Raw genomic sequence first — 60,948 nt, forward strand, 5'->3', positions numbered from 1 at the left:
TGGGCCCGTGCAGTAATCCATCCCTGACTTCCAGTGACAGTTGACTGTTGATAGCTGGCAGTGATAGGATTTAGAATATTGAATAACCTGAAGCACATAGTGCTCTGTTCTCATGGTTGGTGATATTATTGACCTTCTAGCCTTCTACATTTGAGCAAGCACATTTTCATAGTTCATGGTGGCACAGTCTAGTTTCTGAGGTGTGTCTTTCTGTTAGTCAGTTAGAATATGTGTGATGGCACACATATTCTAAAAGAAACAGATTTTGGGCTATGTATCCAGTGGCAGATATGTGTGGACTGGTGAATGACCCATCACTAGAGACATATGCCAAATTTCTTGTTTTTGTCCATGAGAGAGTTTGGAGATGGGGGTCACAGATCAGCCAACGATTACATTGTTACAGTGCAGTTATTTTACAACAGAACAAAGCAGTTTGGCACAGGAACTACTACAAATCCACCTGTAACAGTGAGCATCTGCAGCATGCTAAGATTCGCTACTAGAAATCATGTGAAGCAGGCAGGCAGTGTCTTCAGAAAAGACATAGTAGACCATCTTCTGAACCTGCAGTAACACCTGCAACTGCATCAAGTCCTTCTAGAGGGACTTTGTACACTTGTTCAGCAGCAGCTGCTGCCAGCATAGATAAGTGCTTCTTCTGTCAGAAGCAGACAAAAGAGCGTCTTCATGAGGTGTCCTCTTTCAATGCAGGCAACCAACAAAGAACTATAAGTAATATTTTGAAATCAATGACTTTTAACAGGTAGCCAGTGTAAAAATGCTAGTATTGGGGAAATATGTTCATATTTTTTGTGTGTGTTAGCAGCTGCAATTTGAATAAGCTGTAAGCTCTTTAGACAGGTATTATTACAGCCAGCATAATAGCATTATAATAGCATTACAATAGTCTATCCTTGAGATGACATAAGGACTTCCTTAAATGGTCTTGAAAATCTTTGAAATGTTCCTTAAATGGTAAAATTAAGTTTTGGTGATCTGTTTTATGTGATAACTTAGTGCTAGGTCCTGGTCAATTATAACTCCTAGGTTTTTAACACTTGTGGATGAGGTCAGTGGAAGATCACTATATGTAGCCTGTGATGTGGATAGGATATCCCTCATCTTTTTAGAACCTAAAACCATGCCTTCTGTTTTATCTGAGTTCAAAAGCAGGAATTATTCATCATTCATGTCTTTATATCTCTTATACATGTGTCAAGGCAGCGCTGAGGTCCAGGAGGACCAGTATCGATACAAGGCTAGGTTTTTTAGATAGATAGATAGATAGATAGATACTTCAAGAAATTTTGAGGGAGGGCTTAATAACAGATGTCTTAAACGACTGCATGCCCTGATAGCATTGAATTATTTATAATCTAGAGCAAAACATTATCCAGGAAGGGGAGAGCAGTCTTAAGAAGGTGAGTAGGAATTGGGTCTAGTAGACTAGTTGTAGATTTTGATGAGGAAATTGTGGAGGTGAGATCTAATATGTTGTGTATATGTAAATTAAATAAATGTTGTTTGAGGTCTCATCTGTGATTCTATGATTTTGCTATCTTTCAGCAATGGAATATTTGTATTTGGTGAAACTGATCTTTCCCCTAATTGTTTGACATACAATCATAATACTGACATACAATCATACTGTTGAAAATAAGAAAATAACTGTTTTGTGAACTTTATTCAACATAGCCAGTAATTTAGGCGAAATTTATGGTGTTAATTATAGTGTAATATACAATTTCACAAAAATAGGGTTAAAACAGGTAAATAAAAAATGGAGACATCATTTTTCTCCATGTTCAATGACCTCTAAAGACAGTCCAACCACTCTCCAAAAATTAACATTTCAATCCCACAGAAACCACATAGGCCCCCTGACTAATACTAATGAAAGTGAAATGATATTGAAACATCACTCCAATCCAATGATTATCTTTGGTACCAAACAAATCTGTCTGAGACAGTTTTTAGAATATCTTTACAAAAGACACAATAAATTATCTCTTGTCTCTATTACATACCAGATACAACTTTACATGTCAGCACTTTTCAGGGTGAAATTAAACTTTCTTTCAATGAGCTGTAAGGTTACCAATACATTTGACCAGGCCTGTATTTACCAAAAATGTTATACCCTAATTCAAAGCCAAGGAAGTATTTTAACAAAGCTTGCAGTTCAACAAAATAAATCTTATGAATCATGGAACTGCCATGCAGCCAGTGAATCATGTGGGCCATGTCTGCTGTGGCACGTTTTCTCTTCAAGTGTTTAAGCAAGCAGCAGTGAATAAGTCTAGTTGGGGAAATAAGCAGTGATGGCAACACTTCAATGAGTAAGAGTTTGCTTCCTTGTTCCTTGTAATCCATTTGCTAAGCTTGTTCAAATACAAACAACTATAGATACAGTAAATCCTTAAACCAACTCCATGCATTGTTCTTTCCCCTCCAGAAAGCATTTTTGTTCCATCTAAGGTGAGGCTAAATAACCTGAGCATTTGATGAAGCTCTTTTACGATGACAAACACAGTCTTGATGCATGAGACCAAGACATCGCCCCACAGTCTTAGCAGGTGTGTTCTTACAATATCTGCAAACCAGTGGTGGAATGTAACGTACTTAAGTAAATTTTCCACGTATTTACTTTTGACTTTTACTTCGTTACATTTTGCAGCAATTATCTGTACTTTTACTCCGCTACATTTCTACAACACCATCGTTCCTTTTTACATTTTATGATCAGTTTTTTTTTCTCTTTGACAAACACGTTTGTTTCACCAGGGGGCTGGGTTGCTACCAAAGATAGAGCGCTACGTGCCCGCTTCTAAATCTTTGAAACTAGTCTTGACCAGACAAAGTGTGAGCTTGTAGCCATCTTCATTCGGTAGGCTATATTCACCAGACCATGGCTATACTGGACATGCAACTGTGTTCTGTGCCCTGAGCATATGCTTGCCTTTCTCTGTCTATTATCTGCAGCGCTAGGGCCTCCTCTCCGATGAGATTGCAAGTCCGCGGAGCAGCGAAGTTACAGGCTATGCCCATGCGTCTGTCACACATCTGATCATTTGCGGCACATGAATGGTAGACTATAGAACCGCTGTCCGAAAAAAACTAAACATGTTCCAGATTAAAATATTTTTTAATTGTGTGATCAAATAAAGAGGCATAGGCTAGCCTACATTTGGGGGGTAGTAAAGTGAGCGCCCATTCAATGTTTATGCGCGTCTGCGCAAGTGAAACTGAACCTTATCATCAAGACACCTTTCTCAACAACTTTTCTGTTCAATCTGGACCGGCAGAATTGGCATTATGATCCACCGGACGTTTCCCTTGTCTATCCCGATAAACTTCAGGCTCTCGTGTTTTACAGAATGATACTTAACTCAGCAGATCACACTAGATAACCAGAATTAGTCCAGAATTGTAAGTCAGAATGTAAACTGGGCCACGGATGGTAAGCACAATCACATCAGCTTAAAACTATCTAGCCTAGTATAACCTAAAACTATAGCTTTATTAAAATGCCACACCTCATAGGCTACTGTTTTTTTTTATTATTCGAATAGGCCTATAGATATTAAGATAATAAATCATTATGCAAGTACTTTTACTTTTAATACTTAAAGTACATTTAAAATCATGTACTTTTTACTTTTACTATAGGGTTGGCATTGTGGTAGCCTACTTTTACTTTTACTAAAGTAAATATTTCTCTGCTTATTTGTACTTTTACTTAGGCTAAGTACTGAGTTTCAGTACTTCCTCCACCACTGCTGCAAACATGAAAAAGGAGGCTTGGCAAAAGATAGCAACGGTGAACATGAGAGGCACCTACAGAACAGTTAAGAACAGTTAACTCAAGTATGATTGGCATAAAAACAATCATTGAACAAAATAAAGCAAACATTCGCATGCTTTCATGACGTAGGCTTTTTACGCTAAACTAGTGACATGAAAGACTGCTCCTAAACATACATGACCTTAATTGCAGGAAGAAGAAATGAATCAAAAAACACACAAACATGTTTTGTGGGTGTCATAAAGGGATTCTTAGTACACTAAGAATCAGGGATTAGAAATGGTTCAAAGAAAACCGGAAAAGAACACTATTTTTGGATGAAAGTAAGCGAAAACGCGAACAAAACCAATTTTACTTGTTCCGAAGTGAAAACGCTATTTTCAATTTAAGATAACCGGTTACGGTATTTATCGTTCTGATGAACCTTTCTTTGAATATTATTCAAAAGTCCATAGGCTTGGAAAGTCACCTGCCCACACAGCTGTTCCTCAGACCCCTTAAAGTATTAATTTAGTCAGATCTTATGAATTTGTGTCTCCCCTGTATATGCCTAGTAGTATAAGTTGATAAGAAGGATTTTCATATCCAACACTATCTAACTGCCTTTTCCAAGTATGTAGCCTATGTGAAGTAACATACTACCCGAGACCCTATCTAGGCCTAGTGTCATGCAGTTCATAGCACCACATATAGGTTAGGCTATTACAGGGCTTAAAGCAAGGATATTTTCTGTGCTTGAAGTTAGGCTATCAGACATTTTTGAAGATCTATTAGGATATCTAATGTGCTTTGTTTGCTTTAAGCTTTAAGGCTGTTGGGCAGAAAAAAAGGCTATATATTGTGTCACCACCTCCACCGGCCATAAATCAATTTGTAAAGGCAATGTCATTTTTAAAGGAACATTATTAACCGTTCTTCTGTAACAATAAAAAAAATAATGTTTTTGCTCAGAACGAACCGAAATGAAAATCATTTCATGTTTTAAGTCCCTGCTATAGGGATTGTTCGTACACTAGGGATTGTTCACATCTGACGATGATGTTGACTTGTTTTTGTCTGGGGTGGTGGTGGGTAGTAGGTGTGTGAATGTGTGTGTGTGTGTGTGTGTGTGTGTGTGTGTGTGTGTGGGGAGGGGGGGATGCATGATCATGTCTAAAGAGTGTAAAAAATGTAAACTGATATGGATAAGAGGAGAAACAATGTCAACACACAAAATAAATAGAAGGGAGGGTGACTGTTAATCTTATTACTGTATTACTGATTGGTAATAGTGAGTTAGTGTTGCACAATGCACCGAAACTCAAAAGGTATTGTGATACCCTAAATGTAAAAACATTACAATACCCCGTTTAAATCTGATTTTTAAATAAAAAGCCATATTTGATATCTTTTCAAATAATAAAAGAAAAATAGTGCAATTTTCTGTCATACGCTTGTTCTATTAGTTCTATTGCTGATGTTTAAGGTTTGTTTCAGTGTTGGTATTGAGAAACAGCATATTATTGTAATATTTGCTTTGAGAAAACACCGCTGTGAGTAAAGCAGAGCTGTGAGACACAAGGCAGTGAGGAAGTCAAACAATTTAAATGTGAGTGATTATAGGACAGACTGTAAATCTAGTGTTGTGTGTCTGGAGGGAGTGGCAGGTTTTATAAAAAGGGTCAAATGTGACTGCAAAGACACACAAGTTCAGCATATCCCAACACATCAACCATGAGAGGGACATACGCCTTATGTGAGATGCTCACCATAATATCTTTGCTTCACATCTCTGGTAAGACCACGGATTATTTGAACGTTTTGATTGATGGCTTAATGTGAACAATGCTCATTATTCCATACCCAGCAGGCTATGTGATTACATGCATACAGTGTATGAGTGTATGAACAATGTATGAGTTTCAATATATATGACACATTACACCACTTTATGTTCTCTTTGGCTTCTTGGCATTGCTACATTGTGATTGCATTACTATGTCATTGTCTATGAAAGCTAATGGAAGAACAACTATGGTGTAGACTATCATTTCTGGATAGATACTGTATATTGTCTTAACTAGAGAGGGCATTTGTTTCATAACATGTTTATCATCTGCTTAAAATAATATAAAGCTGAGCTGGGACATTCGATTTATGCTATGAGTCATGTTTTGCACAAAATAATAATAAAGAAAATAGCATTTACTTCTGTAGGCCTCTGTGTGATAAGGCACAGACCAAACACCAATATTTGCCAGACTTAACCCTTGTAAGGTGTTCGGGTCTGTGGGACACATTTTCAATGTTTGCTAAAATAAAAAATATGCAATTTATTATTTCTTGTAACTCAAACTGATTGGCCTTGGCTCATTTTCTGTGAAGAGCATAAAAAATAACTTATTTTCAATGACTGCACACATACACCCGCCCTACACATAACTATTACACATGTGGTGTTCGGGTCTACTAATTGTAGGTGCTATATACCTTAATTGTGCCCTCCTAACTGGGCCTGCTGTGTGTGTGTGTGTGTGTGTGTGTGTGCATGTCAGAGTGTAGGTGTCTGTGCGGGAATGTTGTCTTTCTGCATCTGGTATTCCCACACAAAGTTAGAAAATTGCTACATTTCAAGCACTTTCACCCGTTCTGATTAAGTTCTGAGAAATAAGCATCAATAATGATAAAAAAAATCTTGTTTCTATTTTTTTTAACCTTTTTTATAATTGTTCACTGGAACATTGTCTAAGTAACAAAAATAACACCTTACAAGGGTTAAGAAAATCAATCAATAACTTATAATGCTGCACTTGAGGCTGATGAATAGCCTTCACCTACTAACACACATTCCGAGACTAATGGCAGAATGTGATAAGAATAATATGCAGCTAGGCTTCACTAGTCAGATGATCTGACAGAGGGGAGAGTGGCAAACACATCAATGTGTCCAGTGATACTTGACCATATAGAGTTGCTTATGTTAAGACAACTATGAAATTGCGTTGTAGGCTATTAGTGAGCACTTTCTAGACCTATAAAGTAGCCTATGAAGTAATCACAATGTCAAAGCTTTCGGTGGAAAAATCCGTTTGAGAGAAGGTCCCTCTATGAAAGCTCATTGTTATTGAAAGGTGTGTTGTTAGATGACCCAATGATAGCATAATCACGCTGGTTAGAAATTACATGCTTTTATCAATTCTAGTCAGTTTTGAAAGGCATTTGGGAAGACAGAATGAGCCTTTACAAATGCACTAACCTGACGTATGTTTAAAGCTGAATGCAGAGTGGATTAAGTCTACGTCATGATGACGGTGGAAAAAAATACTGAGGATGGCGCAAATTACAGTGTCTCTGTGTTTAGAGGGATGGCTGCGAGAACAGATGGTAAACAGGAGGGAGTACGAGGTGGTGCGCCCGGTAAAACTGCATCATCGGTACGGCAGAGACACAAAGGTGACCTTTCTTGCTGAGCTTACGTCTCAAAGAACACATTTGGATATGCTGTGCCAGAGTAATATGCATAATTCAAACACCCCTTCATATGTTCATTTGGATATGCTGTGCCAGAGTAATATGCATCATTCAAACACCCCTTCATTTGTTCAACTTCACAGCTGTTCGGAACAGAGTCACAAGACGAAGTTAACTATAGACTAAAATTGAATGGGAAGGACATTGAGATTCACTTGCAAAAGAACCGGTGAGTGAACAGGAGGAGCAGTTCTCTCACGTTTGCCGCTCTCACTTTAGACATGACATTCTCTACGTATGATATAGGACAGAGACATTTGAGTATGAGTATATACAAAATATGCCAAGTCTATTTCTCACCACTCGCTTTTTATATTTCCCTTAGATTGCTGATAAGCAAAGACTATACCGAGACGCACTATACCAATACGGGAACAAGGGTGACAACGCCTTACACGCAGGATCAGGTGAGGTGTTAGGGAGCCTTCTTAGGGCTAATTTGATTTAGGCTCTTTTCAGACCCCAACACCTAAACACTACATTTCTCATTTTAGAATCAGTGCTATTATCTTGGGAAGATTGTTGGCGACAGTCAATCAGCCACCAGCATGAGTACCTGCCACGGCCTCAGGTGTGTGTTTGAGAATAGCTTGTCTCTATTTGGTGCGGATTATTATTGAAGCCGTTCAAGGAAACCTTATATGTCTGACTGTTGTTTCTGTTGTTTCAGTGGATTCATCAGGGTTGCAGGGCAGGAGTATGTGATTGAGCCGTTGGCGGGGACAGACACCGGGGACCACATAGTGGTGAAGTACAGCAACCTGCGCCGGGTTCCGTTGAACTGCGGCGTCAACGAGTGTAGAGAATGAGTTTCCGGTCCTTGCCGAAGGAGGGCGCGCCCAAACCACAGTAAGAAAGTGGAGTTAAATCAAGTCAAAAATCGCTTTACCATGCTATTATTATGCAGTGTTACAAATAGTGATGTCAGCCCCTTATACAGCTTACTTAACCCAACTATTTTTGCAGTCTCCTCTGGATATACAGAAATACATTGAGGTGTTCATAGTAGTGGATCACAGTGAGGTGAGGGGCGATAAAATAGGCTACTGTATGACCTAAAACATAGCTGTTTATGTAAAATATTTTATTTTGATTAGTTTTTATATTCTGTTGTAGTACCTTATGATGCAGCAAGACACTGACAAAATCAGGAGGAGGATGTTCGAGATATTGAATTTTGTGAACATGGTAAGTTAATTAAACCTTACTCACTTAGGTCTATTGATGAAACTCCGAATTGATTTTCTGTAATAAGACAGTGGGCCTACCAATCCACATCTTAAAATCATCTCCAGGTATACAGACCTCTACATACTGCAGTTGTCCTTGTAGGACTAGAGATATGGAAAGACAAAGATCAGATCCCTGTTGTGAAAAACAGTGGGGCGACTTTGAATACTTTTACAGATTGGAATAAGAACGTCCTCGAGAAAATCAGGAAACATGACAACGCTCAGCTGATAACGTAAGTTTATCATCAAAGTTCATGGCCACTATCACAGCTTCCTCTTTTTAGTCCACTTTGACACCACGATGTGACTGTTTTTACCTCTCTACCACTTATAATTCAGGGCAGTGCAGTTCGACAAAGGAATTCTTGGCTCCGCCTATATTGGAACAATGTGTGGAAAATACTCCACTGGAGTAGTGCAGGTACTAAATTTCAATCATTAAATCAATTAAGATGGCTTATTTTTAGTAGATGATCTATAGATCTTGATTTGGCACTCAAATCTGATAAGCAATATATATGCTCTATTATCCTGATAGCTGATGAAAAGTTTACTGGGTTTTCAAGTTTTCAATTTTCACCACTTATAACTTTACAATGGTCAAAGTGTATTAGCCAACACAACCATGTCTGCTAATACCTTTGTGAGGGGACTCAAAAGGACATGTCTTCCAGGAGTTAATAAGTTTAATAGTGTTTAGAAGACCTGTTTGGTCACATATGCTATTGCATTATCATATACATGATCTGTGCTCTGTGAAAACAACTCCAACAGTACGATTCTAGACAAAAACTAATCAGAGAACACAGACCAGAGAACTGAGACACTAGACTTTTATGAAGCCCTGTTGTCCTCTGTGTCAACGTCACACAGGATCACAGCAGGGATGTCATCCTCACGGCGGCAACGTTTGCTCATGAGCTGGGGCACAATCTGAATATGCAACACGACAGCAGCCACTGCTCCTGCAAGGATTGCATCATGACCAGCCATCTCAGGTAGGACGACGTTGAAAAAAAAAAGACACCATACGCTTACATGTAACACTCAAATACATACGCAGACACAAGGTGTCAGAGGATCTCATTACACTGTTTACCTGAAAAAGCATCCATCTCTCTATCTCAGCGGTGGCTCGCATCCGAGACAGTTCAGCAGCTGCAGTAAGGAGGCTTACACCTCCTTCCTGGAGAGGCCAGGCATCATGGCCTGCCTTATAGTCAACCCGTTTCACAGAACCCTGATCCCCGTGTGCGGGAATAGCCTCCTGGAAGAGGGCGAACAGTGCGACTGTGGCTCTCCAGAGGTAATGTAACTAGTGCATAAGCTGTTTGGATGTTTGGAAAACGGAAAAACAACCAAATGAATACTGAGTCTGACCTGCATCTCTGGTGTGTTGTATCTGCTGAGAGGACACATGAATACCTGTCTGTACCTCTGTACTCTGCAGGGGTGCACCAATCCATGCTGTGATGCGACGTCCTGCAAATTCACTAAAGGAGCTCAGTGTGATAAAGGAGAGTGCTGCAAGGACTGCAGGGTAATGCAACGCCACAATCCACCCCACAATGCCCAGGGTAAACAAGGCTGTTATGGCCCCGTAAGGCTGTCACGGGGGCAGCCGTGGCCTACTGGTTAGCGCTTCGGACTTGGAACCGGGACCGAACCCCGACCAGTAGGAACGGCTAAAGTGCCCTTGAGCAAGGCACCTAATCCCTCACTGCTCCTTGAGTGCCGCTGTAGCAGGCAGCTCACTGCGTCGGGATTAGTGTGTGATTCACCTCACTGTGTACTGAGTGTGTTTCACTAATTCACGGATTGGGATAAATGCAGAGACCAAATTTCCCTCACGGGATCAAAAGAGTATATATACTTACACTTATACTTGTTATTTATTCATAGGCATCACATCTGTTCTCTTGGTTTCACTGCAGTTCATCCAGTTCACCAAGCAGTGCAGGGCCCAGGTGGATGAGTGTGACCTCCCAGAGTACTGCACGGGCTCCTCCGCTCACTGTCCAGATGACACCTTCCTGCAGGACGGCACCCCCTGCGCACATGACACAGGGTACTGCTTCAATGGCCAGTGCCCTAACAGGGCGGAGCAGTGCAAGGCAGTGGGTGGAAATGGTAAGCACTCTGCTGCCCTCTCTGGACACTTTCACTCAAAAAAGTTGTCTGCAGCCGGGTAATAGTGTGTTGATGGCGCAAGGGGGATTATAAAGAGATAATAACGCAACATGGATGCAAGATGAAACATCATATGAACTCTTTATTTAAACTATTTGTTATGTTGCAATGCCTGAGGTCAGCTTGTCACACACTATGTCACGTGGTAGAAAAAAGGAACCCCCCCCCTCTCTCTCTCACACACACACACTATCTCTCACACACACTCACAGAAAGAAAAGGAAGAAACTTACTAAAATTATAACAATGTTACCTTTCAGATACAAAGGAGGCTGAAGACCATTGCTATCATTCTAACTCTTCACTCCATCATGGTAACTCTTCAAAGTAAGCAGTTAACAAATGAGATAATGTGACATACAAAGATTGCAACAAATAAAACACACCATACAGTACACTGTACTCCATTCAAAACAAACCTAAGGCTAAAACACACTTCTTTTTTCCTATAGGGATGCAATGTGTGAAATGCTGCTGTGCACCAGTGGAAACAAAGATCAGTCCAACGATACATGCACAGACGTCATCTCACCTAGCAACAGATCAGACCACAACCAGGTTCTAAATGGCACCAAGTGTGGTGAAGGGCAGGTAAACCCACAGGAAAACCCAACTAATGCAAATAAAGATGACTAAGCCGTGAACATTATGTTAATCACAGTGTGCGGTTGTTGCATTTGTTAAGTGCTTGTGTTTCTTCATTTAGGTTTGCATGAGTAATAAGTGTGTGGAGCTGGGGAATGTATATACCACGAATAACTGCAAAGAGAAATGCATGTGGACACATAAGGTAAGGACTGTGTACATGTATTGCAATGTTAAAGATGATAACATACTCTAGCCTACACTGTGCTGCAGGAATTAATATGAGCATAACTCTGCTTGGGAGAGTCGACATTATGCTACACCTGCATTCTGTACTGTAGCAGTGTTTCAAGGCTAAAAGTCTAAAAGTTAAAACCAGGGGGCACTGTGGTGCAAGCGGCAGCTGCAACTAGACCATACTCAGGTCCAAGTGCCCACGGGACCCGGGTTTAAATCCGGCCAGTGGTCATTTCCTGATCTGACCCCATCTCACTCCCACTCACTTCCTGTCACTCTTCACTGTCCTATCTGAATAACAGCAAAAAGCTCAAAAAATATACTTTAAAAAAAGAAAAAGCTTAACCTCATCTGAGTTCCACATCTGGCAGTTTATAGTTTTCCTTCAGCAGCTATGTCCTTCAGTGAGTCTATCGATAGCATAAGCTGACAGGTGCCATTATCAAAAGACTGCCACATTAGTATTTTCCAATGCAGTGTGTGCTGAAATCAACACTGTATTTTAACCCTATGTTCAAAGGTGTGCAACAATAAACAGGAGTGTCAGTGCGAAGCAGGCTGGATCCCACCTCTTTGTGACAAGAAGTATCAAGGGGGCTTGGGTTTAACTCAAAGTGAGTTCTATAACTGTATCAAACTTGTCATCACAAGGTCATTCATTGCTGTCATTAAATGGCTGATGTGGTTACTTTAAAGACAATGATTACTGATTCCGTTTACTTTTGCACAGAAGTATAACACTAACAACATTTTCACATCTCTCTCTTGGTGTCACTACAGGTCATCATCCCTCAATACTTTCAAAAGGTGAGAATAGAAAGCTGAGTCTGTTTACATGTGCAGTTTACCAAGACAACACCAACCACCACACACCACACTCATAGCTACCCTCATGGACATATTTTCTCATTCCAAAATCTCACGTTGCTCCATAGATCGATGCTATGGGGCAACATCTTTGTGTCATAACTCACCAAGAGTTAATCGACGTGGAAGGGTTCCGTGCAACCCTCGTATTGAGAGGCTCTTTTATCTTCCTGCAGGCGGAATCATTGCTATTGTGGTTGTCATAGCGGCAGCTGTCTTGGCTCTAGTATTGGTCAAAGCTGTGTGCTTCTGCAGAAAGAGAGACACACCTATCAGCCAGCACAGGTAGGCCTACCGCTCGCACTGTACCACTGAGAGAATGGAACTCTGCCCCTTACATCACTAAATACAGTTTCACTCCTACTTGCACAATGAATGACAAGTTAACAGTGATCATTGTTTGTATATCTTGAGCCAAAGTCCTACAATAGAAATAAGTGGTATCCTACTTGTACATATTATTGGCAATGTAACTGGTGCTGCTATTTCGTTTGGGATGACTTTGCATCTTCTCTTACCCAGCCACTCTTCAGATAACCCAACCCAACCCAAGCCAGGGATTGGATAACTCTGCCTTCAACCAGTAGCAAGAATATGTGTATGCAAACGTGTATGCAATCAATGTGCCCATGCAGGTACTGCCATTTGAGCCAGCTGTTCCATACACCATACTGACCACTATACTAAGACACATCAATTTGCAATGAGATGGACTTGATGTCATCTTATTTAACCCTGAACAGGTACTACCAACATATCCCTACCCTACTGTTTGAGCTGCAGAGGAGTCTGGTGAGCATCTAAGGGTGGGGATGAAGATCCCCTAGGCCTGAGACCCCTCTCCTCTTCTGGGTTGGCCTGTGCTCTGGTCAGTCGCTCTCGGCAGCACATCCATCATCCTCCTCCTCTACAGCAGGGATTTCCAAACTGTGGTATGTGTACCACCGGTGGTACACGAGCATCCACTAGGGGGTACGCAAGTTGAATTGGGCAATGTCGGAAAGGTGTTTTTTTAAAAAAAAATTTTTTTTAAATCTTAAACCTATGTTCTCTTTGTTCTTTGTGTTTCATAATGTTGTTCTCCACAGTTTTTTTTAGTGTGAGAGCTCATAGACCAGTTGCACATTTTGATTTTGTTATCATGTAGGGTGGCTAATTAGCCTAAGCATGATGCCTGGAGTGCGTCAATAGAATGTGTTACGTTTTTATGATGGTGGGGGTATGCGAGCCGAGTCAGGATGAGGCGGTGGTACGCGGGGGGAAAAGTTTGGGAACCGCTGCTCTACACAGTAGCCTGGACCCAGTAGCAAGTCTACACCTGCTTTGTGAGGTGTTCACGAGACATTTCATATGCAGACTGACGGTCTATGACAAGGTGTATGGTTCATAGGCGTATGCAGTTCAAATGAACTTATTGACAAGCGTTTTAATGGTTGCAGGAGACATTTGCCAGTCTATGTGGAAATATAGGTCAGAGAGTTTACTTGTTGCTCAGCAACAGTGCCAGGGGAGTAGCATTTACCCCAAAGACTTCTGTTTTGAGAAGGGACCTTGAGGATGAACAAGTTTGTATTTCTCTTTTTATTTGTGTTGCATTGCATTAACAGTAACAGAGTTGTAATAATTCTGGTTTGCGTTTAGATATAAAGTTGTATTCTTCTTTGTGGAACTCAATTTTGAGCTTGTGGCTGATATATGCATATATACACTGTAATTAAGTGACAAATGAATTGATTAAAAATTAAAAACAAAACAAAGAACAGTGTAATTTGTTTTGAACAGTTGAATTTGTGTAACCTAAAAAAAACATCCTACACAGCAAGAGATTTTCTTCTGAAGTTGTCGCATCTCAAAATAGTAAAAACTGTAAAAATAGGGCGGTGGTAGTGTAGTGGTTAAGGAGCTGGGCTGGCGTGCAGTAGCCTGAAAGTTGTCGGTTCAATTCCCGGCTTCCACCGTTGTGCCCTTGAGCAAGCCACTGAACCCCAAGTTGCTCCGGGAACAATATAATCTCTTGTAATATAGTTGACAAATGGTCCAAAAAAAAAAAAAAAAAAAAAAAAAAAAAAGTGTCCGCTAAATGTAATTTAATGTAAAAACTAAAACCTCAAAACTTTATCAAGAACATCTCCAAAGATAGATAACTCTTTCGGGCCATCAGCTTCACTGGAGATGCCAGTGCCACATGTTAGACAGACATTATTAAACTCAATACTGAAGGTGGTTTGATGGAACAAGACACAAAATGATAGAAAGATTTATGACTTTTTTGTAATTCTTTTAAGTTTTTTTTTAATGGAGTGATACATCTACAGAAATTCAGATTTATAGAGGCCTCGCAATACAAGTACTTGACAAAAAGTTATTTTCTTTTTTTTTCAGCTATTAAGAAAATCTTAATAAACAATTTCTGTACATTCTGCAAGATATGTGTTCAAAATCGTAACAGAAGTCAGAAATAAAGCATCGCCCCACCGTACTCGCTTTCCCAGAAGCCCCTCTGTGTTGCCCTTTACACATCCAAACACAAAGCCCTGACCCAGAAACTCCCCTCCCCTACCCCACCCCACCATCCGCTAGCTATCTTTCACACCACAGCAGAATTATTTTTTAACTTAAGCATGGAGGAAGAAAAAAAAAAAAAAAACAAGAGAAAATATATATATATATATATATATATATATATATATATATATATATATATATATATATATATATATATATATATATATATATATATATATATATATATATAAAATCAAAGAAAACTTTGGAGTCTGCAGAGCCTCTTCACGGAGAAACAAGAGACAACACGGCCAGCCAGGAACAAAACATTCAGAAGTAGAAAACGAGAAGATAAAAGGGAGTCATGATCCAGGTGAACTCTTGGTACCTGATTGCAGACGCGAGTGGAAACAAGCCTCTAGGCAGCGCCTTTATAATATATATTTATATATATTTATATAGTATTTTTTTTTCTTTAAAACACAAAAAATAAAAAGTACAATATAATTCAAGAGCTGAAAATGCATTATCTTACTCATGATTACACAAATCTACAGGACTGATTTTGAGTGCTCTCCCTCCAAAAGCACTGACTTTTTTTCCTTTTTTTTTTTTTAAATATAGCTCCTCTATTGATGGTACAGACTTTACATTATAGTACAAATGAAAACACTGATTTTCTTTTTCTTTGGATGAGAAACATTCCTAACAAAGCTCTGCGATGAGAACCCAGGAGCCCGTTGGGGTGGTAATGCATCCCTTTTTAGTATGGGTCTCACGGCCAACAGAAGAACAACTACAAAAATGGATCTCAGTGTGGCAATGGACAGAGAGGCCTTACTAGACTCGGTGGTACTGAGGATGCCCTGGCTGGACACTGCTGGGGTTGCAGAGAGACCGCCTGAGAGGGTGAGCCTCTGTGAGGTCCCCTCAACATCAGTTTTTGGAGGTGGGTGTACGAGGCAGTACGCGGCACACAACCTCGACTGTACGATTGCTTGCAGGAGGGAGGTAAAGGGAGGGGCTGTGCTCTCAAGGTGACCTTCTGCCCAGAGAGAGCGCAAGTGGTGGAACAGCTGTTAGGTTCGGGGATAAACTGTATCAGGGTTGACCTGCAGATGGAGGGGGACATTTCTGCTGAATCCTAACAACCTCAACCAGCCCGCTAGTTTGGTGTGTAACACAGGGGTCTGACACAAAGTAACCAAGAGCAACTAATTAGAATATCCCGTTTTTTTTGTGTGCCAATAGCACTTACTCCCTCAGCAAGATCACTATGAAAGGGCGAGGATTCAGAGGCTATCAAAAAGCCAGACAGCCAGCAGTCTCCAGCTGCAACTGACCAGAGTACCACAATAAAAGGCATCTCTAAACACACAGAGTCGGCCAGTCTGACTCACTTTAGAACAGCTGTGGTGGATGACCAAACATCATTCCCAATATATGTATATATAAAAGCTTATACTAATTATTGACTAAAAGCAGAGTTTGCTTGCTCATTGGTACCTAACTGGGGTCTTTGTTGTCAATTCAGACTCAAAGTAAAATAACAAACAAACAAAACAAAAAAACGGAACCCAAAAAAAGATGAAAGTAAGAGAGAAAACAGAGAGACATCACATCCGAGTGAGGGAACGCTTAAAAATATACAAATACATGAAATACATGTGTCAACAGAGGCTTCAGTCTGCTCCCCCCCCTGAGCTAGTATTGGCATCATCTTTCTCCTCTTCCGGTTAAACGTTACAAGCAAATGGAGATTACGTTTCGTTCCCCCTCCCCAGCCACGGTAGCCACCCCGCGCACTAAAACGGCCACACGCACATGCAGGTACTAGAGAGGTACTGTGCCAACGGTTCCCTGCCAAGCACGCAGACAACACAGGAGAAACTCTGCTGAACTAGTTCGGGGTTGAGAAGAGGAGGAAATAAACCGCAGATTGTATCAACCGAAAGTTACAAAATGGAGTTTGTCAATGACCATTCAGGCTGGCCTGACCACGACCCAACCTGATCTTTTTTTGTAATACATGTCTGTTTGTCTATATCTATGTACTGCATTTATATACATTTGAGAATACAATGTATTTATTTATTTATTCATTCATGTTTATTCTTAATTATTACGCATCAGCATTAATCTTCCTTCTTATTAGGATCAATAAATAAATAAAACCATGATTTTCTTTTTGTCTGGTCTATTCTCTGGTCATGGTGTTGTGCAATTCCCCCCTCCCCCCAAATCTGTACTATGGCAGTTTGCCTGCAGGGGGTGCCAAATCCACCCAGAGGAGTGAGAGGGAAGGGAGAGAGATGGGGGGGAGGAGGAGGAGGAGGAGGAGGAGGAGGAGGGGTGGTAGTGGGGGGGGAGCAGAGCAGGTTGGGATGAGTGGGCACTATGCTTGTGCGTTGGTGCCGTTTTTGTCGGGGGAGTTGGCGGCGTTGATGGAATTGGCAGTGCCGTCCGGCTGCTTGCCATCCTTGCGTGGCGGCATTCTCTCGTTTATCCGGTCCAAGCCGCGGGCCTCCTCAAAGCTCTGGATCTTATGCTGCGGGTTGAAGCCTTGAATAGCTGTGCGTGGGGGAGGGAGACAGAAAGAACATGAGCACGGTGGACAAAGAACGTGGCCTTGTGGTGGGACCACACACACACACACACACATTCACACAGCTGTATCTGGCAGTCATTACAACTCTAGAGCATCCTCAAGGTATTCAACAGACACCGCCTTGTGATAAAATAATCAGACCTGACCAGGCACACACATACTTTAAAAGGTAAAAGAACAACAACTCAAAGACTGAACAAGGAGGACAAAAAACATTTAAAAGTTTACTATGAACTACAAAAATCCAGTATGAACTTACTAGGTAGCGAGAGCATGGGTGCATAATACAAAATAGGAAAATACACAAAATTAGTTCTTCTGTTCATAAATTGTTAGCATAATAAAGACATTTCATATCTAAAACACAACTACCTCATCCTGGGGGTGCACATAAATAGGATAAAACGGTGTGAGCCATTTCAGTGACACTACAGCATGAACACGAGTATGAAATACTGATGCACACACAAAATAATGTGTAAATGTTGTAGTGTTTAAACACACCTGCCATCATGCTAGACCTGACCACAGTTATCTGAGAGTAAAAATACAATCTCAGAGGAGATGGAGAAAGCAAGATTAAGGAACTCGGGGTGAGCAAGGCCAATTAAATATACTCAGAAGATGATGTGAAACCCCCGAGCTGGACAGGACTTCTTGTTTGCAAGTTTGTCCGTGGCCAACATTGATTGATCGTTCTTTCTGGGCCCTGCCTGACTGTAGCATCAGCTGCTACTCATCACAATTGTCTGTAGGGTGCTAAAAGAGGACACATTCTTCCTTTTCACAGCAAACCAGACTGATGAAAAGCAATGTGGCTCACTGTGGCTTTTTCAAAAGCTGACCTTCTGCATTTGTAGAACTTGAATTGTAAAAGGTCGCAACCAACTGCCTACATGAAGGCCTTGGAACAACCACAGGAGCTGCTGGCTCAGCTGTGAGTGAGGAGTATTAGGGGCAGGTGTCCACCAATCACATTTTTGCGCTGACGGCGGCTATTTTCTATACAAATCCTATGAAATTCAGCGTTCACAGCGGCAAAAAGCCCTCGATGCTGACCGGTTTGTTACTCGGCGTTCAGAGCGCTGAAAGTTGAAATCTGTTCCAACTTTTAACGTTGGCCTCGTCAATGTCACTTCTCTCTCGACGACCAATCAAAACTTTGTAACCTAGCAACAATAAACACTTGCCGAAGCGCTTTGAAAATGAGGTTGAGGGCACTGTCAGCGCAAGAAACACGATTGGTGAACACAGGGCCTTATACGGGAACACTTAGACTGAGTGGTGCATGCTGTACTGAATTAGTACTACACAAAGCAAGACTTGGCCAGTTATGGCACAATTCAGGACAGTGATTATTTGTGAGAAACTTTAACACAGTTGTTATTTTTTGTTTCAACAAAACAAATTCACATTCAAAATGCTTTATAACTTTTTAGTTAGTTTACTGATGCAAGATCAAAGGGGTTAACACATTAGGTATTAAAAGGGATTGTTATACTGAGAACAAGACAATTCACAAAACACAAGATGTCAGAGGAGGTTCACAAAAACACACACACACACACACACACACACTCAGAGAGAGGAAAAGAGAACGGTTGCGTACCTCGTGCCTCCTCAGCTTCTACGGTGGCTGTGTAAGCGTGAGTAGTAGTGCCATGCCCAAAAACCGACGGAAAGAGAGTGAGTCAAGTTATCAATGCAATCAACGTCCATTCAGAACATATCCCCTCCCCAGAGCCCACCCCCACCCCTCATGACTGGCCTCCCACGGCACTCACACACGCACCTGGAGGGTTAGTTCACTAGACAACAATGGCTTTACTCAAGAGGCGAACTCATGCAAGAAAAATTTACCCTTCTGCATTGTATTTAAAATAAATAAACAAACACAGAGACTGTTAGAAAGTTCTAGATAAGTTTACATAAGTCTGGCTACATCTTAACCCCTATACAGTGCTAGATAATATCATAGGCTGAATACAACACCAAAAGGCCCAATATGCTAAATCAAGTAAAACAGGAAATTACATTCTAAAGTGCTAAAATATTTTAACCATTTCAAATTGTGACATTCACTCAATGTGCACCCTATAAGGTTAAACGGTAAAAATGACATAGGGATGAGAGAGGCCATGTGCTGCAGTCTGGTTCTTTGAGTGGAGTCTTTCCAGAGGCTTCTCTAGCGGCGCTAGCATGAATACAAGCTGATAATCCTGGGAAAAACCCACAGGTGCACTTAAGATTTTACAGTCATCACAGTTGTCATTTAAGCTGTCTATCAGTGGCCGTGCCGACCCGCAAATGGTGAGAAGCTTTCTGTCCCGCGCGACTCTTTGGCAACGCCTTGGGATAAAAGCATCTGCTAAATCGGGAGCATTTCAGTAGAAATGCCAATTTGGAGCCTTCAGAAACCTGATTAAGCTGGTGAATGAAGCAACCAGATACCAAGGACATGGCAAATGGCCTCTAATTGCCTGGAACTCATGGGCACCCATGACACGGACTGGAGGATCTTATTACCAATGCTGGGATCGTGTATGTCTAGTGATGGGCTTTCATGTGCTCAAAGCCCCGACATTAAAGGGCTACAGATTTTACCTACAGGGGTGCTTACGTATCTTCTACAGTTGACGAATGACTACATTTATTTTGTCTTCCCATTTTTGCTAATCTCTATACTGCCTCTAAGAGGAGCGTACGGTCACAAATGTGTGATTAGAATGTTTGTGAATTCAGAGTTCCGCATTATGATGAGACAATTACCGCATTATGATGAGATTTTCCCCATAGATTGTATAATGAACACTACAACTTTAGATCGTTTGTGTAGAATTCTAGAAGGAACCAGAAAAATAATTCACTCCTCAACAGGTTAAATCTGTGTCGGAGCCGAGTCTGGCTGGGGTTAGTGAGAGGAGGGTTAGTGGTCGAGCGGCGGGATGCAGGGTGCTGGCGAGATCCTCCAAAGGCCTGGAGAGAAGGGTGGCATGCGGACAGACATGTCAAAAACTGGGTCGCGTTGCGTCACAGTCCTCAAGAGCCACTGTGGAGCCACGTCACCTGGCCAGGCAGGCAGATAGGCGAAGACTTTACCTACGAAATATCAGGCTGGAAAACCCAAGCAGCGCCCAACCCAACCTTGCTGCCATTGAAAATAAGTAACCCATAGTCTCGCAGCGTAATGGTGTGAGGTGTGACAACTGTCTGAGGTCAAGTATGTCTATGTAGTCGATTTGATTTTGTACTAAGGTAAAAAAAAAAAAGCAGCTCTCCAAAATGCATGTCTCTCCAAATCTCTTTTAGAACATGCCACATGGAGCTAGTGTAGTATTTCTTGTTAAATTTTTATGTAGTATTATGTTAATAAGCAAGGTGTGTAAATCCGTACTCGTCTGTACAGTGTATGAATTATGTGTGTGAGTGCGTGTGTGTGTGTGCGCGTGTGTGTGTGCGCGTGTGTGTGCGCGTGTGTGTGCGCGCGCGTGTGTGTGTGTGTGTGTGTGTGTGTGTGTGGGGGGGGGGGGGGTTGGCAATGTGATGGCTTAGGTGGGAGCTGAAAAAAAGGATGAAGATGATGGAGAGAATTTAGCCAATAAGATGGGGGTGGAGGGGGAGGGAGGGGAGTAAAGCTGACAGCTAGGAAGAAAAAACCTGAGAAGCTGCTGAGGTGGAGCAGAGAAGACAGCAGAGGGAAGAGGGGCAAGAGAAGCGAGAGGCAAGGGAGCTTTGATAGGCAGGATGGAAGCATGGGAGGGTGGTGCTGCTGCTGCTGCTGGTGGTGGTGGTGGTGGTGGTGGGGGGGTGTCAGCGTGAGGATGAAGGTAGGTGGAGGAGCACTTACCGCTCTGCAGGGTCTGGCGGCCTCCGGACAGGACTCCCAGCGGCAATGTGCCAGTGGGGGTCAGTCCCTTCAATGTTAACACACTCTCATTCTCCTCTCTGGTCAAACACACACACACACAAAGGAGTTATTCCTTACACCAGCAGTATCAACAAAGCCTAAAGCAATAAAATCATACGATATGTTTAGCACACATTAGCCTCTTGTTGAACCCTTACTTCAAATATTTGAGTTGTAAATTTGGAGACGGGGAGTGCAGTGGGTTCTGGCTTACCTGAGTACAGAGAAGACGCGGGCCATCTTGCCAATGGCACGGATCTTATTTCTGATCACCTCCTTACGCACAGCTGGAGTTCCACCCTCTACTCATACACACACACACACGCGTGCACACACGCACGCACACACACACACACACACACACGGGGAGGAAGAGAGGATGCGATAAAGTCGTCCATTTCCATCAGGAGGAAAGCCCTGCACTCGGCGGAGGTGACACAGAGCCCTTGCTTCCCTGAACAAGGTTAATTTCAAACGCACGGGGGACGTAAACAGATCACGTTTATTGTCTCTCTGAATGGGACTCCTGTAATTGCGTTTCAGGGCCATTACAGGCAGCTCCCAGCAGGCTGCGGCTCTCCCATCAAGGCAAGGAGCTCGTCAATAATCTGTCAGCGGCCGGAGCTTTGGCAGAGCCACACACACTGCGGCACGGATCGATGGCAGCGTCTGGGGCTGGGGCATCGGGGGGGAGAGAGGGAGAGGGAGAGGGAGAGAGGGAGAGAGGGAGAGGGCGCTCTGCCTGCCGCGCCCAAGCTAATCCTCCAGGGGAGCTGTGGGGAACTGTGCACACCAGTGGATCTGTGTCAGGCCAAGTTAAATTTATGCGCCGCGCGGCAGAGAAAGAGGGACAGCTCCCACATCCACAGCTGGCTGCAAGTGGGACACTCAATTCCTGCCTGACGACGTCAAGATGCCGTGGTGTGGTGTGGTGTAGTGAAGAGTGGTGGGGGAGGGTCCCTGATCTGGTTCCTGGGAATAGCAAGAGGAGAAGGAGGAGGAGGAGGAGGAGGAGTATGTGTGCTGGGTGAGGAGACAGCAGCTCAGAGCAGGAGCCAGAGTGTGTGATGAGGGCCACCTGCCCTGGTGCGAGCAGACGAGGAGCACGCAGCCAGGGGATTCAGAAGGGCTTCAGACAATCCCCCTCGTGCCTCTCCTGCTGCTGCTGAGCTGCCTCACTCAACTGCATCTCAAATCAGACGGGCCGAGACGGGCACAAGTATCCACGCGCTGAATCTACATGGATCTGGAGCAGACTGATTTCACATGACTAAATGCAGGTCGCGTTGGTTTGATTGCGACGCTGGGGATGTAATCGATTCATTTGAATTGGTATCCAGAAATGCAAAATAAACTTAAAAAACACAGAAGAGTCCAGGATTTTTAGAGCTGCATTTTGAGAGAGATTTTTTTTTCCAGTGAAAAGCTTTCCCAGTGTTACATAAAACGAGGCTACAAAGCAGCAATTTTCCCAGTACTTAATAGCAGTCATCATGATGCACTGCTTGTCTCATACTTTCATTTTGAGAGATCACATGGTTTGTGCAAAGGCACAGGATTGTACTCCGTAGGGGTAAACTATCAGATGGAAGACAAAATCTACTGATTTAAAAATAACATTCTAGCGGCTGAATTCTACTATATACTTCACATGGTTAAATAGGGCAGCCGCATAATACAGTGAGGTCGTTCATTAAATATGGAGCTATGGCTTTCTGATGCATACTGTTCTCCGACCTTTAAATATCTGTTTAAGGTCAAACTTTTACTACAGCAATACTGTGATATATGAGGTGGTGGGTGGGTTGTGTTCTGTGATCAGAGTGAGTTTAATATGGAGTGATGTGGACGTGACGGAGTGGTGCTGGTGCAGTTGGGACGTGACGCGTCGTGACGGGTTCATACCTTCACAGGTGTCGTCTCCCTCCGACATGAGCTCGTCATCGGAGCAGATGTTCAGCACGTTCACCAGCATCTCTGTCACTGCAGACACACACCACACACAGAGAGAACATGGCGTCAGAAAAGAGTAGAGAAGAGGAAGGGAGAACACACAGAACGGAGCAGAACAGAGCAGAGGGACCTTATGGCTGCTTGGGAGCACCGCTCACCTTTCTCTCCCACGAAGGGCAGTGACCACGTGAACACGTCCATGAAGTTGGGCAGCCAGTAAGGATGCGGGGAGCAGTTGAACTGTCGGATATTCATGACGTTGTTCTCATATTTCAAAACAGCAGCTGGAGATTGGAAAATTTCAACCACATGATCGTGTGAGGTGGAGACAGTCGAAGTGTAAATATACACACTTAGGCATGTTTGTCTGAAATCGTCCCTAACCTTTGTTGTTGTAGACATCTAAGTAGTTTGGTGCGGAGAAGATTGTGATTAATGAAGGAAAACCTGTCGTCTGGCTTTTTCTGTACATTCGGTACCTGAAAGGCAGACAAGACAAATAAACTATCAATCAACCAAAACACGCCGCGACAGCGTCCCATGAAGTCAATAAAGGGCTGGGCTTCAGACAGACGCACACTAGCACAGAGGACGAGACTCACCCGGCATCCTGGGCTTCGTGTGCTCTTATTATGGACAACAGGTTGTTATTCATCAGGAAGTCACATACCGCTGGGTAACTGAGACCAAAGGAGAAAAAAGCTTTTGAGTATCGTGCAGACAAGCACCAACACGTTCAACGTCAACATTCACCCAAAAATCCCTTTGCAAACGGAGCGCAAAGACACAGGTGAGCGAGTGGCGTGCGTACCTGTAGAAGTAAGAACAGCCACGGACGCTGTTGTGACAGAAGTGCTCAGCTGTTTTCTCGCTTCCATAGTCCTCGCCAGGGTCTGACCACAGCAGGTCACACATGGGCCCAAACGCCGGGGGCTCTTTGAATCGGTCTAACTGTAGAGGGAAGGTAGAACAGAAACGGAGTTGCAGAGGCTGGTATGTGCTAGAACATGCACAGCAAATCACACACAGCATTGACTGGTTGCACGAAAGGCGTCTCGGTGAGCTTGTTTATTTCCTGTGGAGCCAGGTGTGTTTGAACCTGCTGCTTTTCTGAATGTAATTAGTGTCTACACGGACCTGGTTAGGTATTGCACCTACTGAATCAGCGCGTTACGATAAAGAAGGACGTATAGAGACTTATTACATCAGGGGTCTCAAACTCCCGGCCCGCGGACCAAATCCGCCCCGCGTCCGGCCCAATTCCGGCCCGCGACCTATGTCAAAATAATAATGTAATCCGGCCCTTGAGGGTATTTTTAATTGCGACAAACAACAATACTGATTAAAATAGTCGATAGATCCAAGTACGGTGACAAATCCCATTTGTACTCTCCTCCACTATTTGCTAGACATCCAGAGCTTGATTCAAACCCAAAATCGCTGCACAAAGTTTTCAGGAAATACTTGTATTACACGCGAGAAACACGAAGACGTGCATTTGTAATGACGCGGAAGTGATGCAGGCCATAGTTTTGCACAAATTGAAGCAGAAATAGGCCTACACCAAATGTTGAAAAACGTTCATGTGTGATGAAGTCTTAGGTAGGCTATGTTATTCACCTATTCTGACTCTGATGGAGAATATCCTTTTGGAGATTATGATCGATCGTCTATTGACAGTGATAGTCACGGTGCGTCTGTGAATGGAGGTGCGTCTTTGCATGTATGGCCTACAACGGTGTCCACTAAGCATACCATGCTTATTTCGACCCTCTGCCCAACATAGCTTGGAGGTTGCAGTGGTAATCGTGATGATAGTGTCCGTAATGGACGTGGTACAGACAGCAGGGCTAGTAGGCCTAAAAATAGGGCTCTGAAGGACTACAAAGTCACCCGTGATTTGAGCTGCTTTGACCAGCTAGGCTAGTAATAGTTTACTATTGTTGGTATACATCTTAAGTATTTTCCTGTTAATTTGTTATGTGGGTAATATGACAAAAAAGAAAGTAAACCTGCTCAAATATGTTCATCCAGTATTTACTGAAAGGTGCATAATTTAAGGTGCTTGCCATCCAGTGGCAAATTAGGTGGGTAAATTTACCACCCCCTTCATAAACTTTTGTTTATACTCAAAGATTTTTACATTTACAGTAGGACTTTATCTCTGACCACTTTCAAGCCATGGCCTGTTGAAATTTTGATATAACAATCCAATAGTGTTGCTTTCTTAAACCTGACGCCTAGCTTGCCAGGTTTTTATAATTTGTATGAATATTTATTTTATCATTATTTTATTTATAAGCTAAGGTTGCTAGCAAAGGTGTCTAAAATAGATAAAAAGACTTGCACTTTCTGTTTGTAGTTTTGTGTTTGAAAATACAGTATTTGAAAAAAACATTGCATTTTAGGAAATAGACTTTTTGTTTATTTTTATTATTATTCTAACACTGACGTGGCCCTCCAATCAGATGACATTGGCAGAAGCGGCCCCCAGCTCATTTGAGTTTGAGACCCCTGAATCAGAATAGCAGCAGGTTCAAACACACCTGGCTCCACAGGAAACAAACGAGCTCACTGAGAGCCTTTCGTGCAACTAGTCCATTGTGGCCCATAAGGCTATTTCTGCTTTGCTAATTGTCAGACCAATACTGAACAAATGGTCAGACAGACACTACACCAACTACTGCATATTTGAAATGCATAAGCCAGGGAGGACAATTTCAGAACATTTTCAGAAACATGTAACCAATGTAAACTCAAAAACACAAACTACACCACTGCTATTTCTTTAAAACACACTTAGTGCGCATCAAGTCACAAAACGACACCAGTAAAAAAGTGATTGCCAAGGACAAATGTTTGGGAGGTACCTGGGCTGGAGGGACCCTGGTGCCCATAGGGCTGTAACCCAAACATGGGGCCTTACCTTCCGAATGTCATCCAGGCAGGTGATCTCTGGGGACAGGCCTCCATGCACGCACAGGAACTGCTGGTTGAGCAATGCAGCCAGTGGCAGGCAGTCGAAAGCGTCCATGCATGCGTCATACACACGCTCCGAGTACTTAATCTTACCTGAGAGGGGGGGAGAGAGGGGGGCAGCACACAGAAGAAGGGGGGGTGGAGAAGAGGTCACTCTCCGTCCATTTGCTGCTCGGAAGAGCCGAGAGACTGCAGGGGGGATGGGGGGTGGGGGTGTCAGCTGAGGACGGAGGACATCTGCCCAACGCTCTGCTGAGAGGTGCGGGCCCGAGAAGGCACATTGAAGCCTTCTCAAGCCAGCCCTTTCAAACTAGCGGGGTGGGTGGGGGAAGAGGGGACACACACCTACCTGCTTCGAGGTCTCTCATTCTACACGGTTAACCAGACACACGCACTAACAAGCAAGGCCTACAAGTCCAGGACGGGGAGAGGGGGGGGGGTTATCATTCAATCATCTATGGCTAGAACCAGTTGAAGCATAACACATCACATGGGCTATTTTACCTCTCACAAGTCAGTGCTGTTTGACGTCAGCCACAGTGTACTCAAACAGGAGGGCATCTCTTCACTTGTAGCCCAGACAATAAGGAAGAATGCAGTATGCACTGTAAGCCTATATTTCCACTCATATTCACCAATCGACCCTCAACATATTGGCTAACAAAATTATATGTATGTCATACATTCACGACTAGCAGGCTAAACTCAAAATAATTAGTAGAACAGACTTACAATGCGTGACCAGACTAGTGGATGTCTAATTAATTAAACTCAGGAACACGCTGTCTGTCTGGGCAGGAAGTGAAGAACTGGGGGGCTCTCTGGCAGTTTTAAACAATCATCAGTACTGTGGCTGGCTGTGACGCCAAACGGCCGACCGAAGCCTAGAGGAGAGGGACACACAGCGGCGCTACTACCGACTGCGCTCAGCTGGAACTCATCATCACCTCATCGCCAACAGGTCCGCCATTAGCTCTTTACGCCGGGGCACAACAAGCTCTCCGAAAGCCTTGTGCGATAAACACAGAGCAAAACACACACACACACACACACACACACACACACACAAAAACACACACACACATGTACAAAAACAAACAAAAACAAAAAACAAACAAACAAACAAACAAACAAACAAACAAACAAACAAACATACACACAGTGTCAGTCAGGGTTAGGGAGGCATATTCTCTAACAGGGCCGGGCTGTTCTCAATAGCTTCCAAACACTTTCACATTCAGAGCCTGCGTGAGACAAGGGATGCCTGGTGGTCTAATTGGTCGCTTGCCATCCAGGGGAAACAAACAGGTCTGTTGTAATTTACCCGACACGATTCTGCTGCTTTGGAACATGAGGGCAGAACTCCCTTCTACACCGCTGCCGGCTGGATGCAGAACGGGGCGTGTTGGCTTCTGTGAGAGTGGTCAGACGGCGTGGGCCGAGCCTAGTTGAGCTGAGAGGGTCTGCTGGCATTCGCCCACTCAGCTGTTAGCACACAAGGACACGGCCGCTGCCGCCGCCGCCGCCTCCCCGGCTTCTATAGAGCGAGCGAGAAATGTGCGCCGTTGCTATGGTTTCCCCTGGCCGGTAGCTAGGCAATGCTCATCGAGTTCCACCAGGCTCAATTTAGTTCAACCTGTCATCGACATGCCCGAGCTCTACCTGTGGAGCGGCAGCTTACTTCAGCCTTGAGTCATTCAGCAAACACTTTAAGCCAGCACCACTTACAATGCAGTGCCGGCATTCTATCAGCCATTTCCTCCCAGTGGGAACTGAGCCCTCTACAATGGCGCTATGAGCATTCAAACTCTGCTTTATCAATTGAACTGATCAAATAAAGGAAGTAGCAGTCATTACAACAAAGGTAATATGGTCTCATGGAAACGGTTGATATGTGGGTGGGAGAGGGTTTGGGTGGGTGTTTGGGGGGTGTGTGTGTGTCTGTTTGTGTTTGTGTGTGACGGTGCGGAGGTGGGTGTCGGTCCCCGTTTCCTGGGCTTCTGCCAGTAGGACTTACACTCCTGTTTGAAGGTGAAGTACTCTGTGAGATGCCGGCACTCGTGATTGCCTCTGAGGAGGAAGAGAGTGTTGGGGTGGTTGATCTTCAGGCACCACAGAAAGAGCACACACTGTAACCAAGGACAGAGAGACAAGACAGAGAGAACATAAAATACAGTGCAGAAATGCAGCACAGATGCAGTCTGTAAAAGCAATCCACAGTATCATGTTTACAGGAATATAAATCATATAAATTACAGCATACACATTCATATTCAGCATCACTTGTCACTGAGCTACACTGAGTGTCTCTAAATGAGGGCAATGGTGGGGGTGGTCAGTGCTTGAGGGACTGAGGTCTGAATCATACAGACATGTTCCGTTTTGTGGATGAACATTGTTAAATGGATACATTTGGAGTAGAATCATGCGATATAGGCAGGGGGTCAAATTTAACATGGTAAAAATGTCACACTGATGTTAAACTACTGAGCACTAAACTCAGTCACTGATCATGAGGGCATAAGAAAAGTGACGATATCCAAATATAAAATTTAATTTATTAACAAAATAAAGTATCTATCCATCCATCCATCTATCCATCTCTCTGCCAGGTTCAGAGTAATGGCATGCTGGATCTCACCGGGCTCAAAGCAGCCCACAGGACGCAGTGCCGTCAGAGCTGGTTAGTGCCTCTGTCGTTCCTCACACTCCTTTAGTGAGGCTGCTGAAAGAGGAGTGCCCCTCCGTTCCCTCCTCTTTTCTATTTCGAGACGCTCCTAAGCCCTGACAACCCCAAGACTGGCTAACGGGATGACTCTAAATGTCAGTTAAAATAAACCGATACAGATAACACTCGCACGTGAAGCTGGGATTCAGCCTGGCTATTTTATCAGTATACACAATAGTATAAGCACTGCCTTTAAAACACACACACACACACACACACACACACACACACACACACACACACACACACACACACACACACACGTTTCCCCTACAATGTATTCATCAGCGGCGCAGCGCCGCTCCTGGAATTCAAGCGCCACTGCAAAAAAAAGTTGAACTTTAGGAACAGCTGCCGTTCGTTCAGGTTTCATGTCAACGAATAACAGTAGGCTAACGTTGAAGGCACAGTCAGGGATTCCACAGGAGATCACGCTTGTTTGTGTTTATGTTTATTAGCAGATGCAATTTTGTGCAAAAAAAACGTAGGCTACAGTATGTTAACCAAGGAACCAAATTAAACACGCCAGCGAGATAGCTCGCCCCTACCTTCAGTAGCCTATTCCTAGATAAATTCCACGCATCGTTTCGTTTTTGTTTGTGATACAGGCAATGCTTTCAAGCCCTGTGTTGCTAACATACCTAGGCTGTGAAACTAAGGTCTAGCTAGCCTATTGGTGGGTTTAATTGAATTTGAGTAATAGGATACGCAACCATTTACATCCGAGATAGTTTGTAATTCCTGTAGAGCTCACCAACATTATAGATATGATACAAGACACTTATCTGCTATAATCCAAAATAGATTTTCTTCGAGTTTTTGACCATTTATTTTAACAAATGACATGGGAAACATAATTAATTTCATCCACATATTCTTATGCACCATGCACAACAACGCTACTAAGTTAGCTTAAAACCGTGAGAATCAACCAAGCGTCACGGGCGGGCCGTCACGGCATTAAAGTGACAGGCACTCAATTCGACTTACACAGCACCAATACAGTGTAATGACATGAAAGACGCGAGAGCACAGACGGCGACACTACTACGCCAAAGAAGAGAGCGAGGAGGACGAGCCCCATTGAAACACACATTTTAATATTTTAATATATCTCGAGAAGTTTATATAGTTTATACAGTGCTGTGCAAAAGTTAAGACACCCATGCTGAAACTGACTAAAGGGAGGAACAAAAAACATATTTTGCCTTAATTTAAAAAAAAAATGACATAAATTATTTTTTAATGCATCATGTATCGTAAATAAATAAATGCTATTATATATAAATGTCTTAACTTATGCACAGCACTGTATATTGTAAATAGTAATAGTAATGTACAGTGGCCAATACTAATAATGTAAATAAAAAAGGTGAAAAAAACATGAATAATCCTGTTCAAGTACTGCAATAATCATGTTTGTGTTGATGGTTATGTCATAATTTGTAACTCAATCTGTCCATTTCTTTCACAAAATCCACCAAAAGTCACCATTTAAGGAGTAATTTTTTCAATTTTTTCTCTTTTCTTTGGGTGGGGGTCCTACGATCAACAGCACCGCTGCTGGAAAAAATTCTAGAGGAAACACTGCACACACACCGCATAGAGAAAGAAAATGAGCGAGCAGGATCTATAACTGCAACCTGATAACAACTCTTGTTGGCCAATCATGAGATTGGCGGCTGCCTTCAAGGGAGGGACAGGTTAAAAATTAGGAGTGGCCAAGAGACCAGCAGAGCGCGGAGTGGGTCATTTGTTAGCACAGCGGCACCACACACACACACACACACGTGACCTGTAGACCAATCAGTCAGTTGATCTCCACTGCGGTGGCTCAGGTCTGGCAGCGGCAGCAAGCACTGACTCGCTCAGCCTACTGCCACACATTTTCGGCCCTTCTTATCACCAGAGTACACGTGCAAGCAGGGCGGAAGCCTTCACCATTTCCTGTGTGTTGGTGAGTGTGAGACTATGTCTTGGTCAAGTCAAACAGCTTCAAGTGCTGGTTATTATGATCACTGAGTAGCCAAAGTGAAAGTAAGCACTACTTGACGTAACATTATTTAATGTCACCAAATTAGTTCACCGTACATCACCACTGGTGCACAAAGGATGTCTGTGGATGACCAAGTGCAGGACGTAACAACTAGGCTACAGCACTAGGACACACACACCTTTGACACCATTGGCATTCTGCTATGAAGGTCACGAATGCCGAAGTATTTGATGGCAGCAACCGGAGCAGCTATCCCTTCCAATCCATGGGTTGTGTCTAATGTCCTGGTTCATGACCTGGTCATGAACAACATCCAACGGTAGGGCTGTAACGATACACAAACCTCACGATTCGGTATCACGATTTTTTACCCACGGTTCGATACGAACCTAGATTTTTATTTGTTTTTTTTTATTTATTTTTTTTTGGGGGGGGCTAGACATTATTAAATAACATTTTAATAGCATACTGTAGAACACCAGAGGATAACAATATAGTATAATCTGTATTATTTTGTATCCTGATATAAAACGATTTTACTGAATGTCTGATATTTATGACTGCACACTTTATGCAGATTAGCCTATGGCCTAGGCCTACTATTTTTATTACAACTCTACCTCTTTAATTCAGCTGTCTGGTTGAAGCCTGGACATATTGTAAACAAAGTACAGTTGGCTAGCTTATCATAGTCTACTGATTGGTCGGTTCAGTTTCCCCATGTGTGTTTAAGTTTCAAGGTATTAGGCTACTTGTTCTTCTTGGGACAGGCTCTTTTGGGGAAACGTTGGTATTGAGATGATCAGTCAACTTGAATGCAAGAGTTTTAAACAAATATGTGCAGCATGCTAATGATGCTAAGCGGATTTAATAGTAATTTAGCTAGTCGTCTTCTATGCGTCCTTGCTTTCACGATTGTGAATGTTTAATTTGGGTTGTGTTGGCCGAGCCACGCGTGTTCATTGAGCAGGAGAGGGAGGGAGAGTGAGAGGGAGGGAGAACGAGAGAGAGCAGGGCAAGGAGAGGGGGTTTACTTCTAAACTGTTTGGTAAAGTTGAACAAATAGTCTACAATAAAAGCAATGAGAGGTATGAAATTATTTATTTATTTATTTTCGGACAACCTAGGCTACCGGTAAATAAAGCGGGAGATGTGTGTTGCTTATGCGGCCGTGTAAGCTGCAAAGCACTGTGTGAAACAGAAAGGATGTGTCGCGGTTCTGCCTTTTCACACCGCGACACAGTATCGTGGATATAAGTGTCGCGATTTCGGTTTTGAATCGCATATCGTTACAGCCCTATCCAACTGTAATTGCAACTTTCGGCTCAAACTGAGCAACATGTTTCCGTTACGTTTCCTTATCTATGTGAATTCAGTTTATGGCGAAAGTCAGAAGGCTACACTAGAAACCAGGTCTAATCACATCCGCTTATTGAGTGATAACACTGATGCTGACAGTGATTCAGCGATCGTCAACTAAAATACTTTTGACCTGCGGTTTAAATTTTGTTTTATCATCTGAATGTTATTGTTTTGTACAAAAGAATGCAAAGATAAAACATTGTTCAACCGTCAACACTGATTTGAATATCCACCTTAATCAGTGGTCCAAACATATACCAAATGTTTTAAATATAGCCTATACACCTACATATGCCAATTTATCATTATTTTTACCGTGTATGGATCATAATGAATTGGTTGAGTTTCAGAGAGCGACGACACCAAATGGGTGACATCGGAGCTTTAAGTAGCTGTGTACATTTACCAAAGATGGGGTTGGGGATAATTCATCTCTACAAACCTAACAGAGCCATACCTGCATGAAAAATAGTAAAGATGGGCTCGACTTGAAAAGGTCAGCAAATACCTTTTTTGACCAAAGTCTCTTGTTAAAACATGAGGACCAGGAGAGGGGGATTGAGGGGGGCTGAACTGAGCACCAGAGTCCTGTCTCTGTTGTCCCTGGGGCGGTACTGAGTAGCCAGTGGGTAAGGCTGGTTCCAGAGAGGAGAGGGTCTGGTGAGTTTTGACTGAAGCTTTCTGCACGTAGGGGGGTGCGCCTGTGATGTACTGGAAGGCACCCAGGCACGAGGCCTTTGTTGTGGTCAGTCCTCACTCTCAGTCGCTCTTAGAAAGCTCCACGTGACCGCTACGTCCCACTGAGTGGCCGCCTGTGTCTACACCCCCCCCCCCCCCCCCCCGACCCGCACGTTGGGCCACCTCTTTGAACTGTGACATTTCAGCCTGGGTGCCCTGAACTTTGCCTGCAGGTGGTGTTGACCACGGCGCAGTGAGAAGAGAAGCAGCAAATGCCCTTTTCAGCCACGCAAACAGACACCCTCATTCAGTCCAAAGCGTTCAACAACACCCATGAAGCCAAACTAAACAGGAAGAGCCCAAGTCGACAGCAGAGTACTGCCTGTGTCTGTGCATGCGCACCTCCTGAATGCACTAACACTTACAGGACATTAAAGACATCCCTCACCGAGAAAGACTGCCCTGGGAATGAGTCATCGGTCACTTTTATAAGGACACGGCAGGAAGGGAAGTTGCATCTCCTCGGCCTGGAGATGTCCCATTAGTCAGGCCACGCCTCGTTCATTTCGCAGAATGCCTCTAACTGCTCCGTGACGGAGGATCCTTTCCAGGGAGACGGCAGCCATAAACAGAGACACAGGATTTACAAGCCGCGCAGTCAGAAAATAAATAAAACCTGGGACACATGGCGGTGTTTGTGAATGGCGGCGTTGGAAAACGAGGCTTCTCTTAGAAGGCCAGAGCACTTTGGTGCTCTGCTTCACTAGGGCAATGCTCCTTGGTCGCCCGGCAACTAAGTGTGCTTTACAAGAGATTACTGTATTAGAGGGCGACTGGTGAGAAATTCCAAGAAATTGTGACGGTGAGCAAAGACACTTCTCTGTTTCGATGATTCGCATAGCAGTATGATCAGGCATACCGCCCTTTGGCACTTCTTCAAATAATGAAACTATTCACTTGAGAATAATAGGTTTACTCTGCGATGCACGACACAGCCATTTCCCCTGAAGCGATAAAAAAATAAAATAAAAATAATAATAAAAAAAAAAACACCCACACGCCTTTATGCACCCTTCTCGAGCCTGGCAAGGCCTTATCAACAACAAAAAATGAACCTCGACATAGGGGTGACAAGAAACTTCATACTACGCAAGAACACAACACACAGAGATTCCCCCCACCCCCCTTCTAAAGCCTACACCTGGAGGGCATTCCTGAGATAACGCCACAGTAGAGGCTTTTGAGAGAAACTGCAGGGGAGGACCTGAGCGAACAAAATCAAACTGGGGAGTGTATCCAAGGTTAGGTCGAGGTGGGTGGGCAAGAAAAGAGAATAATATAGGACGGGGCATTTTCTGCAGATATGCAAAACAGCCAATTATTCACAGGGTGGCAACCACGTCGGCCAAGTCAGGGTGAGCTCAAGTTTCAGGAGACGGAAGAGAGGACCTGAGCAGCAAACTCAAAATCTCACCATTCCAGAATTTCTCTCACACCCTTTTTTCGTTGCAAGAACATGTTAACTCCACTCAGCAGGGCAAGTGTCACATACCAGTAAAATACCAGCCTATAGTGTATAGCCTATAGTGTGTATGAGGAACTACCTCCAACTAATGAGTTTCCTCTTCACACCAGACAGGAACTGCTCTATAAAATGAGATACATGGAAGTCTCTTCATGAGTACATTTGACAGAGCAGCCATAGGCTATTGAAAAATGAGCAATTGTAAAACAAAAAAGTACAAAGTACTGAAATGAAAATGTCACCATGTACAGACTTGCGCGTTCAACAAACCTTGTAAGCCAAATAACCTTATAAGTCACCAACCAGAAAAAGGTGATGACAGCAACGTTGACGCCTGCTTCAAAGTGAAAGCAGAACAATTGCGTGACGAGCTGTCAGTTAGCCCAGTTATGAGACAGGTATTAGGCAGTCATTTCTCTCCAGAGAGAGAGAGAGAGAGAGAGAGAGAGAGAGAGAGAGAGAGAGCGTGAGAGTGTGTGTGAGAGAGCAACGTCCGCGGTTTCCTGCCCCAACTCACGCACCCACCCCCACCCCACCATAACGTGGCGGGGAAATGGAGGTGACACAGCGATTAGTCAGACAACACGAGCGCAGCCACCGGGTGCTCCAGCTTGGCATCCTCTCCCTGCTCCTCCCGCTCTCTCAGGTGCCCCATCTGGGCATGTGATCTAAAACTGAGGGAACCAGGCGATGGTATCTGGTGGGGCCCTTTCTGCTAACTTTCTTTTCCTCTTATCAAAAAGCTAATAACAGGAAATGCGCCACAGAGAGTAAGAGGAAACACAGCTGAACTAACTGCACTCAGCGAGCCGCTACAAGGAGTTTCTAATATAGTAGGCAGTGCAGACGCCCAATATGGGTGAAAGTGTTTGTGTGTGCGTGTCTGTGTGCACAGGCATCTTGTGGTTGGTCATGGTGTTCTTTCTGTGACACTTACCTCGATACTGAAGTAGCCTCGGTCCACGTAGTCCCCCAGGAAGAGATAGCGTGTGTTGTTGGGGGAGCCGCCCACCTCAAACAGCTTCATCAAGTCAAAGAACTGGCCGTGAACGTCCCCACACACTGCGTGCACAAAAACAAACAAAGACGCGCGTTAGCAACTAGGGAGGTCATAAAAACGCATCAGCGTTGGCCTGTCATTTGCGGTTTGCTGACGTGCACCATCAACACCATGGAGCGAACATCCACCGAATGAGACAATTATGGTTGTTGACAAGATGTCATAATCTGTTGATCAATGTTGACTGTCATCACTGGTTACTGAGACACTAGCTTTTGTCGGAGCAGAAGGCCATGAATAAATCCCCAGGGACAGGGTGCATTTACTAAAAAGATAAATTCCCAAACCTGGTGCTTTTATAATTAGAGATACACCGATTGCAATTTTCTGGGCCGATACCGATTTTTCATAGAGTTTGACCTGCCGATACTGATTTTAGCCGATTCCAATTTCATTTCTTCTAACCATTTTACAGCAAACTCACAAATAGTTATTTTCTATCTTTTCTTTGATAGAACATGTTAATATAGACGTGTAATCAACTTATCAATGATTAAATGGCTGTTAAAAAAAAATGGAACCGGTGAGCAGACAGATTCTTTTTCTAAGAAGATTCTTGTCTAACTTCAGATGCAGTATCAAATTATGGATTAAGTTAAGTTATGGAACACCCATTTTATGCTTCTCACATCCAATATCCAACTAAAGATTTAAGAACAATTTTCATGATACATTTGAACATACTACCATGTAACATATTTTCATATGCATTGATGAATTTATGGGAGGGCGAGGGAAAAGTGGTAGTAGCCTAGGCTATCACGCAAACACAGGGGAGAAGTGCTAATAGCGATCAGGTGCTCCACCATATGAAAACAGTGCACGTCTGTTTTGCAGTGAAAAAAATTAAATCCAAATTCTGGTTAAATGCATCAATTAGGCTATAGAAACTTTCAGAGATGGCTGATTCAGTATTCAGAGCATCAGTTTTCTTCATTGTAGGCTACTATGTCAAAAGCAACTTTAACGTTTGTTTGCCTTTCTAATAGGCTATCATTTGTTCACTTTCACGACATCCACTTCTCAATCTGCTAGACTAGGGTATTTTAAGGCATAGCCCTAGTCTACGTGCAGTAAATAGTTCGGCCTAGAGTATTTTTTTTTTAAGTGGAGTAGAACTACTAGGGCTACTGTATGTCGCTGCTTGTTGATTATGTAGCCTAGCCTATGATCGCTAAACTTTGATTATTTTTAATGTCGCAATCGTTTATCTCCGTTCAGCAGGCTTGTGGTTCAGCTGTGGGCACGCAATTAGCGGCAGTAACGGGCGGTGATGAGCGATGTTTACGTAGCCTAATGAAGTGACAGCTTAGTAAATTCCACGCAGTAGGCCAATGGTAAAGCACAGCGTTTGCTGCATAGAAAAACTCAGTAGCCTATTAGCGCTTTCTTTGTAGCCCTACATCCAGCCCTGAGTGTTGGCCTGGTTGCTAGCTTCTTCAAACTTTGCAAACTCAGCTGGGTGTTGTTACAATTGCAGCGCACGAGTGTATTTGACCGGCATAAAATCGACATGTCTCAGACTGACCGGCCGGTCGCCGGTCATGGCCGATCACGTGAAAATCGGCCGATCCGGTCACCAGCCGATCTATCGGTGCATCTCTATTTATAATCAGCTTGAAGTATTTAAAAAAAAAAAAAACAATTCCATCAAAAAAAACCTAAATAAATAAAAAGGCGGGACAGTCAAACAGTAACACAATGTTGAAGGGAGCTTGCAGAATGGTGAGAAGAGCTCTGAGGATGTGGACAAACCGTTGTGGGTTGTGTGTGGTAAGCAAACATTTCTAATTACACCTCCATCTATCTGAGTCACAGGCAAGGGGAGCAAAGGGGGCAAAACGGCAGCAACTAATTATGAACACAGGCTCCCAAGGGAGGAAACAAAAGCTGATGTTTGTCTCTCTGCAAAGTTGGTGGGGGTCGGGCCTGACGCAGGCTGGAGGACACAGAGCATGCGGATGGCGAGTAAAGCTCCCATGTCTTCATGGAGAGGCTACGCAGGTCCATGTCACCATCTGTAAGAGGAGCCGTGAGGCCGCCCCCTCGGTCCTGGCGGGGGCTTCCCTGGCGAGGGGGCGCCTGCTGTCAGGGAGAGGCCTTGGCCTTGACAGCCTGGGCAGCGTCTGCCCCATCGGACAGCGTGGGTTGGGGGTGAGCATTACTAATACTAACCCGCTAGGGAGCAGGGGAAACGGAGCCATTTTTACCCCCAGCACCTGTTAGTGTGTGCAGGGGTCTCAGAGAGCACAGCGGGGAGCGGGGAGGGGGGTGGGGGTTGGGTTGGGAAGGACGGTTGGGGTTTCCTGTGGACTTCAGAGGACTTAAATCCCCCCCTAGCACATGTGGCAGCGCCAAGGACATCAGGGGTCCGTGGGGGGTAATACAATCGCCGTCCAATGCAAACCAACATGATCGTCTATTCCCCGGTCATTGAATGACCACAGTCTGCCTGCCTGTCCCATCAGCTCAGAGATGGTCTTCAGAGGGTAATATTATTAGTAGGCAATTAGAAACAAGCCCCTTGGCCATCCAAATGCTTTTTGCTTTGCTGCATTTGCTGGTATTGTGTCTAATTGGGGGAAGAGTGTCACAGAGCTTGACAGCTCGAGTTTATGCAGCTGTCTGTGTGTAGTATACGACTGTGCAGACATTAAGACATGCAGTGGAGTGAGAGAGGGGCATAATTAGCCCACGGCCAGAATGTTAATGCATCATGCTGCATCAGCATGCAATATGTTGAATGCAATTGGTGTAAATGACTGCAGCTTGATGTGATGGGAGAATGGGTGAAGGCATAGAGATAGCCACTGAGTGACTATCATTAGGAAGAGAATATTATTGGCTAACCATTTTGTGGCCAGAAAGCATGAACGTAATGTGATATGCACTTATATGCAGCAGAACGTCAGCTATACGTGGTATGCTTGAGGTAGACAAATATACCAATGGGCTGTTCTGGGGGTCTCTGAAGAAAACATGTCTGACCATTGTCTGAGTGTGACGTCTGTCTCTGTCTGTCTCTGTCTGTCTCTGTCTGTCTCTGTCTGTCTCTGTCTGTCTCTGTCTGTCTCTGTCTGTGGGGGGGGGGGGGGGGGTTGGTGCTGGTGTACCTGTGATGGGTGCCTCCACCTCCAGCATGCACTTCTCCTGCCGCAGGATGGCGGCGCCGTCGTTGATGATGCGCAGCGCGGCCTCCTCCTCCAGACGGCCCTCCTTCACCAGGTGGCTCTTCAGCAGCTCCACCTTGGGCTTGCCATCCTCGTACAGCTCCTTCATGGACAGGCGCGTAGTAGGAGGGTACGGCACCGCTGCACACAGAGGAGAGAACCAGACAGAGAGGGATGTTGAGTGCACAAAGATTTAACTCATTTATATCTCGGAGAGCAGGTAGATCCACTAGCCAGGGGGCACGTTTCCCAAAACCATATAGTTGCTAACTAAGTTAGCAACTTTGTTGGTTGCAATGCAATTTCCCATTGCCAACCAACTAAGTTGCTAACAGGTTAGCAACTATGGTTTTGGGTAATGCACCCCAGTTTAAATGTTTCTTTTGCATCTGCTAAAGTGGGTGTAACAGGTTGAGGCAAAAGGCCAACACAGTGAATGTTTGAATTTGACTCAAAGGGGAAGAAGAGTCTCGGCAAGACATCTCTACCTTGGTCTTTTTTTCCCCCATGTGCCTCCTAAGGGTTTGGGTGGCACTGGCCTAATGCATGAAGCACAGGATGCCAACACAGAAAACCAGTGGGGAAAGCGTAGTGTCAGGGCACAACATACCCTGATTTGAGTACAGGTTCAGACAGTGTGTGTGTGTAAAATGTTTGCACAGGATCAGCTGTGAGGTTTGCTCCTCTGTGAGGTTTGTGGTCATGATGGCACATTTTAATTCTGACACTTCTTATCCAAGGGTTTCAGCTAAATGAGGGCACTGCTGAAAGCAATGAGCCCAATCTACGAATCAGTCTTTTTTTTTTAAGACAGGCAAGAGTGTAATACACTGCCACAATATGATGATCTACCAGTACACTGCTAGTGCCCTGGTTTACCATGAGCCATATTCGGCTTGCAAATGTCACCATGGGACTATCTTCGACACCAGAGCTCCCTTGCAGTGTGCGATGCTGCGCCTCGTTGCCTGCATCCCTGAAGTGTCTTCTAGACGTCCATGGCAACTCAACCAGGCAAATGGATGGGGGATGGCCAGACCAGCTGCTGAAGGCAGGGCCTGGGGGGAGATATGATGTCCGTTATGGACACACATATGGCCACCGCAGCATCCGCAACCCCCACCCCCATCAGCAACATGGGCATCCACAAAGGAGGGGCAGTGGTGGTGATGGGTGGAGGGCAGAGCTGCTGTTGCTGGGCCTTATGGAAGGGAGGTCGGTGTATAAATAAACCGCAGCAATATCCTGAGGTCTAGCTGGGCCGACCAGGGAAGAGGTTGTAAGCTTTGCGCAAGCACTAAGAACCAGGGATTAGGCAAAGCCTCTATTAGCCTGGGAAAGCAGGTTCAGACATTGTTTGTTTAATGCAGCGCAGCAGAGCAGATTGGTGCCTTGTGGCTAGTATGCACAAGGCACATATTAAAGAGCCATACATAAAGAGGTCCATGCATTAGTGTACATCCCTATGCCGTACACTGACGTGTGAGCCAGCGTGCATACAAGCAGACAGACGCAGACATAGATAGACAGACACACACACACGTCGTCATGCACTCTGGGATGTGGAGTTTATTCTGAGCAGCAGGAATATATAGGTAAGGCATTCCACCGCGGCGTGGCACTGGCAGGCCAGGCTGCGCGGGACTCCAGCTGACAGCGATGCAGGGGAATTACCCCTGCTTGCAACACCGGGGGCTGGGCAGGAATGCGGCCCTGGACCTCTGCCACTGCACTCAATGCCGGGCAGCCAGTTGAGGCGCTGGGAGGAGGAGGAGGAGCCAGGAGGCTAAGGGGGGGGGGGGGGGGGGGGGGGGGGCGTTCAGACCCAACCTGCTCTCAGGAGGCGCATTTTCAAAACCAGTGAATGATTGACTTATGCACTGAACCAAGATGACAGCATGCCAGAGAGAGAGAGAGAGAGAGAGAGAGAGAGAGAGAGAGAGAGAGAGAGAGAGAGAGAGAGAGAGAGAGAGAGAGAGAGAGAGAGAGAGAGCCTATCTTTATCTATCTCTCTCACTCATCTACTGGTGGTACAGTAGAGTAGCGGTGCTGTGTGAACTGAAGAGGAAGTGAAAATGGTGTGCTGTAGCCAGCCAGCCTTAACGCCTGAGGGGGTGGCCAAGGCACACCTGCTCATTTGCCTTAGCTCACTTAAAAAAAAAAAAAAAAAAAAAAAAAAGAAAACAGAAAAAAAAAAATCAAAATGACCATCTGCCTGAGGGTCTGCGCGCACACTGAATGGCAAATGGGAGCTCCTCGGCTTTAAACAGGGCCGATTTGCATGTGCGCCGGGCTCGTTCACGGAAGAGGGCAGATTTTACTACCAAATGGGCAGCTGTCCAACTTGACAGCACCATTCAAAACCAGCTCGTCTGACTGCCTCCCCCACACAATGCCGCTTCCTCGGACAGCTCAATCTCATTCCACTGCCCCAAGGATGACGGCTCGTTCTCAACCTGGCGGGCCTGTCAGCCAAGCCAAATTGAGACCCATGCCGAGCCCACACAATGCTGTGTACTCCCGCCAACCCACACAGCTGATCAAGTCCTGATTTTTACGTACGAGCGCACAGGTACACACAACACAGCTCCACATTTTGGCTAAGGGCCCTGTAGCTGTTGAAAAACCAAAACAAAGCCATCCAACTTTAAGACACATTTTGACCAATAAGAACTCCTGACTGGATATCCTTGAAATCCATATAAAACTGTTTTAATGTGAACATTCAATTTGCTAGTGGGGTGGATTACCTCCTTATTCAAATAAGGTATACTGTAATTAAGGTTAATAGAAACACATAAATTTGCATCTGTTGCAATTTTATCAGGTGTTTCTGTTGAACACAACTCCTTTTAGTGTCCATTTCTAATTTGCATTATAACCGAACGCGCGCCAATTCAAATTTTTGTTCAGCCAAATTTTCATGAGTGCACATTAAGGATGCCAATGAGTTGGCTGGAAACCCATAAGAGTTAGTGTGGTGGTGTGAGGTGAGCCGAACAGCAGGTGCTGTCGGTCGAGGCCCGCGCCACCTGACAGGCGTCAGAAAGCAGCTGATGTGCCGAGCAGCGGACACTGCTGCAGTGCAGCCGCTATTGATCTCCCGACGACATCACACTCGACGGGTCTCGTCGGGCCCACGGTCCTCCACCAGTCAGACACTCCACTTTAATCAATCTTCTTTGCGGGCTGTCCCCCCTGAAGCAGGCTCCCTTCGACATGCCTCAAACAAAAGCAGGTCACACGAGATTCAGGCGACCGGGCTGGCCTCCTGAGAAGAGCTAAACTGGTTCAATTCTCCTCTCCATGACACGCCATTAACTCATTCTGGAAATGCCAAGAATTTTGCTGGAAGAGAGAATAGCTTAGCTCTGCGATTACTTTGGCCCTGACATAAACGAGAGCACCACACAGCAGTCACCGAAATGCAAAGAGCTACAGGTAAGCAATGCAAAACCATGACCGCTAAGTAGACTTGTGTTACAATGCGTCCTTTTAGGCTGAAGATCAAGAAGATATGCTATGAATGGCTGAAAATGAAAATCATGCAGCTGCATTGCATTTTTAAATAATTAGGCTAATACTTTGACAGCATGCCAATACATACGTTTTTAGGTCTTTTTGAGTAACAAGTTTCTTTTGATTCAAAACACAGCAAAAGCCACAAGCTCTAGGCTCCACACCAGAGAAGCACAGCGATAGCCAATCAAAATAACCAACTTGTGGTGGATGTACAATTAAACACCAGAGTTAAGCATCACACTCTTATAGAGAAAATCCAGAGAAGACTGGATAAACACTGCCTGAACAATAACACTTTTTTAATGTCTGAAAAGAAAAGTTGCACTCTAATATTTTGTTGGACTGCTTTTATTTAGCTTTGATTACTTGATTACAGCATGCATTTGCCATGGCATTGTTTCGATAAACTCATGCAATGTCTCTTACTCTTACGCAAACTTTTATTTCAGTCCAGAGTTGTATTCATTTTTCACCAAGATCTTGTGTTGAGGATGGGAGAGTCAAACCACTGGATAAAGTCTTCTCCAGCACATCCCAAAGATTCTCAGTGGGGTTAAGCTTGGGACTCTGCGGTGGCCATGTGTGAAAAAGATGTCTCGTGCTCCGTGAATCATACAGCCCTATGAATCCAGGTACTGTTGCCTGTGAAATATGACCATGTCATCAGGAAAGAAAAAAAATCCACTGATTGGAAAAGCTTGGTCATTCGATAGATCGATAGATATACTTTATTGATCCCTAGGGGAAATTCAAAAATATGCAGGTAGTCAGCAGATACGGAGTTGTCAGGTCAATGTTCAGCAACATTATCTGACAATAAAATGATAACACTGCCCCCACACAGGCTTGCACAATAGGGACTATGCATGATGGGCTATGCACTTCCCTTCTTACCCTGACATCCCCATAACTCTGGAAAAGGGTGAATCAGGACTCAGACAACATGACCTTTCTCCATTGCTCCAGAGTCCAATCTTTATGCTCCCTAGCAAACTTTACGATCAGCCTCTCCAACAAATATCAACATCGCCCCATAGCTGTGAGTTCTACTATCAATTTTCTATGATCTGACGTCGAAGGTTTCACTGTCTTTCAAGATTGTTTTCCGACCACATTCTTCGGCACCATCCTTCCAGACCATACATGTATTTAAATAATGCATTGGACAATTCTTGATCCAGTTTTAGTCATTTCAGCGATCTCCTATGACCATGTCTTCGGACATGGGTGTTTAAGAAATGAGAGGGTATTCACTGCATAAGATTAAATAACATGTTGCCAGATTAACCATATTAGTCACTGTCGTAATTAACCAATCAAACGCTCTTGCTTATTTGCTCATTTAAATCCAAGTGGCGATTTTTTTGGCAGGGCAGTGTATAATCAAGTAGCCTAGTTACAGGAGGTTCATCCATTTTTTTCAGTAAAGGAATCACAACAAACAATGATTTAACAGAATTTTGGAATCGGAGGTCTTTTGGTCAAACAGCTTTCACAGGGATAATACTACAGCCTTTTCTATCCACTCTCCTGACCATCACCAACTCAGTCAAATGTCCATCAGACCTTATCTAACACAACATGCCACAGAACGTCTTGTACAGGCCATGGCTCGTTCCACACTGAACCATTACAATGCATTGTTAGCTGACTTACCTGCTTGTATAGTGAGACCATTACAGAGGATTCAAAATGCAGCAGCCAAAGACATCCACATAACTCCACTGGCTTCCTATAGCATCCAGAACAAATTTCAAATCCCTAAATTTGGCCTATAGGACACTGGATATGCACCTTGCTACTTTAATTCCATGATCCTGCTCTACGTCCCCTCTCGACCACTGCGGTCCTCGGATGAGCATCTGTTATGTCGACCATCCATTAAGACTACGAGGTCACGGTCAAGACACTTTCCCTCTGTGATTACTTGTTGGTGGAATGCATTGGAATGTTCTACGTTCTTTTGATCGTTTTGAAACTTAAGAAATGTTTGAAGACTGACCCTGCACTTAACTTATTCTCTTACAGAGTTATGGCTTGTATGTTTATGCTTTTTGTTAAGAAAATATTCAATGATTTTATTATTTATATTGTTATTATTACTGTTATTATGCTTATGTAGACTTCTATTATAAACTATTATTTTTAACTAATAATGTAGTGTTGACATACTGTATGTTCCCTCCGAAAAGCATCTGCCAAATACCATAAACATAAAACATAATTCAGACTGCTGGTTCAACAACAATGAAATTCTGCAGCAGTTGCTTAACTTCATCTGGGTGCACAACAGATGTTGACAGAATTAGCTCACTGTGCAACCACAGATGTGGCAAAGAGAAAAGCCCTAAAGAGGATCTACTCTCCTGGCAATTGCAGTTATCATTCGCAATAGCGAAAATCTCTTAGCAATCAGGGGGAGCACATTCCACTACTATTAACTTAATACTTATTTAACCCATCTGAGTACAGACATCGCCTCAACAATCAATCCTATTGATTACCAAGTCTTATGAAGAGTTGGAGGCGGCTCTGTGTGATGAAGGCTGATCTCGTCCTTGCTGGGCTCCATGACTAAAACTCAATCAGTGAAAGCCTCTGAAAAATCTGGAGCTGAGACAGGACCATCTTGAACTGACGTCAGCTCCAGACGGTCCTGAGGGCTGTCAGGCTGGTGTGTGTGTGTGTGTGTGTGACAATTCTGTGGCAGACCAGAGGTCACACTATTTGGGACGGTGGGGCCCTGGGCTCCCTGGTCAGGGCCGCGGCAAGCTTTAATCATGTATGAGGGCCAAGTAATTACACTGGCAGGGTGGTGCTGGACCAGCGTCTCCTGTTACCATCTGTAAATAAGCCAGAAGGTCAGAAAACACCAGGATTTACACTGGGACCTGACGTGGCACATTGTTGTCACTGCAACATTTAGACATGCATGATGCCCCATCCACCAATAGGGTTCTCTGCACGTATGAAGGGGGAAAGCCAGGAACAGAAGGCTTTGTCATGCTGGCTATCCACGGAGTTGGTTCACATTGAAAGCACACTGGATAGGATTGGCAGGTGGTGCAGTTGGAATCTGGAGTGTGGGAGGATTACTGCATGTTCTCTTCTTGCAGGGCTGACACATGCAAGGCCACTCTTAATGTGTTGCATGCTTAGCTAAGAGGAAACATCTATTATGGACTAAAGCACCTGTAGAAAAACATTTTTTGTGTCAAAGCATCCGATTTCACTGCTTCAGGAGAGTCCATCACCACCCACCATGGTGGACCACCAGGCCTACACTGTAATTTCTCTGTATGATTCACACCTAGTTTGAAATGGTAATGCATATGCACAACAAAATTGGTCGTGACACTGCTTTTGAAAAAGAAAAAAGGGAAAAGAAAAGAAAAAGAGTGAGTCATGGAGAGAAACTGGCAGATTTGAAAAGCATTTAACAGCACTTAACCCAGCCAAGCGGGGCCCAAGTGGACGAGTAGAGCTTTCAAGTGTGCACGACAGCCCAGGGACCCCCGCTCTCCAAGCAGGTCTGTAGGACTCATTTGCATGTGGCTACACAATTCTGAATATCAAACCCCAAATTAGTCACCAACAGTCGTACGTGGAACACTACAACACCTGCCTCTGCTGGGAACAGCACATGCATTGCAAACAGCGATTGCACATTTTGTTCACTGGAACCATGGTACTAGTGTGCGTGCCTGTAACTGGCTGCAACTTGTAGAATGTGCATGCATGGTATCCGATCATGACTAACCACTCAAAAACCACCATTCCCAAGACCGTGGCCACAATGAATAATTACAAAAGCACTTCATGAAAAAAAAGCCAGCTTTAGCTAACCTTTTGATGCACTCTTTATGCATCAAGCCCAAACACATCAAGACCTGTCCCCGCACCCTTTGGCCGTGCTACTCATACCCCTGTACCCAACCAATTAATCGGTAAATTAATCAATGAAATCATTAACACCAAAGGGACCGTTCCATGCCATTGGGGTAGCAACATTAACAAGGGATGCAATGTGACTAGATTTCCCAAAAGACTCCTAGTAATGACATACAAATTCCCCCCTGACATTTGCATTGCATTGGATTCTGGGATCACCCACATGGCACGACAAAATGGCTTACTAGGGCTTGGTTTAACATGGCTTATTAGAGATACCATTTAGTCCAGTGAGTTCTTCTCAAACAAGAGGGGCATACACTCTGCCCTCTGCAGCCTTATGTGGCAACTAGTGTCCAAGCCTCCACACTACAAGCCATAAGCACAACTCATTAGTGAATCAATTACGCTCTTAGCAAGAGAAGACTGGTGAGGGACTCCGGGAGCTCAGCTGGCCTTGTGCCAGAGGATGGGCCAGCTTTAATCAAAAGAGCCCTGGCTCCCATGTTCCTTTTACACCTCCACCACCTAAGATGTAACAATCCAATTAGGGATCCGGGGGTCATGGCTCATCCCTGGGGCTAAGGAAGTTTCTCAGGGTCCTGGTTAACAATGTCTGCCTCAGTCCATTTACAACTCCAAGGCAAAATGTCAGTCTACTTATTAGGTGGCAACTGTCAGTGTGCTTTCTTTTCTTCTTTTTAACAGCCTAAGGGTGCCTGACTGCAGAGAAAATAAGACACTCCTTGCATCACAAACAATTACCATGTTGGTGGTATGCAGTAATGTTGATCTTGTAGTTCAGTATCCTAATAACTTTGAGATTAAAGGAACAGGTAAATGCAGATCCATTTACCGTGCTACATGTAAAAATATTCTGAGCAGAAAAAATATGCATTACGTTACCGAAGAAAATTTCGTCTGAAAACACCTAATGGTCAATGAGTCCGGGTCTATCCGCACTGACACTTCAAAATGGCATCGGGTTGAAAAAGGAGAACAAGCATCATACCAATGCTCGACCAGAAATAAGCTTTAATATTCACACCCATACATTGTCAACAGTATTCGGACCACTGATACATCCTACAGTACTAGCCCTCGCATGCAAATTCATAAAGATACTTGTTGGATGTGAATGAGAGCACGACGACTGTAGCATAGCATCCATGTGAATACATTAAATTAATTTAAAGGCCAATTGATAGCATGTTTAAACGCATTCAGCATAACAGCGTCAACAAGAGTTTACAATCATATTTTATTCTCCCACTACGACTGAAGAGCCCCTGGAATTCAGCCGCGCAGAGGGGGAGAGAGATGACATTGACCATGCATGCTGTTCCGTTTCGGACAACGACGGATAAGGACACACGTTAAAGCTAACAAAACTGCATAAGCCATCTTGTCCAAGTCTCGAACACACAATGCCGATCATAGTCTGGAGAAAAACAGTAATCATAATACGTCAAGGAGGTTCGAAATAATATTGAAATTCATAAGAGCGGGATGCTGGCGTGCTAGCCAGGATAGATAACTTTAACTCCGAACGGACTACCGATGCAGGCGCGTATTTCATGAAGTAGCTAGTCAGACAGTCATCTAGCTAGCATCTTCTGTTAAGGAAATGAGAATAGGAGATGCAATGCAAATCGGTTTACACACAAAAAACATGATCCACGCAAAATATCCGTTACCTTTTCCTTAAGAACTAAATATGTTCTATATGTAACACAGGGGTAACTGGCATCCTGCACTCCCGAGGAGTGGACACTCGGCCAACTAATAATTCTAGCCAACATTGCCACTTAGCTAACGATAGCTAACTTACTGCGGTCAGCTAGCTGACTGACTTCAAGAGTCACATAATGCTAGCTAGTTTGACGTTAGCCAGTATTCAAAATAAAATGCATCTCATAAAAAGCTCTTCGATCAAAACAAGAACACAAGATAATCTTACCTTTGACAAGCCTTTCGGTGGTTGACTGTTTGTTCTGCTCTTTTCCAGACATCTTGAAATTTCCTCTGGTTCGAAAAAATAATTCCTCCGCGTAGCTAGCTAGCGATAGCTAGTTAATTCAGCTAGCAACCTCTGCTAGCTACGTTTTGCTATTACCAATGTGGCTAATATTCGTTGTCAGACACAGGACAACCCAAAATGGGATGCGATGTCTATATTGCATTTAACAGTTTAACTCTGAAAGGGGAGGGGAAAGGGGAGCCCGCTTTAACCCTAAACTTGTATTTTCCTTCCGTATCTGTCCTTCGTTTGGTAGTTGCCCAGCTGCTTGTCAATTTTCAGTCAGGGATGAATCAACGAAGCAAGGAAATACAAGAAAAATCTTGCAAGTAGTATAGAGAAAAGTCTAATTTCCCAAAACCGAAGCTATTACTTATACAACACAAAGCACTCATCTGTGGTTCTAGTCTATTTTTGCTCCAGTTAAATGCCTCTTCGTTTTGTTTTGTTTTCTCTCTCTTTCTTCCAGTTTGGACGTGACCCGCTGAATCGTCCAGACTCTCTCCCTCTTCTCTCGGATTAAATTCTAATCCACGAACAAGCGGATTTCCTAGAACATGGCGGACCTTGGTAACTGCAATGATTCACGGGTAATGTAGTTGTGCATCTTCATCATGTGTCATTCACAGATTACACATGATTATATAGCTGTATTCATAATTCATGTATATTTTATTTTGTTCCCTACTTTTTGATGACAGTAAATGTTGCTATTATTCAGTGAAACATTGTTGTATCGTGGTAAGGAAAATGCAAGAAGTTAGGCCAACTTGATTTATTACACATCTCACCAGTGGCACTTTGTGGCCAAAAAGAGAATGACACAATAGAATACGTGTCCAAAGAGGCCTACTCCATTATTCAGAATATTAATACATTTCTGACAAAAAAATATATATAATTAATTTAAGAGACACTGCAATGACAGGAGATATCTTTGAGATTGCACAATTTTGGGGGGACCTAAGTTCCTCACAACAGATTTTGTGAAAACAAAACTATAACAAATATATTATAGTAGAGTAGGCCTACATATGATATTATAAACACATTTAATACAATTTTAGACATGTATGATATGGTTTAAAAAAACATTTTTGGAAGTAGGAGTTAATTTGACTTGAGCCCTCATTTAGATATCGGTTGAATATTGTGGTCTATTTGAATCAAACACATTTCAGTCTACAAGATTAGTATAATTCTGAAAGTTTACATGAATGTCCCTTAACAGCTCCCTTTTTTATACTCACAGAGCCCATTGTGCATACTAAATAATTTACATGCACACAATTGTTTTTAAGCAGGCTCAATGTTAAAAAGTGGTTGTCAACTATAGGCAACCTGGCACAAGCTTTTGATGGCCAAATCCAACTTTATGGTTGCCACACAGAGACAGATGGAACCCATAATACAACTATAAAAAGTAATAATAAATTGATACAATGCCGTCTCTACCCCCTGGGGTGATAACTTGTTAAGCACGGAAAACTTATTTCGGATTCATTCAAAAAGGCAGATTCCAAAATGTTACATTTACATTTATTCATTTAGCAGACGTGACATTTTTGATTCTGCCTATTTTTGAACTAATTTAAATTGTTGTGCAGATCTGAACAATTGCCTTTCATACCTCAAAGTTGACTTTTTATAATTTTGAGAAGATTCGGTTGGTTGGTTGCTTTATCTGTCTGTCTGTTTCACTATCTGTGTCTATTACCAGGCTGATTTTTTTCATGAAGTTTGGTGGTGCGGTAAATGGTGGCAGAGCCCATTAAATTTTGGACTACGTTCTGATCAAGGGAGTTTCCCCTATTTTTTCAGCATTGAACGATAGGCTGTTTGTCAGTGCTCTCCAAGTGCCCCCTCTAGCCACCAAATTGTTTTTATTATTTTGTTGATGATGATTATAATTATGGTTCACCCAAATTAGTCTATTTTCATTTCTCCCACTGGGGGGCGTAATTGCTCTCAGTGAAGATAACTATTCCGTCTTCTTGTGTTCTCGCTATTAAATGGAAATTGTCCTTCTACATTTCTACTGAGGGTAGCAACTATACACTATAGTTTAGTTGGTAAGAAAAGCCCTTCAATGCTTTGATCAGACTCGAGGCAATTATTTCATGTCTGATTTTCAAAGAGCCTCTAGAGATGGCAAAACACACCATACTCAACTAGGACAGATATTTGTGTTAAAAAGACCGACAAAAGTATTGTACTGATTCAACTTCTTTACTCGAGTAAAACTCACAAATTACAGGTTTTGATATGTAATCAACATATAAAAGTTAAAAACGGTCCTAGCCATTAAGGACTATTTTCGTTTCTGTTAAAAGGAGCGGACTACATATTCCAATTTTACTAAATGGGAATTTTTTTCTCTGTCCTTACAAATATCAGGCAAGTCTGTTGCCTTGTATCCACCAAGTCAAGGATGAACTTTCAGATAGACAAACATACAATCTTCTGGCAGAATAGGCCTACTAAATGACAAACAACAAAACAAAGACTAAGACATTTTGTCATCTGTAGGCCTACATGTCCTGATAGATAGTTTTTAATGTCCCCAGGGGGATAATCATTTTTACACATCACTCCATGTTCCACAGCTAAGAATGTGGGCACAGCACAACATATAACATATGACATTTAACACATGACAGCACATATAATATGTTATGTTCTCCACACCACCCAATACAAATACAAACACATCACATCACACAAGTAGGCACATCAAACACAAATCCACATAACAGACATGAGTACAAAAGTAACACTGGATGTACATACATTTGTTCAGCACTGTGATGGCAGTTGGGACAAAACTTCTTTTGAAGAGGGCTTTTGTCCAGTTCAGTGCTTTGTATCTGTGGCCGGATGGAAGCAGTGTGAAATTGACTCAGGAAGTGGTCTGTGTTGGTTGCTATTGTACTTGTTATACGTGTGATGACTGTGATAGGCTGGGAGTGGGGAGGCTGATTATCTTGGCGGCAGTTTGTGTGATTCTAGTAAGTTGGTTTTCGCAGATGATAGAAGCTTTCTGTTAACCCTTGTTTTTGTTGCTGCATCTTTCTGTGGATTTCCCTAAATATGTTGCAAAGGTAACTTTGTTTTGCGAGACTAATGTCCCATCCATTTAGGTTGAAATAGGCCTTGATGATGGGAAGGCAAGCAAAATCATGAAATTAAATTGTATAAAATCTTTTTCCCGCTATAGAAGCACAATAGAGAGGGTAAAAGCAAGAAGAGAGTGGAAATTAATGCCACTGTGTTAACTTCTGGGCTTCTTTCAAAACGTATTTTTGTCTTTTCTGTGAATTTCAAAGTTATGTAGGGGATGCTGTGAGAAGTTGGCCAAATAAGTTTATTTATTTATTTGTTTTGTGTGAAATAATTACAAATAATAAACACATTACAACTAATAATTGTCAGAATATTTGTATATCTATCTATCTATCTATCTTTTATACTAATGCTAATGGTTTAATCTTAAATTGACACATAAGTGCACACAGCTCTAAAACCACTGGAGATGTCAAGAAACAATTCGTTGATACGTTGTGGAGGTCTCAGCACTGCTGTCCACCACTGTAGTCGCACTTGTGCTTTCATTCATCCGTTGGACCACGCTTGTGGGAAGACGGCAGGCTGGTTGGGTGTTTCAGCGCACCACTGCTCCTTGCGGGAATGGAATACTACACAGTGCGTTCCTGAGCGAGTCGTGGCTTCACTTGCCCCACAACTTGGAGTAGCATAATGTTCACCACGTCGAGTACGGGACTCGTATTTGACTACAGAGAAAATGGAGTTGAAGTTAGGAATGGCACCAAGGAACCTTTAACTACCTTTACGGATGAACCCTCAAGAAATGATTCATGTGGGGACCAGATGTTTGACATGAGCACATTGGAGTCAGTTATCATTGGAATTACCTTGTCTATCATCACTGCGGTAACTGTCATAGGGAACACATTGGTAGTTATAGCGGTATGTGTGGTCAAAAAACTTCGTCAGCCCTCCAACTATCTGCTTGTGTCTCTGGCGGTTGCAGACCTTTCAGTAGCGCTGGTCGTAATGCCCTTTGTTATTGTAACCGACCTGACCGGAGGTACTTGGCTGTTTGGAGAGGTTTTCTGCAACATCTTCATTAGCATGGATGTAATGTGTTGCACAGCATCAATAATGACATTATGTGTCATCAGTGTTGACAGGTAAGATTTTCATCTGCAAGTCAAACGACATCATTACTGAGGTAATTTGGTGAAAACCTATTGTTCTTATTGTTTTTAGATAAAAAAAAACAAAAACAAAAAAACATTTTAATGTTGTTTTCAAAGTGGAAGGTTTTTCTTGTTCATGTCTACAGTGATCCTTTCCATGGAAGAATTCAAATACATTAAAGTTCCGTACTTTATCAATGCAGGATCTGCCATGCAATTTTATTGTGAACACTCAGTAGGCTATATGGCTACTGTCTAGGGATTTGGAGTGAGAGCAGTGGATCTGCCTTCTTGACCTTTGATGTGATTACTGATTGATTGACTGTGCCTGAGTAACAGAGTAGTTGTTGGTATATGGGAGGTTATCAGAGGCGCAAGTGCTCCTTGCATGAATCACCATCATGTCCTGTAACCATTGCCCTCTGGGGATCAGATGTAGAGTAAAAAGAAATATATGAAGAAAAAGCCATTGGGGATTTGATGGAAATTGAATGTCCAATTACTTGTAGATCTATTTTGATGGACTTGGAATGAGGAATGACTTAGATAAGGCTTTGACGGTTCCTATATTGGATGCCGATCAAACTCAGTTTATTTGGTGCCTCGGATTTGCACCCTATGCCTGCTGTGAAATGGAGGGATGGAATGCTAGGATTCTGGTTGATGCTGAGCCATAGATCAGATTCCATTTTGGGGGACGGTGGGTCATGTCTCTCCCCATCAAAGACTGTTTTATTGAGATTCTCCAGATATATATAAAAGTGGTTGTACATGCTTCAACAGCCTCTGATGAAGAGTACACTAGCTTGACATGGTAGTCCTGGGAACAGAATGTAGTCTGTAATACAGATATCTGTCATGTAGGCTTACAATTTGTATATGTGCATAATCCAGTATATTTTATTCCCATGTTTAAATAATCAAATGTCTGAACCTGTTAACATATTGCGTTTTTGTATTGTTTAGGTAGGTTTGTTTGCAAACAGCTGTGCAGGTGAGGGTGCAACTGTCCTGCTTTCATGTATTGTGGAATAAATAGTGCAGAGCAAAATCACAATTTCCATGACTGCATTGGAACAAAAGCCAGACATCCTCAGCATAAATGAATCAATGAATGTCTTTCTGAAATGTGGGTCAACCTCAATGCCATTATGCAGAGCAGAACAATTTGCCCACTGGATTTGAGCTCCAAATCTCAGGAGGAGAACTTCGTACCTCTTTTGTGTATTTCATGGTTTCTGGCAAAGGTGTTTCTATTTCAGACCTTTTACAGCAAGTTGGCTGTTATATTGCAGCGGCCTACGATGTGATACGTGAAACTGTAAATCTTTTAAGTGGAGTGCATGAATAATTCAGAGGTCCTGAAATGAGAAATGCATCAAAACATATGGTATATCGGACTAAAGTTTGAGAGTTAATGACCCCCTACTGTGTCTATGATCAACTAAAGCATCGGAAAAGAGAACCAGCTTTTGAACCAATGCATGGTGTAGCATGGAAATTAAAAATCTTTGCCTGAATTCTATCGGCCTGTTGCCAATTTGTTGCATACACGTCATACTCAATGAATGTTGAGCATGACACCACAATGACTTCCTGTGATATTTTGCAAAATAGTCCCCTGGGATCAAATATTACAGCCATAATTAGGTGTTTGTCACACGCAAAGAGCACAATGGGACAAATGTTGTTCTTGGCCTTTACAGCATTCCCTTTGAGCATGTACTGTTAACATCAAAGGTGACAAATCATGTGAGACTTTTTTTACATTTTGAATTGAATATAAATTATTTCAAAGGTATTAACCTTTTCAGTACTTGTACCTGTTCATTTCATTTGCCAAAAAGCTGTCCAAAAGCCCTGGATCTGTTCTGTAACAACAGTATCAAATAGGCACATAAGTCATGTCTTTATTGAGTTACCCGCAGGCGACAGCAGTGAAGACCTTCCAAGAGTAGAGACTGATCTGAACCAGTGACTGTAACAATTATTTTACGTAATATTTGCATAGGGAGGACTTTCTCTATGCGCTGATGTTTTTAATTTTTTTAAGTTTTCTGTTTCTAAAAGTAGGACTCCATAATACAAAACAATATCAGCTGAAATTTCACTTTTTGCAAGAAATCCTACAGGACTCAATGTGTTGATATATATTTTCTCACCAAAGTCCTCATATAGTCTGCATACTAAGTCCTCAAGCTTAGTATTTTCTATCTTGGACCTATATTATATAGGTCCAAGATAGAAAATACTATTATATCTATAGAAATGTTATGTGAAAATTAACATAATTTTTCATCTGATCCCTTGTCAGCCGATATCACATTATTTCACTTATCAGGAAATATTCAGTATAGAAATAAGGGGCAATTCTGACTAGTTAACCTTCTAAATCAAATAAATCCCATTCCCAAGTAATGTGTTGAGTGGTATTAGGCTCAAAGCATGTTCATCAGATGGCTTACCAGACTGGCTTCAGTCCAGGATGGGAGGAGCCATTTTATGTTTTACTCTGGCATTGCTCTCATCTCCAACAGAGATGCTGTGCCAACATATAACTGGTCCCTAGGCCCCCCATTTAATTTATGACACTGCAATCATAAATCAGGCAATAATGACAACGGTGAAAGAAGTCTTCTGCACAGCAATGTGTGAGCATATGTAAATATGTGTTTTTCTCTGTTTATCAGTATAACCATGAAATAAATACTCCCTAAAATTCAATCAATCAATCAATCAATCAATCAATCAGTATTTCAAATTTCTTTACAGTCACAAGTAGTGGCCATATGCTAAAAGTGTGTAGTTTTGCAAAGTCAAGAAAAGGTGGATTGGGAATTGTAACATTTTCACTATCAAAATGCAAATGTCCAGGTTTTGTTTTATACACCTTGGCACATATTGCAGTAAAACTTCTCTGAAGGGACTTGTCAATTTCTTAGAATATAAAGTAACTCCTCTGGTCTACAATAAACACGACGGCCCAGGTTGTATAAATTCGGTGCAGTGCAGCCTTTAAAAAGTAGCTTAAACTGGTCCTTTACAGCTGTCGTGGTGTGGTGTGAGGCTTATTTCAAGCAGCAGACAGAAATTCAAAATATTTTTTCACAGACCACATACAATCTTGTACAAAATGTACAAATATAAACGTCTCTAGATACTTTTTTTTCTAAAGAACTAAACCTGATGCCTGGTTTAGCAATTACATCACTCTAAATACAATTGTGTTGAAAGGTGAGGATATGCCAAGGACACCTTTATTTAACATCAAAAATGTCTGCAGGCACTTGTGTTCTTTTGACCCTTTTTGTGCGTATGCCTTATGTCCTTTCCCTCACTTGCACTCTTTGCTGTTTACATATGATCATTACAGTCAGGCTAGACTGATCAAGAGCTTTGTGGTTTTATGCTGGTTTGGTACATTTGGAATTGTAAAAGCATTAGCAAAGGTGGACTACTTTCAATGGCTCTAATCAGTGTGATATGTGCTGTTTGCTCTTGGTCTGAGTCGTTTTAATCTTAGTTTTTTTAGTTGCAATAGCATGTAATTGTATATGGCTGATAATCTTGCTACTGTTATAGGTAATGGTGTAAATATTAAATGTAACTCCTATATTAGGATTCTGTTCAAATTAAACCTCCACGCAGTGGTTTAAACACTGCAGATGCTGTACAAAGTCCCCTGCTCTCTCCAAATGGCAATCTTAATATGCAATGAGAAAGTATTGCCATGATATTGAGTAGTATCCAGAAGAGTGCATATGGCACTACTAGCACACAGTTTTGTGTCATGACCAGAACAGAAAGTGGCCTAACCACAGAAAGCAGAACACAATTTTATGCCATGGCTGCTCTTCAAAATGAGTAGAGGACAAAATGAGAGTACAATTAAACTGTAATTAAAAGACACAATTGGCAGCGGCTAAGTGATTAACCTAAATAAAAAATCTTGTTTTGAAATTGCTCTATTAATCGCTCTCTGCAGTAACCTGTTATTAAAACAATTGAATGTGTTTAGAAATAGCTAGAAGATGATGGTTCCACATGTGATTACAGTTGAGTTGTGAAATGAACATGCTGACCTCTATGGTATCACACATTAGGGCCATGAGCAAGAGATCACATTGGGCTACTGTATGTCTTCGCCCCTGAACTCGATCATTGCTTCTCCTCTCACCTGCCTGCTCTGTCAGCTTGTGTTATGGAGGATGTGTTCAGGTAAAGGCATGTGTGAGGCCCGTCACATGTCACCTGCTAGATCTGCGCTGAGTGTTCAGCCTTGACACTCTGAAGGGAGCGAGAATCCTGGAAGACATCTTCAAAAGGCATCGCTAAAGTTAGAGTACATGTCCTTTGGAGGACAGTCAGTTGTCTTGTACTGTCCCCTACAGTACCTCTATATCTTACAGGGAACGTTATCTGTCTGTGTGTCATATTCGAAGAGTCATGATTCATTACAGTACATTCATTGAAGCAAAAATTGTTACTTTTTAGCAGCCTACTGTATGTCAGATTCTTATGTGTACGATTTCATTCTGCATTACATTTTGCTTGTCGGTATTATAAATTATACAGGACAGCATGGATGTCTGTCAAGACCCAAGCATATATTGTAGACAGACATATACTCTGTTTTTTCTGTGGTTGCATATTCTCTCTTCGGTAACCAGTGGTACAGCAATGTATGCTGACAGAGGCTTTGTAACCTGTCACTGTGCCCTGCTGCAAAGGAACTAATATACAGTCTGGGAAGTGCATGCAACAGCAATCTATGCAGAGACTTAAATATATATTATCTAGAGGCTTGCCGAAGTTATAAAGGACCTTTTAGGAATGCTGATTTACAGGTGTGTTTTGCAGCTGCGTTCATACCTCAAGCAGTTCATAAATATTGGTTTTGGGAAATTGGAGGATTAATGCTTAATCTGAAGTTATCAATTTTTTATCTTTTGCTTCTTTGAGGTGGTGTGTTTTGAGTTGTTTCATTTTAATTACAAAATGCAGAGTTGGTAGAATTCCTTGTTTAAACTTGAATGCATTGCAATCTAATTGCTGTTTTTTTTTTTTACCTTTGACCTTCTCTTGGTTCTTTTGGTTCTTAAAGGTACCTGGGCATCACCCGGCCTTTGACCTACCCTGCGAGGCAGAACGGGCAGCTGATGGCCAAGATGATCGTGGGCGTGTGGCTGGCGTCGGCCTCCATCACGCTGCCCCCGTTCTGCGGCTGGGCCCAGAACATCAACACGGCGGGCGTGTGTCTGATCAGCCAGGACGTGGGCTACACGCTCTACTCCACTGCCGTGGCCTTCTACATCCCCATGGTCGTCATGCTCATCATGTACTACAAGATCTTCCGGGCCGCCCGTAAGAGCGGCGCCAAGCATCGCTTCACCACCCTGGCGCCCTGCCCCTGGCGGGACCCCCCAGCGGACGCCGTCGCTGTGACGACCTGCGAGGGATTTGGCCCGCAGGGTGTGCGCCTGGCCCCAGCGCCGGTCAGGCCGCCGGGAGAGGAGTGGTCGATGCTGGCGCGACTGCTGCATCACGAGCGGCGCAGCGCCTCGGTGTTCCGGAGCGAGCAGAAGGCGGCCACCACGCTGGGGGTGATCGTGGGCGTCTTCTCCGTGTGCTGGCTGCCCTTCTTCGTGTTCACCACGGCGCGGCCGTTCGCCTGCGGCGCACTGTGCAGCTGCGGCCCCGCCTGGCTGGAGCGCACGCTCCTCTGGCTCGGCTACGCCAACTCGCTCATGAACCCCTTCATCTACGCCTTCTTCAACCGCGACCTGCGCTCCACCTACCGCGACCTGCTCCGCTGCCGCTACCGCAACATCAACCGCCGCCTCTCCGCCATGGGCGTGCACGAGGCCCTGAAAGTGTGAGACGACCAGGGCGCGCCAGACAATGCCAGCCACTGGGTGCGTGGGACACATGTGGTTCTGCCCAGCCATCTGTCTGTGTGATAGTAGCTGGTATTGGCTGTGCACACTTGTTGTCTGGGATCAAAGATTTAACAGTGGTTGCTGTAGCTCCCTGTGCGAGTGCTTGGCGTGTATCTCACTACACTGTTGTGGCCCAAGAATTCCCATTCCTGAATGGTGGCCACAGCAGAGGAAAAGTCCCCTTAATCTCACTCTGGCTCCGTGTCTCCTTCTCGCGCCTCATGCGTGCACTGCTGTCTCAAAAGAACACAGAAGAAGAAAAAGTCTTATTTTCAAACATGAATATTTATACTTTGAAATTCGCTTTGATGAACATCCAAAGCTAAAGAGTGCATTTCTCTGTTGAGCTGGAAAGCTGAAAATGAGGACACAGTTTCTTTTAGGATGCACAATGTTACATGATAAACAGGTTAGAAGGCAAAATATATTTAAACCTGGTTCTGTTCTGTAAACATACATACAGACATCTGTTTCACGTTTAGTTATAGTAAAGTGTAAAGTGTATAGTAAAGTGAAAATGGCAAAAAAGTTGGGAGCAGCCTGATTCTGTATTATGGTGTAAAAATTTCATTTTGAGTGTAATTGGTGCTGTTGGAGTCTGGAGTTTTAGCTTGTAAATATTCAGTGTATTTGCATGAATGTTTTATACAGGCTGGCAAAATTACCCCATGCTGTAAAAAAAACAGTTATTTGCTGTAAATTACTGTAAATTAATTACATCCTGATAGCTCTCATGCTCTGTGAATGCACTTATCCAGGATTCTACTGGCCATTATAATCACAGCTAATGATATCAACAGTGGGTGTCTATGCTAACCGTTGGTGAAATTCCAAAGAGAGGGAAGTCTATCCCTAATGATTTCACATGTGAATAGAACATCAAAGGTAGGAGGTTGACTCCCATGGTAGTCAAACCTAGCAGAACTTATACTTATGTATAATTGCTTTAAAGTCAGACTTTTTAAATAATTGCTATGATGTAATGTCAAGGGAATCTGAATTTCTCTCACACTTCAGCTATCACCCACTTCAGCAACAGTGGGTTGCAATATCAATGTTATATTGCAACTTTGCAATGAGTGATATTGTTTCAACAGGGTATAAAAACAGAGCATCCTATTCCATTGGTATTTTTTGTGACAATGCTATCTTGTTCTTAAAGTCGAGACACATCTGGTTGGATCCAAATAGATGAAACAGTGATACGAATGCTATTGCCTACCCTGTGAGGTTTGTATTTGACAAAATTGAAGTCATCAATCCCTATTTATCTCCTGCCTATTTCTGTCCTGATGTCCTGTGCTGAGCGTCTCTCTTCTTGCTTCTAATAGATTCCTGGATTAGATAGGAGGTGATATATATCAGGCTATCTAACAGGCACATTGTGTTGTAAATCTGTAGTGGTGATACATGTTTATTTGTATATTTTTTAAATAAACATTCATGAATATTCTACTGAATTTTTATGATGATCATCTGCATACTTCAAAAGAAGTGTAATGTGATGGTTTTGTGTAAGGAGGAAATGGGTGTGAATATATTAACACCAATAATTTGTTTACTGTATCCTGTTTACATCCTGCTGAGATTTATGTTAAAACATACCACCAGATACATCCACACAGTTAAATAATGTAGTAGTGTGCAAAACTCAATTGATTGTTTTTATAACGTGAATGTAAAATCAGTCATCATAACTTTGGCTGGCTTTGTAGAGAATCTGAGAAAGATAAAGACCTCACTTGCTATCTTAGTGATCTTATGAAAGGAAATAATTTGATCTTGTTAGAGAGGTGAGAGTCTTTGCTTATGGACTAGTGTGACTTCATAGCTTTTGCCTGCAACATACACAGTGAAAGGCAGGGAGAGGGCTGTCTGCTTCGTTAGTCATTTCGTGGATGCTATAGTAGGGTTTTTGCAAATCATTGGTAAAATTATTTTGACAGTTCAATGACAGCACACAAAATCATCTTAAGACTGGCCAAAGCATTTTTGCCATTATAATCTTTCACTCGGTCACTGAGGCATTATATAATAAGGAAGAGATATTACATAACTATACAGATTCTCAGCAAAGATTTTGTTGTTGGCTCTTGTTTCTTTTTAGCTCCAGCCATCAATGCTGTTGGCATAAAACTAAGCTAAAATAGATTTCTTTCATCTCATTTTATGACACAGACCAATGCAGTGGAAGCTGTTAGATGGGACAGCAAGACACTATGTGGTCACGAAAGGGCTATTTCCACATGGTCATTGTGCCTAATGTTTCTGCTGTTTGCTGTTGTCCCTGAGCACACCCAGGGGATGTCTAGAGTCAACACCTTCCCTGAACCTCCTCACGCACTTAATCACGCACTTAATCAGTGGCACCGGACCACTTCTATTTAGAGAGATTTAGAACTATTCTCTCCCGAAGTTAGCGAAGCGGTCATATAATGATTGTCAAAGTTTTTTTT

General features: G+C 43.1%; 4 protein-coding genes across 7 annotated transcripts in view; 3 read left to right on the top strand and 1 right to left on the bottom strand.

Annotated features, from left to right (window-relative positions):
- Positions 1 to 8,195, top strand: part of LOC121679901 (zinc metalloproteinase/disintegrin-like) — a 13,340-nt gene extending 5,145 nt beyond the window's left edge. The window contains exons 2-6 of the mRNA XM_042058963.1: positions 7,149 to 7,240; positions 7,402 to 7,487; positions 7,644 to 7,725; positions 7,813 to 7,889; positions 7,989 to 8,195. Coding sequence (XP_041914897.1) covers positions 7,149 to 7,240; positions 7,402 to 7,487; positions 7,644 to 7,725; positions 7,813 to 7,889; positions 7,989 to 8,127 — 476 coding nt within the window. The 3' untranslated portion in view covers positions 8,128 to 8,195. The remainder of the gene's footprint in view (positions 1 to 7,148; positions 7,241 to 7,401; positions 7,488 to 7,643; positions 7,726 to 7,812; positions 7,890 to 7,988) is intronic.
- LOC121679898 (zinc metalloproteinase-disintegrin bilitoxin-1-like) lies at positions 8,100 to 13,492 on the top strand. The gene is made up of 16 exons (XM_042058960.1): positions 8,100 to 8,167; positions 8,285 to 8,341; positions 8,435 to 8,506; positions 8,614 to 8,783; positions 8,890 to 8,971; positions 9,424 to 9,548; positions 9,679 to 9,856; positions 10,001 to 10,090; positions 10,485 to 10,680; positions 11,001 to 11,067; positions 11,193 to 11,331; positions 11,447 to 11,530; positions 12,083 to 12,176; positions 12,343 to 12,369; positions 12,606 to 12,714; positions 13,173 to 13,492. Exons 3-16 carry the CDS (start codon positions 8,441 to 8,443, stop codon positions 13,231 to 13,233), a joined length of 1,488 nt encoding a protein of 495 aa, XP_041914894.1. The 5' UTR covers positions 8,100 to 8,167; positions 8,285 to 8,341; positions 8,435 to 8,440; the 3' UTR covers positions 13,234 to 13,492.
- Positions 13,493 to 15,408: 1,916 nt separating this feature from the next.
- ppp3ccb (protein phosphatase 3, catalytic subunit, gamma isozyme, b) lies at positions 15,409 to 48,863 on the bottom strand. Of its 4 annotated transcripts, none has more exons than XM_042058725.1 (14): positions 48,274 to 48,863; positions 38,844 to 39,041; positions 35,608 to 35,732; positions 28,399 to 28,510; positions 26,329 to 26,474; positions 24,214 to 24,353; positions 24,005 to 24,082; positions 23,787 to 23,881; positions 23,561 to 23,686; positions 23,355 to 23,432; positions 21,664 to 21,736; positions 21,390 to 21,487; positions 19,152 to 19,178; positions 15,409 to 17,505 (listed from the first exon to the last, which is right to left on the bottom strand). In XM_042058725.1, exons 1-14 carry the CDS (start codon positions 48,323 to 48,325, stop codon positions 17,330 to 17,332), a joined length of 1,524 nt encoding a protein of 507 aa, XP_041914659.1. In that variant the 5' UTR covers positions 48,326 to 48,863; the 3' UTR covers positions 15,409 to 17,329. The 4 variants fall into 4 exon arrangements, with proteins under 4 accessions (XP_041914659.1, XP_041914658.1, XP_041914657.1 ...); XM_042058724.1 differs by having other exon boundaries at positions 15,409 to 17,496; positions 21,664 to 21,751; XM_042058723.1 differs by having other exon boundaries at positions 21,664 to 21,751.
- A 3,093-nt stretch (positions 48,864 to 51,956) lies between these two features.
- LOC121679758 (5-hydroxytryptamine receptor 7) lies at positions 51,957 to 59,892 on the top strand. The gene is made up of 2 exons (XM_042058727.1): positions 51,957 to 52,544; positions 57,658 to 59,892. Exons 1-2 carry the CDS (start codon positions 52,090 to 52,092, stop codon positions 58,430 to 58,432), a joined length of 1,230 nt encoding a protein of 409 aa, XP_041914661.1. The 5' UTR covers positions 51,957 to 52,089; the 3' UTR covers positions 58,433 to 59,892.
- Positions 59,893 to 60,948: the final 1,056 nt, after the last annotated feature.

The sequence above is a fragment of the Alosa sapidissima genome, chromosome 13 (genome assembly GCF_018492685.1).
Source record: "Alosa sapidissima isolate fAloSap1 chromosome 13, fAloSap1.pri, whole genome shotgun sequence".
NCBI classification, from domain to species: Eukaryota; Metazoa; Chordata; class Actinopteri; order Clupeiformes; family Clupeidae; genus Alosa; species Alosa sapidissima.

What these genes read in the sequence shown, in the direction of transcription:
- LOC121679898 (XM_042058960.1), top strand. Translation starts at nt 8,441, where the DNA reads ATGATGCAGCAAGACACTGACAAAATCAGGAGGAGGATGTTCGAGATA. An exon ending in GCGACTGTGGCTCTCCAGAG is followed by an intron (nt 9,857 to 10,000) that starts GTAATGTAACTA and finishes TGTACTCTGCAG; the next exon opens with GGGTGCACCAATCCATGCTG. An exon ending in AGTGCTGCAAGGACTGCAGG is followed by an intron (nt 10,091 to 10,484) that starts GTAATGCAACGC and finishes GTTTCACTGCAG; the next exon opens with TTCATCCAGTTCACCAAGCA.
- ppp3ccb (XM_042058723.1), bottom strand. Translation starts at nt 48,325, where the DNA reads ATGTCTGGAAAAGAGCAGAACAAACAGTCAACCACCGAAAGGCTTGTC. An exon ending in CACCGAAAGGCTTGTCAAAG is followed by an intron (nt 39,042 to 48,273) that starts GTAAGATTATCT and finishes CTCTGTGTGCAG; the next exon opens with CGGTGCCGTACCCTCCTACT. An exon ending in GGGAGACGACACCTGTGAAG is followed by an intron (nt 21,752 to 23,354) that starts GTATGAACCCGT and finishes GTGTATGAGTAG; the next exon opens with AGGGTGGAACTCCAGCTGTG.
- LOC121679758 (XM_042058727.1), top strand. Translation starts at nt 52,090, where the DNA reads ATGTTCACCACGTCGAGTACGGGACTCGTATTTGACTACAGAGAAAAT. An exon ending in TGTGTCATCAGTGTTGACAG is followed by an intron (nt 52,545 to 57,657) that starts GTAAGATTTTCA and finishes TGGTTCTTAAAG; the next exon opens with GTACCTGGGCATCACCCGGC.